The 72,089-nt window shown below is 40.2% G+C and overlaps 1 protein-coding gene across 2 annotated transcripts; it reads right to left on the minus strand.

Annotated features, from left to right (window-relative positions):
* Positions 1-5,445: 5,445 nt before the first annotated feature.
* Positions 5,446-21,677, minus strand: LOC141016860 (sodium channel regulatory subunit beta-2-like). 2 transcript variants are annotated; one of them, XM_073491429.1, is made up of 6 exons: positions 21,451-21,677; positions 11,647-11,807; positions 9,890-10,106; positions 8,616-8,808; positions 7,227-7,293; positions 5,446-6,103 (listed from the first exon to the last, which is right to left on the minus strand). In XM_073491429.1, the coding sequence occupies exons 1-5, from the start codon at positions 21,536-21,538 to the stop codon at positions 7,284-7,286; spliced, it is 669 nt and encodes a 222-aa protein (XP_073347530.1). In that variant the 5' UTR covers positions 21,539-21,677; the 3' UTR covers positions 5,446-6,103; positions 7,227-7,283. The 2 variants fall into 2 exon arrangements, with proteins under 2 accessions (XP_073347530.1, XP_073347538.1); XM_073491437.1 differs by lacking the exons at positions 5,446-6,103; positions 7,227-7,293 and having other exon boundaries at positions 8,612-8,808.
* Positions 21,678-72,089: the final 50,412 nt, after the last annotated feature.

A 72,089-nucleotide genomic window follows, 5' to 3' on the forward strand; every position in this document is an offset into this window, starting at 1 on the left:
CTTGGGTAGGCTCCAGCCCAAGGCAAACTTGAACAGAATAAGCAGCTATAGACAACAGTGTATGGATAAAAAAGGTACAAAAACAGTGAAGTTTTCCTAAATCGTCTTTATTTAAAATACATAATGTAATGACAGCTGCTCGTTCAGATGCAGCACAGTGCAAGCATTAGTTTGGTGTTCACTAACATTTAAAGTGACACAAGAGCAACTATTCAGGGCAAACTCATAGCCAGAGGTTGGTAAACAGTGATGCACAATGATAAATCTGTCTAGTAAATGATACAGCACTAATGTTTGTTCACTTGTTTTTGATTGAGAAATTAGTATTTACAATGTACAGTAATGTACATAACTTCATATTGCCAACAAAACCTTCCTGGAAATAACTGCATTAAATTTGCCCCAAATGTTAACCTGCCATCACCTTATGGGTCAAGACCCTGAAACTTAAACATGCATGACCAGACACACACACACACGCACACACACAGCCGTGTACCAGGAAAGGTGACAGGGTCAGGGGCTCTCACAACCAAACAACTCTACAGTTATGAGCATGTCACCAACTATTTTGATATATTGATAAATCACCATTTCATTGTTGTTCTTCACGGCATGATTGGTGTTAAATGGTCATATAAACTTTATTGATCATCACAGAGCAACACATAATTGTGAATATATTATTGTGATGCCAAATATGTGCTTTTGTTGTTTCAGGAATTCACACAGTACATCACCCGTAATGGTAGAAAACGTAAATTAGAACATCATCAACAATAGAAAAATAATAATAGGCCTAAACATAGACCTGTACACAGTTTTTCATTTTTTTTTTAAACCAGGACTGGCCAGACCTCCAAATTTGGAAGCACTACCACACTCCCACAACTGGATGACACAGCCAACCAGCTTGAGGCATTACAGACATCAGGCCTGTTGTGACAACATACTTAAAACATCATAGGACAATCAGAGATAAACAAAGCTCACATGCTGTAACATGTAAAATTGACATTAAATATAGATAATCTTATCAGGAGAATATTTTTATTTTTTAGGGTGCTCCAACCAAATAAATCATCAAATAAATACACAATACATTTCCCATTTAACCATACAATCACCATGCCATGTTTGAACAACGTCACATTTCAATATACCATCTTAATTAATAAAGTGAGCTTTATACATTTTCCTTATTTCCCTCATATCCACATGCTCAGCTGTGAGTATATTAGAATTTGTATAAATGTGTTAATGTGCAAAACAATATCTACAGTTTTAATCACCGCTTTGAGGTCAAGGCGTTACTTTGGAGACCAAGCTAGGCTGTCAGTTTCAAAACTCTTTTTAATATATTAAATCTGCTTTAAAATACACACTAAACTTGTTTGTATTATGGTGCAATCACTCAACGGGTTTCTATTAAAATCTCTATAAAACAGGTTTCCAGTTGGAGTTGGAGTAAAAAAACAGTGGCTTTTAAGAGTCTGTATGGAAGCTTTTCTTCCCATTATAAGAAATATTGGAAGTTGAATTGTTTCTTGATATTTCACAGGAGGCAGATGAAACTTGTGAAAATGCAACCAAATATGTCTGACAATATAAATTACATATTCAAGCAAAATATATGTATAAAAATTAAATCAAAATAAAATCCAGATATAGGGACATTTCATAAATGGCGCCACCTGAGTACTACGTAGAGTGAAAGCTTAAACATGCTTTGACTGACTCACATTTTTGTGTTTTTCTGCGAAAACTTAACAGAAGTTTCTTATTTCATTATATATTTTTTTTCTTTTTGATATGCACTCTTTGACATGCATTCATGGCAGTATAGTACACCAACATGCTACAGTCGTTACCTGTTTTGGCAGGTAATGCCAATTCGTACAATGGCGTGGTGAGACACTAACAAAACAAAGAGATTGTCAGGAGGCTCTTCTCTGTCGGTCATGTACTGTACAAGCATCTTATATTTTCATTTGGATCATTTGGTGTTATTTCGAGCCTGCCCTCCTCAGGAAAACAATCATATAGATTGACAATTCAAGCAGGTCATCACGACCAATATTTACTTTTGTGATAAGGCGTTAATTCAGGAGACTGCTGTTTGTGCCCAGTGTGAAACAAGAAGCCAATGAGAAGTCAACCCAAACCATGATGTTTATTTCTAAACCTAGCCACATATTTTTCTTGCGTAACCCTAACCAAGTAGTTATTTTGCACAACCTTTACCAAGAACTTTTCTTGGCAAAACCTAACAAATTAGTGAGTGTACGAGGCTGCAATGGCCATGTGGCCATTTTGTTTTAGGAACGGTGATATATGTCATTTTGAGAGATCTACTCAGTTGTTTAGGTATATGGATAGGTTGGTTATTTCCTGTACTATTGACTCCAAATGAAATTCAACTTTCTGTGTGTGATGGATCATGGCAAGGGTTACTATTTAACTGTGGTTCTGTATAGTCTTTTGTTTGGGCAATCATGTTAATTAGGATGATCAAGTACATTAATTTGAATTTAAATTGAGGAACCTCTTCTACAGCCTGGTTGTCTACTGGCAAAAATAGCTCCACAAACACATATCTTGAGGACATTAAAAGAGAACTGGTAACAAAAGGTAAGATGGTTTATTGTAAGATGGAGCCTCCAGGATCTGATAAACTGTCACTAATTTCTCGTCTCACGAAGTGGCCCAGGATTCATAGAAAAGGGTGTAATTATAAAACAACAGGACAGGAAACAGTAGAATCCAGGTTGATGCCGCTCAGCCTGATACAGTGACCCCCAGGGTGCAGGAGTGAGTGCATGTATGTGTCTCTCATAACTCAATCAAGATATGTAGAGTTGACTTCACAATTTAATATTGTTAAGCATAGAAATGAATCTATAGATATATATGTTTCATGTTTGTAACATGATTGGTGTTTATAACCTTTCAACCCTGTTATACCATGTTTATTACTGACTTATTGCCACGTGTGTGTGACCCCGGTAATTTTTATACAGTGTTTGGTATTCAGTAACAGAGAGTGCCACAATTTTAAATATTGACACCTCAACCAAACAACATTTATTCATTCTTCAATAAGAAATCAGAGTTGAAATATGATTAAGATAGGGCAAGAACAGTTGCACCGATTATACTGGACCTCAGCTAGGCCATATGGAACATACTGAAGTCAGCTTTTAACTTTTTTATGAAAGAAGACTCCCCACCTGCAACCTCATCAGATGCTCAAGGTATAACAGATACTTTCCAGAAAGGGATGGCAGGTTAACAAAGGGGATGCATTTTGGTCATTTTGCTCGCAAAGGGGATGGCGTCCCCCCTCAAATTGCCTACTGGTTATGGTACTTAACTATTTCGAACAATTCCCCCTAACCAACACTCTCAGCTGTTGAATGATCTGGCATTGTGAATGTTTTAGGTCTTCCTAGACTCCATTTGACCTATATTTGTTCCCTGTCACATCGGTAGTTTAGTTTTATTGTGTTGTTTTGTCTTGTGGTTTGTCAGTAGATTAGTTGACAAATGTTTGTGTACACATTGTCGTGGTTTTCTGAACGCTCACTCTCAGTCCCCGAAAGCATTCCGGTTCTATCCCGCTTCACCAGACTAGAAAATCAGACTAAAAGACTAGAAACAGACTACAAAATCATTGGACAACTAAAAGTAGTTTGTGTTATTACTTTAATTAATGCCATATTAATATTCGCCTTTCCCTACACCATGAATATTAATGTTATTATATTGTATTAACGGTTGGCATCAACATGAGTTATGTGATTGTGGTTGCAATGTGAGTTTTTCACTTTAAATCTGTCTTTAGTATGTTTTGAGTTTGACAAAAATGTTGTTTTGTAGTCAATTCTCTTCACTCTAACAACATACTCGTTATCCAGTGCTAGAACAATTTTAACCCTACGAATACAATAACAGACAGACTGAACTCTGTACCTGCTACTAGAACTACTGTGTTCAGGCACACTCATGGGGATGGACGGTATAACCAGTAATGACATACAGTAGAAATATAAACATTTGGCTATGCTGTTTGTATTCATATATAATTCATTTGAACTGTAAATTCTTATAAAGTGGTCCGAAAGGATCCGGTGCAGGTGTTTATTTAGACATTGTCACTGACGGGCCAATAAAAACATCAGCGTACTGCATCCTGTTACACACATATATGCACAGGTACACACACACATGAATATCGCTAACAGAGGAATATATATTACAGCGGACCTTAAAAATGTCCCCTGTTGGCTTTCAAGTCCACTGTTGGTGGAAGTGTTACGACGACGAAGTCCACTGGTAGATACGTTTACAAGTGCACACACACTTACACACACAAATTGTTTATGTTAATAAAAAGCAGATGAATAAGTAAAGACAGAAGGACCAAAAGGTAAAGAAATTACCATTAAATCTGCCTTATTCACAGCAGACAGTTTGACGTGTCACATTATTTAATGTTTCATTTTCAAGATCCTTGTGTTGTTCAGGCTGGGTCACTGTCACGCTGGATCTGTCTGAAATCATTTTGCCTTTCATTCATTTACTACTCCTTGTATAACAGATATGTAGTAGTTTATTCTATTGTTATTCTTCTTATCCATTATCACTGTCTGTTACCACTGACAGAGGCAGCGCTGTCTTCAAATATGTGACATAATTTACTGAGATTGTTCGTAAAAAGTAGTGTACATAATAAATAAATAAACTATTAATACAAATAAAATATTGAAATATCACTATTGTCGACACCAAATATTTGAACATGTTTCAATCTGCATTTTCCACAGTAATGATACTTATACCGGCTGTGCTTTCTCGCTCTCTCTTGTTTCTGATAGCGAGTTGACACACACCCCTGCAGTGTCTACATAGGTCCGTCTCCTCCTACTCTTTTGATTATGGTCAGAGGTAATTTATCGTAAATGCTGTTATGCTAAACATACAGTATACAAGCCTTGTTATATTTAGCTGTTATGAAAAATCAAAAACATTATGCCTCCAGTCTTGTATCAATTTTTCCCTGTGGTCTCAAACATGGTCATAAATATCAATATATTCATTATTTTATTTTTCAAGGTATCTTATCAAAGTTAAAAATTCCAATCGTGACAACATTACAATGGACGCCACGTTTTTTCGTTCCATTGTAGGAGTTTTTGCAGGCACTATAGAGAGCTTACATTTTACACTTAAAGAAAATGGCGGGGTTAAATATAATGCACTATATAGTGAATAGGGAGCTATTATCGACACATCTGCTGTCATAATTTACTGGGACACTAAAAAAAAACATGGCCATCATTGATATGATTTGCAGCACCTACTTTTCCTTCTATGATAAGTCAAAATGTCTTCTGTGAAAAAGATCTAAAAAAAAAAGAACCCTCCGTGTGTGGGGAATGTTTGAGAATGTTCTCCGGCTCCGACACAAGCAAACATCACTGACAGACATAATTTTGCTGAGTTGCTGAATATTAGTTGTCTGTCTGATGTGGAGGAACATTACACTTGAACTAAATGTGCATCTATGTTAAGACATGGTGCCCATACAGGCAGCCGAGAGACATGGCTTTAAGGCAATGTTGAAAAAAAATGCTGATCTCACAGTATGTTAAACCCATAACAAGTTGGACTGCGGATGTTGCGAGACAGTGGAGCAAACAACCATCACACACCAGATATACACACAACCTTCTCCTCTGGAGTGTAATGAGCTTTTAACTTCCATCACGTGTGAAGCTCTACTGCCAAAACCACTGTTAACTGCATTGATACTTAAACAATTTATCTGAAGGCATTACAATCATGATAATGCAAATTTGTTACTGTTCCACATTCAAACTATACTGTGGTATAAATTTTAGGTCATACCGCCCAGCCCTAGCCTGTCGTATAGTTTGCTATGAAAATGACATTCCTTATTATTCTGTGGATTATGAGATTATGACACACACAAAGAATCACACTGGCACACACACACACACATGCAGAAATGATGGAAGAATCAGTGTAGGATGATTCGAGCAGTGGTTACTATAGATCTTCAGGAAGGGGGTGCACATGTCTGGAAGAAAAGAGGGAAAGAGAGACAAACAATAATTTGACCCAAACTTTAAATACAATTGGTGGATGCCCTTATAAATAAGCCTCTCCAGAGGTAAAGTCAGCAGGTAGAGAGATCTGGGGCACAACACACACACACACACACACAAATATCTACACTGGCACACACTTATTTTTACCACTTTTGAGGACATGGCACATTCACAGTCCTGTTTTGATGGAGGTAGGATATCAAAGTACGTCTTGGTACGAATTCACAAAAGAATGTATCCCTAACTGCACTGCCAAGCACATAGCGTGCATCTCAGTGCTCAGGTGCTATTTGCATGTATTTAAATGAGGTAATATGCATACATTTGGTGCAAAATTAGCCCCTTTCTATGCAAATGAACCTCTTTGCAAAAAAGTCCAATTCACAAACACCTGCGCTAATAGCTACACGCAGTTAGAGTGAAAATTATGAGCATCTTCAGAGAGTTGGTGGTAAGCGAAGCACATTTAAGGGGGGTCACGGTGGGGTCTAATTGCTAAGACTTTTGACATTTATCATTGTTGTTTGTGCATGTGGTAGTAAAGTAATTGTTCACTCTGAGGAAGTCTCTCCTGATTGAAATTAAAGTTCTTGTAAGCTCAATCAGAAAGACCATCCTCATGTTATTCATTCACTCCAGTTCCCCTCTCTCTTCCTCTTCGCCTTCCTCATATCAGCTGATTAGGGGTGTGTACTCTTTTGCAACAATCTCTATCAGCCAATCTTATCTTCCCTGTCCTCCTCTCTTTTGCTGTAAGTCGCGATTTCAGCATGTGTTTCATACTTTGCCACATGTACAATTGCAATCAGATGCAAAACAAGGACAAATTGCACACAGCGACAAAACTTTTTGGGCATGTTTGCGCTGTATTGTCATTAGCGCAATATCTGTTGTGAATCAGACCTTGAGTCGGGGCAGATAGTGGTTGCTAAAATCCTGACAGTGTGGTTTTGCTTTAGCTGGTACTGTGATATTTATCATAGCTGTATTTCACAATTTTCTCCACACTAAGTCAAGTCAAGCTCTACAGCAGATGTGCCGTTCATGACAGACAACAACAGCCCAGATTGGTTGACGTGAGCATGTATTTACCAGAGGAGGTGTTGGGGTAAGGGCTCCACAGACCGCTGGTTCAATCAAATGCCCCAGCTATGGTTGTCTATAAATATAAGAGAAGAGATGCTCTTTCAGTAAATAGAGGCTTGAGGTTAGTAATCCAGTTATAGGAGAGAAGTGCCTTGAGCCGTAGACACAGTTATGTCTGAGCTGTGTGGTTTTTCTTGGTACATTATGTTGAACAGACACTGTGTATAGCAGGACTTAGATAGATAAAACCTAAGCTATGACAATATATGACATTAAGCCCCATAATTCGTGGTCTGGGCTGCAGAATTTAGGTTTTAATGACTTAATAATGTGTAAGTATAAGTTTAATTAAGGGTCACAAAAAGTGGACACTAGTATAAAACTCTTAATTCAATGACATATGTCATTTATTTCCTGGTGTATACCCCTTGTTGATATGTTGCTGTAATACTGGCATATGCCATTTAAAATGACATGTCACTGCATTTCTTACTGCCACAGTCTGCCACTGTTGGCTATTGGTTTGCTGCTTCTGTATAAGATGTAAACATAGTCTCTGCACATGATACATGATTATGGTAGCAATATCCAGTGTGCTGATATCAATTTTTATGTGCAATGTACTTCTGTCCATTATCTAGTATTTATTGTGTTTGGATGTGCGTGCTTTTGTAAACATTAGGCTGCTGCTGTATGCCACATGAAAATGACATGTCACTCTTGTTCCACTGATAGGCGACACTTTCCACCAGTGAGTCTAGTGAAAAACTCATAGCGTATGCCATGACATACTGGAAAATAACCATGTCTTCTGGGCTACTGTGCCACACTTGTGTGATAGCAGCTAAGGTAGCAGGGCAACTATTAGCTCTGTACAGCTAGCATAGCAACATCAAAACTGTTATTTCTTTGCATTCTACTGATAATTTCAGTTGATTTTTAAATGTTTTCAACTAAAATCCTACATACTGCACCTTTAAACTGATTTACTTGTATTACCAACTTTAGTAGCGTTGGTGGTCAGCATGTTACAGCAAGTAACTACTGTGTTAAATGTGCAAATGTTACATATATACTGTTTATTGTTCTTCCTTTTAATTATAGGTAATGCAAATTTTAAAGTATAAGTAATGACACCAGCAGCGTGGTGTTTCGAGTAGCATCTGCCAGACATGACAGTAAAAAAGCATTGGCATCAGTCTGATTATTAGAGAAACACAGTGACAATACATCACAATCAGCAGTGGAATATGCCAGTGTAAATCTGTATATGTGAAGTGGGAAGTGGTTTAACTAAAAGGACTAAAACAAGAGTGGCATTCCATTCGCTCCATGCTGATCTTGGTGCTACTCACTCTACTTGAGGATTTAGAGTGTTATGGTGAGATTTCTTACTTGGTTCCCTCCTCTGCAACACCTTCAGCATCCAGTTTTCCCTCCTCCTCCATCTTCTCCTCTGAAATCAGTTCCTGTTTCCGGTGGCGACGGAGACATTTCACTACTACCATGGACAGGATCAGCAGAGCTAATGCCCCGCCCACTGATGCCCCAATTGCAACCGCAATGGTTGAATCTCGCGGAGGGGGAACTGAGGAGAGGGAAAGGGTTAAATAAGTTGTAGACAAAGGATAGGATGGAGACCAGTGCATTGCTGGCTAAAAGCCCTACTGGGCTGATTAAACAGAGTGGAAAGCAAGAAAGTGCTGCTGAGTTAGCCTGTGTCATGCATGTGTGTGCGAAAGAGATGCTGAGGAACACAGTTCAACCTCTTGTTGGTCATTAATAAATAAAAAGCTGACTCATCACTACTTGGTCTTCATGCTCCAGGAAACACACAGAAAATGGCACACACAGTATGTTATATATGATTATTGCATGGCATTTATTCTTTCAGTACAGTGGCCGAGAGAGCTCAGATCACTGCAAGACACAAGGAAATGATGGTAACTTTTACACCAATTTGACAACACATGCAGTACATCATATTTAGAAGAAAAAATATGAATAATTTCAGATTCTCAGGTCATTCTCAGGTTGTTGCAGTGTTTTAAATCTGTATTTTGGTCAAAATATGGGAATGCATTTAGTCCATCCACTTCTAGCTTGTATCTGCCTGTGCGATTATCTGCAACAGCGTAAACTGAGCAGAGCTACAAACGGAGTGTTTTTAGCCATATTTTGACACTATTATTAAAATAATTCATGAGCCTCAACTGCTACTGCCTTGACAGAAGAAAATGCTTGCTCAATCTGTGGCAAGTCACCACAGTCACCTATATGTGTCTGATGTAGACCAACAATGGAGAACTGGACACTGCATGTCAGTACTCGAAAATTAATCGTTTGCTCAAAATGTGCATTTTGCAGACACTTTGAACACTGAAATAATGAATAAGATTAGTGAAGAAGTGAAGAATGCTATTTTCATGCTCTTGCAGCTCTAAGTAATATCTCTAACAGCAAGCTCTACCCACGAGTCGACAGACAGAATGTTTTTTTTAGTAGCACTCTCCCTTAAAAATGCATTTCCCAATTTTGATTTAGCACGGAATAGCACTTGTAAGTTTGGGTGCTAGGGTTGAATTTGAAGGTCTGAGGCATGCCATTGTGAGCTGTAACAAAATCAGTTACAATTTATAAAATTACAGAAGGCAGGGTTAGTATCTTACGTTCGGTAACAACATTGAGCTGTATGACACCGTGTCCCTGGATGCGGTCTGGGGGGTTTCTCACATAGCAGTTGTAAACCCCCTCGTCCTCCACCTGTACATCTGATAGGGTGAATGACAGGTCGTTCTTGTCAAGGTTCCCAGCAAACATGACCCTGTCTCCAAACCGATCAGAACGGAGAGGCACCATTCCCTTTTTCCTAGTGAAATGCATAAACTATGGAGAGAGAGAGAGAGAGAGAGAGAGAGAGAGAGAGAGAGAGAGAGAGAGAGAGAGAGAGAAAGAGAGAGAGAGAGAGAGGGAGAGAAAGAGAGAGTTTAGGCTAAAACAGGCTAGTGTAAAGATGTAGTATGTGTACATTATATAAAGACCAGCAAGTAGCCACGGGTGTGCCTGGATGTGCCTGTGCTATCTAAACCTAAAGCTGGAACACCCGACAAAATCATAAGAAATATGAGTTTGAAGCAAATAGAAATAAATCTTATTATTTGTCATTATTCCATACACTATTGAAATAATTGGAAAAATAACAGACAAATAAAGAGACTTATGCCCAATCCCAATACACTTCTTCCCCCTATCGCTTAGCCAACCCCTCAGTTTTGAGCGTTCATCTCTAGAGGTAGGGTGTAACGATTATTGTTCGGGCGAAGTGTCTCCAAATGGAGGCACACTTCAAACTGATGGTCTGCCGTTTCAAAGTATTACAATCCTTCTTATTACAAAAAGCAGAGAACAATCAACCACTTTGCTGGTGTCTCAGTAGCTAATTAGCTTGCTGTTACTTTGATATTGCTGATTTGTGCATGACAGTCCCACCTTTTGACGTATTTGCAATGTTGCATCTCCCCTTTGATAGCATATGATGCCGAAAATTTAGTTTAATAAAGTCCAGCAGTGAAGTCGGTGCACTTGGTACCGCTCCTCTAATATCAGTGCAGACTGGCTGGGTAGGAGCGCGGGTTGCTAATGTTAGCCTTTAAAGCACAGCTAATTTTAGTGGCTGGCAGCGAAGCATTGCTCTTTTGTATTTGATGGCTTGGTTGATTGCATGAAATTGTAAACAAATTGCAAGCGCCATGTTGGAAATGTCCGTTCGTAACATAACTGATGAGGTATGAGGGTCAAAGGGTTGTCCCATTTCATAGGGGGGAGATTTCAACCACTACCCCTAATAACTCTGTTCTGAAGGGCAAGGGGCACTTGAAAACGCAGGGTAGGGGTAAAACTTGGAAATGGGATTGGGCTTTGATCACTTGATTGCGGGGGCACCTTGGCGCATGTGCCACTACCTTCAGCCACAGCCCCCGCAGGGTACCGCTGATTCAGGATAGGACAGGATACCACTGTTATGATGGACGAACAGACAACAGACGAACATGCAGATGTTTAGTGAGTAGATCATTGCAGTCGCCACAACTCAATGTTTGACATTGCTGCAACATGTTATCAGGGAATTTATTGCAGCATTGAATAAAGACCTAAAGTTGCAGTTTGCCTCCGCCACAGTATTTCTTGAACCTATCACATGTTGCCAAGCAACAGTAAACAAAACCTGTATCCTGCTATCGAAGCAATGTATAAACCTTGGGCAAAACAGTAGGCAAACACTCTAGATAATGTTTTCATGAGATCTTGAAATAAAGAGAATAAAAAATGTTAGATTTGATCTTTATCACTTTTTGCTTTGGTTGTTGCACAACTTTTATGCCACAGGCCCACCTAAATTAATATTTATAAAGATGAGCCATATTACCATCTCTTCTGTATCGTTAAGTGTTAATTGGTAGGTCCAGTTCATGGCAAACTTGGTAGTATCCATCTTATAGCAGGAAGTAAATATGCAGCCGATTTTGACTGTTGTCCCGTTCAGTGCATTAATGGAACTGGCCACGGTCACATCCATGCTTGAACAACCTGTAATTAAAAACAACACTGGTGTTAATAATGCTTGTACCAACAACATCTTAATACATATAGATACATACTTAAGGAAGGTAAATCTACAGAATTCAATGTGCAAACTTTGGTAAAGGTAGATAATAAATGTTTCTGTTGACAATTGTCTTTTCCTGGAAATATCTACATGCTCACAGTAAATCTGGTGTAAATTGTAGCTTTTTGCCTCTATCAAAGTCATCAAGCTATTGGTGTCCATTTATTGTCAATTTACAACACAGGGTTGCACAATGTAATATAATGTGTAGCCCCCTCACGCTACGCACACATAGAACATAAACACAAATATTTCATTTAAGACAGGATAAGATAAAAATCTAAATAAAACAATATATAACAATATATACAGTTACTATAAGCACCCAGAACATATGTTCAATGTAAGGGTAAAGTTTGATGTAATTTATTTATAGTAGAGTGTGGAGGATGAGATGAGGAGGCCCAGACCCTGAGGAAAGAGGCTCTGTTGTCTGGTGGTACGTCAGTGAATACTATACAATACTATCGCGTGCTGAACAAATCGCTCAGTCGATCGAAAGAAGTTTATTGCCAATTAATCAATTAATTATTTATTATTTCATATATTTTTTCCAAGCAAAAATGTAAAAACAGCTGCTGGTTCCAGTTTCTTAGATGTAAGGATTGGCTTTCTTTTTTGGGTTTTTTTGGACTGTTGGTTGGACAAAAGAAGTGATTTGAAGATGCAACATTGGGCTCTGGGATACTGTGCTGAGCATTTTTCACAATTAGACATTTTATATCACTATTTTTATATCACTGATAAGCGATTGTTTAAAAGGGCTCCATGTTCAACCAAACACACTGCTGATTAAATATAAAATTGTAATAGAACAGTGGGACAACTAAAAAAAGCAAATAGTCAGCAGTTTCAACTTCCTTGTATGTATACTGAGGATGTGGGTTTCCATGTAACTGCTGACTCTTGTTCTGCACTCCATCTGGAGAGTGCTGCCTCACAGGCTGACAGTCATTTGATGTGAATTCCTCAAGTCACAGAACAGATTTTAATGTGGGCAAGTCCCACAAAGTGATTGTAGATCAAGCAATATGCCTGCTACATACTTATCAACTCCGGTGAAGTCTGTTCAAAACATAGACAGCGCTCAGAAAGTGCCGTTTCCAAAGTGTCTTTGTCAAATCAGTATAAGCTTGTGTATCATAAATGGCTTTGCAGTGGCTTTGTCTAGAGAAGAAAAAAAACAGGCTTCCAAACAAGTTTTTACAAGAAGTCCACTATTTATGTTGAGAGATTAATCATTATTTCAGTTTTCCATTGCTGCTGGAAATGGTGATGTGGAAAGACAAGAAATTTAGCTTAAAAATCGTTATTTGTGATACTGACATTAGGGCTGCCGATCAATTTTCCCGTTAATGGGAAATTGGAATTATTATTTATTATTCCAATAATGAAATTGTAGCTGAACTATAGCGGTTCAAAGATTTTGTCGCCCACTGTTGTCATTTATGTGTCACTTGTACAAATTATGTATGGTGGATCTCTTCATACTGTGTCTTGATGTAATATAGCAGACTGGTGGTGGACAAATTATGGGATGATGACTTCTGGCATTATGATCTGCCATTAACAAATTTGACCACATAGAAACAGTAGAATTAAATTTAATTAGTCAATGTCGCTTATGTATTGTGGACATTGAGTTTTTAATGTATGTTTTTCTTCATTGGAGGAATGGGTTTAAGCTATTTTGTGAGGTGCATTCTGAGTAATCACAATCACTGCAGTTTATACGTTGTCAGGAGCGATGGCCAGTTGGCAGGATAGCATGCTCTTCAACTAAACACTGAAAGAGAACCAAACATCCTTTTTATGTATATTATGATCATGATCTCACTCGGACAGTGGTAGCTAAAACTATGTTGGACGGATGCTCAGAGTGCCACTTTAGCATGCGTGTAACACTCTAAAGCGAAAGATGAAAGCATTTAACTGCATATGATGTGTCTTGAAATGAAATTAAAGAATCATTTAGTTTCCTCAAGTTTCCTCCTCCCCTATAACATTATGTCTCAGCATGGGCTTCCACTCCCCAGACAGAATCTGTGCCTCTCTCTCTCAGTGTGTGTGTGTGTGTGTGTGTGTGTGTGTGTGTGTGATGGGACTCTGCACCATTCTCTCCTCTGCAGTCGGGTGTTTCTGGCTCCCTTCCCACTGCTGCTGCACCACTCCACAGGCCTGCCTCTCTGCAGCACACACACACACACCCACACACACCCATGCACTTTCTACATCTCCTCCCATCGTCCATATGTATAATTTACTCGCACTCGCGCACACACACAGACTCACACAATTTTCCATGCACGCAGCTCACCACAGTCAGGTGTCTTGTGATGCTGCGTAGCACCTGCTTCTTGCTCTCTCTCTCCCAAACACATACACACACACACACAAACACACACGCATACACGCTCTCCCACAAGGCGTGCATTGTCAGCAGTGATCTTAGCATGCTAGCTGTGCTACGTCAATGTCATCACCTCGTTCTGACCTGTACACACAGCTAGCACTGGCACTCTCAAGTAGAAGCCGCCATTACACACATAAGCCCTGTCTACACGTATGTGCCTTTGCTACTACAAACCCCACACAGATCTATACAGTGCGAGGAACAGTTTGATCCAGGCGCCTGCTGACTCAGCAGTCCTGTGGATAGTCAGATAGAGAGGCAGATGCAGAGACTGAGAGAGAGACAGACTTGCTAACAGATGAAATACTGCAGTGAAGCAGCCTCGTGCGACTCCTCCCTCGCTCTGCCCCTCCCTCGTTCCTCTCCCATCCTTGTCCACCTCTCTCGCCTCCTCTCACGCCTCCTCCTGCTACAGACCCCCTATACTACCCTTCAGTTTTTGTGTTTCTCCCCGTCTTTACTTTCCGGTGCTCAGTGCGTTTCTCTCTCTTAACTCCCCTCTATTTCCTGCCATTGTTCCCGACTCTCACAAGGTCAATGCAGAAAAAAAAGGTAAAACGTAGGTAGGTCTGTTACTCTGTTACATCATCATTTCCCGAGCCCTCCCCACACCTCTTATCCAACAGTATGCAACCACCTTTTCAAGTAGGCTTTTGAATCCCTCGTGAAAATGTATAATGTATCTATTAAATGTTTTAATTTAATAGAGGGGCTTTTTCTTTCTGCCTGCTTCGTTATGAGCTAAAACATAGCATAAGATGTATAGATGTTGTTTTTCATTTAACAGGTAAGATTGTTCCTGAAACTACAATCATCCAGGGATGGTTTAAAAATATTAAACATAACAGTGAATTATTTTTGTTTTACAGTAGCCTAGCCCAAAATCTCTTCCTCTCAGATCTCAATCCAATTAGGCATCAGTGGGATGGCATGGACAACGCTTTTCAGAGCAGGAATCCACTGAAGACCAACTTGACAAATCCACAGACAACATCCTCTGAAGGTCTCTTCTGAAAGTGATTTAAAGCTGCTTTAAGGGCACAAAAGCACTGCGGCTGAGTATTTAGAGGATGTTCCGAAAATAAAATCACACTTAAGCCTCTATTTTCATGACAGTCATTTACAAAGACTGAGTGTATCACTGCTCACTTGTTTTAGTGTTGAGGATGGGTATAGGAGGTGCTGGTCCTGAGTCGTTTGATGCAGTAAATCCTGGTCTCGAGTGTGCAGACCACTACAGGGTTATCAAATGAGCACCCTCCTTCTTGTTTTTTCAAGGAGCCAACTATGCTTAGAGAGCTTAGCAGCACTATCAGGTGTCTCTGTGATTGTTGCCCAGGTTGAGACTTTTTGTCTTTAGCTAAAGCAAGTGGCCCCTGGTTTTCGACAGCTTTTTTTTTTTGGGGGGGGGGGGGGGGGGGGGGTTGGCCTCTGATCCTTTTCTGCCTTTGAGCCAGAGTTCACCACAAAGCTTCTTCAATGCTCTTAAACTGGGAGCACTTGTAAATTATTTATTCATCCCCGGGGCAACATTGGATTAATGATGATGGAATCACGAGGAGTTAACCCATAACATCAGATCTGATCCTAGGTATTTGTTATTCATTTAGCTTCCATGTCTGCTGTTGCTCAGCATCTGAACAGTTGATTAGGTGAGACAAGTGAAACAACTGACAAGTTACAATCGACCATTTTGTATTTTTGATGACTTGCTGCAAAAAGACGACGGCAGCAGGTGATAGGTTAGTATTGCTCAGGTCACAAATATGCAAAATCAACATTCACCTCATGTTCCCTCCCAGTCTATACCGCACAAAAGGGCAAAAAAACATGGAGCTCAACTTTGGTTAACCTTGACTGGCAAAGTTGCAGCCACGACCAGTAGCAAAGATGTGTGTGTGCTTGACCCCACAAACGAAATATAAACAAGCAAACTGAGTTCTGTCTGCCTCACACCCTGCACTGCCCACGTTCAGCATCGGCAGGCGATTTTCATACGTCATTCGCCTACATTCGCGTAATGGGCGACCACGACCAAGGTATCGACCAAACCAACCCAGTGCCAAGTAGTGTTGAAAACTTCTACAATTTAATTATACATATATAATATAATTTAAAATAAATAATTTATATGAAAAATGCTTTTGCTCGAAGCCAATCAATGCGAGCATTCCTCGATTTCATTTGACTTGTGACTGGCCCACTACAACAGCAGCCGCTACAGCCAATACAATCTGTGGTGTGGGTGAAGTTGATTGCGCTGTATTTGAGGGAACTGATATTTCACTGTTGGAATTTTACACATATAAATGATAAGTAATCAATTGGTATCAGTATCATTTTTAAAGGGGCTCTGCTGAACTTCTGTGTTGTGTTTCAAGCCGATCGTTAGTTTATGTTCGCAGACTCCATTTCTAAGCTATTGTTATATAGCTTCTGTTGCTCTTTGTTAGCTGAGTGGAGAGAGGCACTGTTCATAAGGTCATATCCTTTGGACTGTTGCGACAAATCCAACCCGAATCCTTCACAAAGAAATCCACAGTCCGGCAACTATTTTCATTCAACAACTAAAACAAAGAATCCACAGGCTTGTACAGACAACTGAGAGATGGGGGATGGTGTCATTGTTCACGTCAATATACAATCTTCTTACATATGGCCAATAAAAAAGTAATTAATACGTGTGCGTCATTGGTGTAAAGGTGAATACATAGTTTCACTAAGCAATTATACTTAACAAAAAGACTGTTAAATATGCTGTCTTAAAGTCTGATATTGTTTAGTTTTGATTTGGTTGTGTTCTCTACGGCTGGGTTTTTAACTCTGCTGCCTCCTGCTTTGGAGAAAGTCACACTGCATTCTGCACACTGCAGCAGTCTAGGTGCCAAAACGGGGGGGCTAGTCATCAGTCAGCACAGCTCACAACAAAAATATGACATCTGTCAGTAATTTCTGGAGGAAGTCGGAGGAATCCTGTGGGCTGGAGAAGCTCTCTCCGATTATGTCATGACTGGACCGACACAGCCATCAGTCTCAGGGACCACAGAGAGCAATAAGCAAAACGGTATATCTGTGTGAGCCTGCAGCATCTTTGTGTGATATGTTACTGTAATTTCAGTGTTATCTAAACACTACTACATGTGGAAGACAAAAGGAAAAAAACAGCACAGACCCCCGTCTGGATTATCCACCTTATTTCCCTGCAGTGTTGTAGACACAATAACTGCACAAGCCCACACTCTTTTATGATGACTGGTTAACACAACATGGAAAATATTGACCGGATTGAGTAATAGTTGAAAGGTACTCTTCATTCCGTGTCCTCCTCTCCCCTCCACTCTCTCACTGTTATGCATTATTGACAGTCGTGTCTACTTATAGTAGAGTCAGAGAGTCTGGCTGCTTTAAGATACATCACATTTTGACTTTGAAAGAGCACTCAGCAGATATACACACATGCACCCACATAAACACGTGGACGGACATGAAACTCACTTTAAACGCACTTTGGTCATATGGCATTCTTTGTTATTATGTGAACATTTTATCTTTTTCATACAAGTGTTTGCTTTCACTATATGTTTTTTATTGTAAAGCAAGTTTTTATTGTAAATATATATAATTATGTACACAAAACATTTAGTTTTGGGTGGTGTTAGTGTTACAAAATAGCAGAGTAAACAAACTGGATAGTAGTACTTAATTACAGTTTAGCATAACAATGTTTTACCTCAGTTAAATATCAGTTCAAACTAATTTAATTGAGATTACAGCTTCTAGTATCCATATTATTTAATCTTAAAATAAGGAAATGTCAGCAGCTGTCCTAATCTTCAGATTATTCACTATAGCAGGCTAATTGATCTTGTCTTACAAAGATGCCAAAACTGCAGGACTTCACAGAAAGTAAAATAAAATAAAATGAAATATAAAATAATCACAGTTCAATACAGAAATTCTGAAGAAAAGTATGAAGTTAAGGTCAATTAAAGGTTTATTGCCAAATAATATATAATATTTATTTATTTATTTACAGTTGAAGAGGATGTGAAATTGTCTGTAACTTCCTACTGTTATCAACTAAAAAGGTTTGCTACCTTGTCTATATTTGGCAATGCTTGGTGGACATTTTCTTATAAGAGTGGATCTTATGCATGTTACTTACTGTAGTATTTAACTGTAGGCTAGGAATAATTCACTTTGATATCAAACATTTTTTCAAGGATAAAATACACTGACGGACTGACATACGGAAAACTCATAAAATGATTCTGAGCTGTATATGCTAATAAGTTATTCATAACCAAAACAAATGTAGGTCTCCTAATTGTAAACAACATTCTGAGACAGCATGAGAAGTCTTTCTATTTCCTGTGGTTTTTAAAAAGGATGTCCTGTTTACTAAGTAGGGACTTCCATCAACTAAACCACAGCAGAAGAAGGTCTCCAACCCCTTTTTGGGAAGTATCTCCCTGCTGACTGAATCACAGGCCTGTTGTTTGGAGCAGTTTGCTTTCGGGAGGTTTGAATTTTGTTTCGTTTTTTACAGAGAAGACAAAATACGTTGCTATCGCTATCACAATTTTAACTGTGGTGCCATGTAAGGGCTGCACTTTGGCCTGTTGGAAGTGCATGCATTTTATTTTTTAGTGTTGTGCCGCCCTCTAGTGCCTCTCTGCAGGAAATGCAAATGTAGGGCTGCTGAGGACAGTTCAAACACTGACGGGCAGAAAGAATATTGATGGGAATCTTTCAGAAGTCTGCAGACGTCTATAAGAATTGTATTGACTTGCTGTTAAACTGCAGATGGTGCATCCACACACTGTCAGTGTCATTGTGGCTGCATCATTATAGAGCTGCATTACTGAATGCTTTCCCAGCTGCATTAATGCCCAGCAAGGAGGCAGGAAGGTGGCAATGCGGGCTGTGTGGTAGACATGCTTGATGCACTGTCTTTACTGACCTTACTTATTTTTCGGTGCGGCACCAGATATGATGCTCAGCACATGAAGCATACAGACATCTTACATTCTTAAAAACCTAATTCATTGTGGATGTATATTAATACATTTATATTTCAAAATAATGTAGCTCACTGTTGGCTGATGGGTTCAAATATTTGAGAATGTAACAAGATTGTGTTTTTGCTTCATGGAGTAGCTCAAAGTGCAATTGATACTTTTTTTTAAAATGTATTAATGTGTGTAATAATCTTGTTTTTCTTTAGCACAGGCCACATCCTTTTGAAAAGAGAACAAAACAAAGCCTCTCCATGCAACAAGCTCCCCCAGCAACAGTAAACTTTTGGGTATCTATTTTCACTTGGCATAGGTGAATAAGCAAAGCCTGCTGACACCATCTAAAAATACGCCTGTGCGAGTTCCCCTATGTAATTTCCAAACCACTGTACTGCAACTTATGATAGTTCAGGCAGACAGAAGAACAGTTTGAAGACTCAACTCCATTGTCCTCTTGGCTCTCAGTATTTCTTAGTTCTCTCGCTCAAATTAAAATTACGTTTCACAGTGCCAACTGAAAAAAGCAGCCACTTTTTCAACCCATTTATTTTACTTTGAGAAAACACTCTCCAGTGATTCACTCATCAAACTGATATACCAGTGGTTTAAGCACTGATCACTCCCTGCGGGATGACCCAGCCTCAAGTCCCGCATCCTGCTTGGGTCGATAAACCTTGGCTTGGATGCAAAGGCTCGGTGGAGAGGGACGGGAACCAAAAGAATATACATGGCCCCCAATTTATACAATGATAGCCTACTAATACTCTCAATGGTTTATTATTGTAAATGGCTCCAGGATGCAACTATTTTGGATGCACGTGCAACTAAACATTTTAATTTGTGGCACCAGTGTGCCTGAAATTTAGCAGTTATTTTATTTATTTTTTTGTATATTGAGGTTATCACCATTTCTTGTTGCATGTGTGATTTAAATCAAGAAAAACCTGTGATTTCACTTTCATTTCTGTTTTCCTTCATCTACATAATGTGCTGAGATATTAAGCTTAATTATTAATTAATTATGTTCATTTAGGCACACTAGTGCAACCAGTGTATAAGTGTACAGGCCCTGATATTTGAAAAGAATGACTGACTATCTTTAAATTTTATTTCCCCATCAAGTAGGCAAACAGCGATAGAGTCATGGCCACTTATCGATCCCCCCTACTTGGAAGTAAACAAAGAAGATTTCATTTTTGCTGAGTTTGCACTTTGCACTTGTCATTGACCAGAAATGGCTTTTACTGTATTGCAACTACAGTGAGTGGCAGGCAGTGAGTGTGTATCATATACAAGACGATACAACTCACCACAACATTGTTTCATAATGCAGGATGCTTTTGTTTATAGCTCCCCTGTGGGAGAGCACTGCTCTTAAGCCTATTTGATCACTTGTTGTAGTGTAATGATGCTGTGGGTTTGGCCGGATGTGGGTCATCTGGTGGATATCTTGTTTGATTAATCATCATGAACCAATCACTGTGGGATTACGTTCGCATCTGCACCCCTCTTTCATGCAATCATGCCCATAAAGACTCACCTGTGACACCATATGTAGGTTTATGTGTCTGCTACTGAATACAAGGCCTGTAAATATTAACAGCACATTGTTAGCACCTTATTATAGGCCTATTTCTGCCCATCACTCAGTCACTGTACACGATCATTTAGTCTGCACACTAAGCCAGTGTTTATTTTTATATAGTGCATCATAATCCCGTTTAAAGGCTGTGATACACCCCGCCACTAATTTAGCTGTCAACAGAGGCTAAATAGAGACGTATGGAGGGAATATGAGTCCTCGCAGAACTACCACAACTGATCAGAAATCAGTTGAACCGAAAGCCACAATAATCTGCTTTGGTGGATTGATGTGTCAACCTGGGGAAAATGCTGGAAGAACAGTTAATCGACATTATCTCACATTACACCTATTACCCCCTACACACACACACACACACACACACCCTCTCTCTCTCTGTGACACACACAGCCACGTATGATGGGGAGAAAGGCCTGGAAATGAGCAGTGTGTGGGAGTTATCATCCCATCGAGCTGTTGATCATTGTATCAATGTATAAAAGCATGGATCGGTTTGGCCGTTTTGTTATGTTGTTTTGTTGTTTTCTTACCGGAGAGCGCGAGCAGCAGCAGCGGCAGCGCCGCGCTCAGCAGCTGAACGCCAGCAGACCTCCTGTTCTCCTGCGCGCCGGAAGACATCTTCTCTCCTCCTTATGTGAGTATTATTTTAAAAAAAAAACGACAACACGTTTTTGTCGCTGGGAAATTTACGTGGCATAAACGAGAATGAGCAGCAAGTGTGCGCGTGGCGTGTGCGTTAAAATGCTAAACAAAACAAAAAAACAGTAGGTTTTTGTTTCAGAGGCAGGACATGGCTGGCAGTGGCTGTAGCCTATTGGAGGTTGATCTCATGGTTGACGGCTCGTTGGCGGTGGAGGAGGGCGGGCACCGTAGGAGGTACACAAAAATAAAATGGAGGATGTTTTCCTCACACGTTATCATTTACAGTATATTTATAAACAGGTGCTTGTGGTAGGCTACTGGATGACTCGAGGTCAGTGATGCTGAACAGCAAATAAAAAATAGATCATTGAGGAGCGGAGGAACATAAATGCTGTGGTTTGTTTTTTGTTTGGTGTTTTTTGTTGTTTTTTCAAACAGGGTACAAAGCGGACAACCTATCTACTTGTGACTATATTTATATATCATCTCAAATCTAGTTTGGCGTTCTATACTGATATTTCTTCATCATCAATCAAAGATCAATCATCTTCAGCAATTCCATGAACCTGGAGAGCAGAGGTTTGTTCCATCATCAACCATTACATTGACCTTTTTTGACCCCTGAGATGACCTACTTGTTTTACAGTTTATAACTCGTCCATTCTTTCATTAAAGCCTAAAATGACGGCCATATGTCAACTTTGAAAAATTGACCTTTCGGAGATTAAAGCGTGCAGGCATCTTCAATTTTAAGGTCAAAAATAGGTCAAATTATCCAAATAACATCAATTATGAGTTCCTGGACCCCAAAAGTCCCCAAACCATATTCTGTGCACAGTGTGCAGGCAAAACTACTGAAAAGCCTTTTTCCTACTTGACTGATGTTAGCAATTTTGAATTTGGGGCTCTTGCAAAGTTAGCCCACATTTTCGAGAGGGGCATGGGGGCTAAATTTGTTGTTTGACTCCATTAATGACCAATCCAATGAGAATCAAACCTCCACTTTCCACAGTCACGGAATTGCTGAGGATTGACCCAACGAGATACCGATGCAATACACATTGACAAATATATTGCCTTAGCTGGCTGATTTATCGGTCTAGCTCAATGTGCCATAGCCAGCACAGTCAGCAAATCTCGACCAATCTGAACACTGTGAGATTTTGGAGCGATGTGTTAGGCACCATCATCAAAGCACCAAATGAGGGAATACATTTTGGATAAATGGCCTCCCATCATCTACTATTGCGCCAGACACTTGTAGAATAAATGAAAAAGAGCATTGAAGCTGTTTTGGATACTTATGGCGGCCCAGCTAAGACACTTCATGATGATTTTTCCTTTAATTTGTCTAATAATGTGTCTATAGGCCTACACAAAAAAAGTTTGGACACTGTGGTTGTTCTCAGTCATCAAATTCAGGATGAATGTGTACTTAAAAAAACAAAAAAAAACAGTAAGGTTTATCGTTTGATGATCAAGTTTTACACAGCATCCCAACTTTTGTTCTGAATCGAGGTTGTACATGTAAAGGTGGCAGCAACAGCTATTTGTGGGGGTTTTTTATCAATAGACAAAACCAAATTTCATCTCTATGTTACTGAACGCGCACACCATCAGAAAGTAATTTCTCTGTAGGGTCACAAGGACGAAGAGACTCCACTGCAAAAAAAAACAGGCTGCCGTGCAGACAAACAAAAAATTAAGCAGAGACCATCCCTCCTTTAATCCATTCCTCCATCCATCCTTCCTGGGTGGGAGGCAGGGGGAGAGGATACTGGGAAATTAAAGAGGCCACCACTAACAGGTATCAGCATGGTGTCCATCTTTTCATTTGTTGCTGAGGCATATGAGCAACAAGATGAATATAGGATTTATGAAAAAGGATGGAGGCAGAGGAGAAGATGCTATAAATCCTCTGAGCTGACTGATAATCTCATTTTTTTAACAAAAGATGTATGATGTCAAGAAACAGGAGAGGAGCATTAGAGAAAAACAGGACTGAGGGAGGGAGGGGGTGTAATGCTTAGACAGGAAGAGGGGGAAAGTAAGACAAGAGAGAGTTAGAGGAGTGGTTTGAAAGCATTAAGCCATTAGGAGTAGAATGGAGGAAGCGGGTGAGCTGGTTGCCAGTCTATGGTTAACAGCAACAGCTGGCTGAGAAAGAGCTTCCAAATAGCAGGAGACACTTTCCATATAAAGTAGACATGCACATAGGCCTACTGTATGTAGCTAGCATTGAGTGCATTCATAGGCATAAAGGGTGGACACAACAATAGAGATACACCTTCATGAATTTAATACAGTAACATATATATATGTTTTGAATTCGATAATGTAGGAGATACACTAATAATAAATGCAATTTATTAATCACTGGCGATTAATAAAACACTCGTTAATGGGGCACCACCTCCGATGTTTTATCTATTTGAATAATCCGGAGGTAATTAATCAAATTCGACTAAACAAGGTTAACTTGTATCAATTCTAATCAATTTCAGATCAATTTATTCAATCTCACAAATGAAGCAGTGATTTCTACACAGTTTCCATCGGTTCTCCACATTAAAACAAACCTGCACAGACAACGACGTACGGTTAAATATGTTTATTTACTAAATAAATCAGGGTGAATAAATGAAAGGATGATTCAAGCAAACAACAATGATAACATAAAATGTGGAGACTAAATGATCATGGTAATGAATGGATGGAGATGAGCGGATGGTAAAGTCGCGAGTCTGGGAAGCATTCAAAGATTACGGGAGTAATTTTGACACTAACGAGACCCTAACCGGATTTCTTATTAATTAAAGATTACTATGAATTAAAAGTAAAGAGACACCAACTCAGGAAACATGCGTGTGACTCCAGCAGTGTGCATGGGTGTTTAGCCTACTTTGCCTGAAGAGTCGGGGACGTTCATCACCTTGGACCTTTCGCTGGAGTTGATGGCTTGACCGCGGCTTGCGGTGCCGGTCCAAGAGCAGGAGTTGAGTCGCGGCTCCTCTGCGGCTTGCAGTGCCGGTCCAAGAGCTGGAGGGAAGTCGCAGCTCGTCCGGTCTCCCAGTGGGTGGTTCTCTCGTCCAGGTGTCGGAGGGAGAGCGCAGTCCGTCCGGTACTCAGCAGGAAGGTCCCGGTCCGCTGCCCAGCGGGATGGCACCGCTTGTGAGCGTTGGAGGCAGGCCGGTCTCGGCTTGGCAAAAAGTCTCTCGTTGCAAACCGTTCACACGGTTTGTTGATGCAGGCAATTACTGCACAACTTTATTAACGGTGCTGGTCGTAATAAAAGTCTTCTTCTTGCATGGAGTGGTGACTCTGAACTTTTGATCGAACTAATTCAACTTTCTTGACGAAAATAACTAGAGAATAACGCTGGCCGGGCGAGTCCTCAGTTATTACTCAAAATAAGACGAATTAAGTTAAATTAACTTCTACTGAGTAAAATAATGATACTTAACAAAAACGAAAGCACTTAAAATCAGTGCGTCCTCAAATTAGGAGATTGAGGTAAAAATCGCACGTGGTCAATTGTGCGGAGATTTCTGCCTAAGAGCATGTCGCAAAAATACAAAAGGTAAAGGTTGAAAAGTTAAAAGAAGCAAAGAAATTTTCAAGAAGAGAGTTACAAGAAGAGTTACAAGAAGAGCGAGCGAGAGCTGTCTCTTGGTTTTTGTAGTCCAAATCAGCAGGCGGTCCCAAGGGGAGGGCTGATGATGTTCACACTGTAGACCATATTGCTACACTCACGAAACCTAATTAAATTTAAACTATCGATTTAATGTCTCGAGATCGTGCTTCGCCTTTCTCAGGACCTTACCATGGCAAAATAAATGGACTTTATCTAACAATGAAATAATATGACCTGATTAAATTCGCTGAACATTTAAAAGAAATTAACACTGGATCAACATGAAAACACTTAAAGATACAGTAGAACTGATAGAATTGATCACCTGTACGCATTTCTTCTAGTTATAGCTTAATACTTGTAAATGAAGAAACATATTACAAACTTTTACTAGTAATCAGGAAAAACGTATTAAACAAAAGATCTCCCGACAGTCTAATTCCTTTGTACCCGGACTCACCACTGGAGGGTACTGTGGTTCCACCAAACACAAGACACATTTGAACATTAAACTTGATTTCAGTCAAATTTCATCACAGAGAAACGGGAGAAAGATCAGTTTTATGAACTTCTCTTACTGACCCTTAATCCGTTGGAATTAAGAGAATGAGATCCTGACTTAATGGTTAATTAGAAATGGTCTGAAATCTGGAGGAACACAGAGACCATTTGGGTGGAATGCCCCACAGATATTGAGACCAGATGTGTCGTAAATAACAGACGGGAGTATCACAATAACAAATGGTAAAAAGGTTTCCAGTGTCCTCTCAAGCTCATGTGTGAATTAGAAGTTAGAGAGGAGGAGAGAGACACAGGTAGAAAGAAATACAGTAAAACAAAGGGGAAGAGAGCCATTCGATGTGTTACTTAATTTACACATGTAAAGACTCTGTATTGACACCTTCTGATGACCAGTTCGTTCGTCCCTCCTGGTGAACTGGCAGAGGACTCAACATGACCTGTGGGAAGAATTTATCTGTTTGGAAGGGAGAGAAAGTTCATTCAAAGGCTTTGGGTTGTAAATTAATTAAGAGTGTCCTCATCTGAAGTATTTATGAACAAAGAAAATCACTGTCCTCTCTGCCAGGAGATAAGATGGCGCCCCTCTTCCTGTAGAGGTGCTTCATCCAGATTAACAGAGTTGACAAGAAAAACAGGGCCTCAGTGTAATGCAGAGGCGATGGACATGTGTTCCTACAATAACCTCATTGTCCATAGTGATGGCTTCCATAACATTGTTTGCAGTAGTTGATATGCCGTAAGCAATTTTATATTGAAATTGTATGAACATACAAGGCAGCTTATATACAGCTGCCTTGTCAAACATCATTTTGTCACCGTCAGCCAAGTTTTTTGTTAACTTCTAGTGCTGGGCACCTGGAATGCTTGGAGGTCACAGGTTGGAAATTTCCACTAAGCGATTCACTCCATTGACTGGAAAGCAGGTTTAGTCCTGAATATTTATGCTGCATTCACATGCTCCTCTGATGGTCCCAATTCCAGAGATGGGAAGTTGCTCTTCTGTCTTCAGTGTGCTCATGTGTGATGTCAGAATGTGGGAGCAACATGGATGCCATGAAGAAGTTGTTTTGCATTTTCTCACTCTCCCTTGACAGCTGTTTCCAGTATTTAAGTCACAAGGAAGAGCAAAGGAAATGACACAGTCACTATACAAAACATGAATTTGGTAAAAGTTTCTTACCATCAACCCAATGCTTACTTTCATCAGCGTTTCAGCATCATATGATGTCAACTCTGCAACTCATTTATCAAAATTTGGAAGTCATATTGAGGGGCTTTAAAGGGCTTTGTTGTCATTGACTTCATGCTGTTACAGTTATTAAGCATATCTGATTTAGTGTGTTACATTAATCTATCACAAAGCTCACTTTTATATGTTGATGTTATTGAGTTTTGCGTAATGTGAACCATTACAAAAATAGCAGCATAGTTTACCATGAAAAGTTCATCCTCAACTGTCTGTGAATCCTTTCATTTTGGACAGCTTCCATGTAGTACCGGCCTCAGGCCAACATGTCCATTTTGCACACAGTCTTTCTTCCAATACTTTTGTGTTGTAGCAACAAGTAGCATGTTATGTGTTATGTTTAGTTTGTCTTTTTTTAGCACCATTGAAAGCTGCATGCAACAATTACCTCATCTGCATTATAAACACAAACCTCATGCAGATCTTGTTTGATTAAATCTACCTTCGTACGAATTTGGTGCTGAACTTCACCTGTACTTGTGGAGGGCTTTTCCAGCTCTTGCAATCTCCAACAGTAATGTTCAATGTGAAAACACTTGGTGCGAATACAAGCAGTCAGTCGTCAATATCAATTGATTACACAGATTTGTTTACCGAGCTACACAATGTAATCAGTAAAGAACTTTTTAAATTAAACAAAGTACAGCTAACAACTATTAGAGTGAAGCAAATCAATGGAGTAACACAGCAACTGTTCTTTTCCTCCTCCCCTCTCCCTCTCTTCCCTGTCTTTCTGCAGAGAGAAGAGATGTCGCCCTTTGTTGCTAGGCAGCAGGGATATTGTACAGCGATGCATCACTGCTGTACTGACTGTCGCTGCATTTATACAGACAATCTGAGGTAAGAGGTCCATTCAGGTAATGGACTCTTAAGCCCAGCTGGCCACCACCGTCGTCAGACATTGATGTTTGGTTGAATGAAGGTTGTGACATCTGTTGATGACACCTGAGACTGAGGTTTGGTTGGTTTTATGTCATGGTGTTAAGTAACCAATTTTCAAACCAACATTGGGTTTCGGATTTGACCTTAACCTGATTTTCACGTCCTTCCAAAATTTAACGTCTGTCCAGTGTCCAAGAGTGTCAGAGTCCAACGTCTTCCTGATGTTGAACTGACATGTGGTGCCAGCTGGGAAGGTCCTAAATATATTGTGAGATAAAAAAAAAATTGATGCTGACACTTTGGTATTTGACGAGTTTGGAATGAGACTCAAGTTCTTCATCTTACCAACAGGAGCTTTAACAGATAAAATCTACTGTATTCTAAAAGGATGTTGTTTTATTTCACTAATTAGCATTAATAGTATTTCTCCTTTTTAGGATCCACAGATGGTTCTCCAGCACCAGACTTACCAGCAGATTGTAGCTGAAGTTTTTTTTCTTTTCTTCTAAGGGTGTGTGGGTGAAAATACATTTGCCTTAGTTTAGGTGGACTGACTCTTTAAGGCAATTATGTCTGACAGCAACAATGAGCCAGGATAATCAGCTGACACAGAGTTGTCCTATGACAACCTCCATGGCATTTTGAAACTCTGACACTGACACATCACGAAACAAAATCAAGGCGAGCCAAAAATGTTGTGATCAAGCCAATCAACCACTGGCAATCAGGTAAGTACGCTGATAAGTTTACTTTAGCCAGAGAAGATTCTTATGCTCTTTGACAGACGACACACAAAAGTGCAACCTTCTTTGGCCCCATTTTGAAGGACACATCCAGTGTTTTCTGTGCAGCCATGTTATCCAAAAATCACATGGCAGTAAACCTTTAAAATGTGGCTTTCAGTTGATCCTTTTCAATTTGTAAAATCACCAGATTTTTATGTTTGGTTGTTTAACTGTCAATAATAAATGTTTTACTTGAAATACGCCAGCATAAGAAATGGAAAATCATTTTTTGTCTGTGTTAACAACCTGACTGGACATGCATTATTGGTAGCCTCTTATACTAATACTGTAGTAATACACCAGCACCCCACTGTGTCCTTTCTAAATGTACTGCACTAAAATCTGCCCCTGTTTATCACGGGGATTAGTTGCAGATTGTTGGCTGTTTGAATGAAACTTAAACTCTGAAATGTCAGACTTTTAAAAGTTCACAGGGAAGTACTGATGCCTAAATTAGTTTTGGTGTCTGTGAGGTTGGACTGCCTAGTTTGGGAAAGATGAGTGCGCACAGCTTGGCCTTCATCTCCATTGAAGGACCGGCCTGGGATGGCATTCTTCAATCAATCAGTATATGAGGTGAGCCATGATACTGTGCATAGTCTTTGAACTCAAAGCCCATCTCTCTGCAACGGCCCTGCAAAGTCACTAGCTTATAAGAGAAAAGGGAGAGTGTAACAACTCTTTTATACCAATTTCTATGGTGTTACGTTAGCTATTCGGCCACAACCTTCACACTATATATTTATACATATAAACTATATTTACTTGTATGTATGTATATACTGTATACTTTGGGTTGACCAATTATTGTCCTGGCTGAGTATCAGATCCATTAGTCAGTATTATTCTGATTATTGTAATCAGTTTTTATAGAGCTAAGTAACTAGTAACTAAATGTATCGTAAAAGTACAATATTTAACTCCAAATGTTGTGTAGTGAAAGTATGTATCAGAAAAATGAAAATACCCAAGTAAAGCAAAAGTACCTCAAATTTGTAGTTAACTACAGTACTGGTAAATGTACTGAGTTACATTACATCACTGGTGATAACAGCCTTTTGGGTAAGCATAATAACACATATGAATTCTTGAGTAGCTGTGTTTAATGTGTGCCTTGGATGCTGCACAAGTAAAAAAGAATTCTTCAGGAAGAGTAAATAAGTTTTGGTATATGTGTAGGTGAGTATCTACACCTGCAGAAAACACACAGACAACAGCTTCAGAAGCACAAATGTAATTGTAATGTATGTAATGTAAGTGTACTTCTCTCTGGATCCAGAAGAGGGTGCTGTGACTCCATGATAAACACAGCAATGCTTTGGCGAAAAAACTGCCATCATTTAAACATTATTTAATTTGACTTCTTTATGAACAAACTTACTTTACAAGTTTTCTCATATCCACATTCAAGCTGGAAATAAAATGCTCTTTAAAAGGGGCGAAGAAGACTTTACAGAATAATTTAGTTAACGGTGGTATTAAATGTGGTCCGGGGGAAGTTTTCCAAATGAATCTTCTTGTCACAATTTGTCACATTAGAGTCAGCTTAAAGATGTTTTATTGCAATTGCAATGCAGACCTAAAGCAGGACTATGTCATATTATTCATATTACAGTAATGCATCTGTATTTTCCGGAGAGGGAGTAGAAAATGAGGACATTCCTCTCAACCTACTGCTGATGTTCCATACATTTAACAGTTATTACCATGATTATCATCATTTTCAATATTTCTTTTCATTTTTTTATCTGTAAAGTGGAGTTTTATGGAATGAAGCATGGACCGGCTGATGTCTCCAGCTACCCAGAATGATCTTTTTTTACAATCTTCACCTGAAATCTCCCTCAGTATAGACATAATGAAGCCCAGCGGTGACAACAAAGCAGCAGGTGTGATAGTACACTGATGGCCCTCCAGGTAAAGCACAAAAGTCCACCGGCATGCCACTGGGGTACAAGCTCCACTGAGTTTGATAGAATATTTGATTGACAGCTCTGTTTTCCTGCCGTTCTTTCTCATCTCGTCTTCCACACACGTCCGTCTTGTCCCCTGCTTCTGACACCCCACACTCTTTGATCACTCTGCATGTTTTTACTGCACTGCAGAGAGCGACTGAAGACTACGGCGAGAGGAGGAGAAAAAGAGAAGGAACCAGGAGAATAGGAAGAAAACATTCCATCTCTTTGTTTTTTTATTTTCTCTCTGTGGCATCTCGTCTTGTGGGAGTGAAGCTCTTTGTGGGGAATTTGAGAGCTTAACACTGGTGTGTGTGAATGAATTTGTGTGTGTGTGTGTGTGTGTGTGTGTGTGTGTGTGTGTGTGTGTGTGTGTGTGTGTGTGTGTGTGTGTGCAGGAACCCGGGAGACCATGTCATTCTCTCTCTTGTTGACTTCTAAAAGTCCTCCAGTGGCCTGAGACATGACGCTACACCACGTCCTCGAATAACCAAAACGGATAAGAGGACGAAATCCGGGAAAGAAAAGCGAGAGCGAGAGAGAAATGGAGGGGGGAGGACGTGGCAGAAAAGTTGCACAAAGTACAAGAAGAAAGAATCCATTAGAGGAAGATAAAGAGAACGGAGACAGAAATAAAGACAAATGAGAACAGAGGTAAGGGGGATAAGACAGAGGTAGACAAATGATAAAAGTATAGATGTTCAATGGGATAGCGAGGAGACGCGCCATTCATCTGTCAAGGTGACGAGAAGTACAGCTGCCAGTCTCCTTCACAGACGATGCCACTGCTTATTTATTGACTTTGTGTCTTACTGAGTTCAATCTGCGGTTAACTGCTGAGCGTGGAGCGCCACCTTCCTACCTGTGTGAGATGGTTTTATGGGTGAAGGAACAAAACCGCCACACCACCACAAGTTTCATATTGATTTAAAAAAATGAATAAATAATAATAATAAAAAAACTTCACTGGACTCACCTCATGATGCGTCTAATTCTTGAGCAAGGCAACAATGTAACACTCCCGCAGCTGAATCGAAGGCATTCATAATACATTCAGCCAGTATGACTGCATCAATACAGCATACTGACGAACACAGGCAGCCATGGTGGGTTATTTAGCCATTGGTGAAGCCCACATAGCAAGGATAGAAAGGGAGGAGTTCTTCATGAAGGTGAAGTGGTTTATTACCAGGTCACGATTTCACTGTTTTGTTTTTCCACCAAAACCCTGATATATCCACCTTATGTCGATGGCTAAATAGTTTTGCAAATCTTTGCACTTGAGTGTCAAGGCTAATTTGCTACAATTTAGTGACGGTGTAGCATTTTTTTTTCACATTTGGATAAAATGTGGGATTTAATACACTTTTGTTTACATTATGCACATACTACATATATCTCTATCTCCACCAGAATCCAGAGGATTTCCCTGCCCTAGATGAGAATCTGGGTAAACAAAATGTCCTATTCGTACTTATCCTATTCTAATACAAGACAGTATCACGCCAAACCGTGAAAACGACCCACTGATCCACCGTGTCACTATTGCGTTTGGCATCGCCAACCCGCGAAAAACAACACGGTCTCTTCCATGGTCATGTTTCCAATAACAAACATGCTATGTCTGATTACATTTTCAAAATAAAGGCACCAAAACTACTACTCTTTGGAATAGATCATTTTGCTTAAAATCACTACTTCCTTAAAAAAATTGACACTAATTGGTTAGTTTTAGTTACAGATCATAATTTTGTAACTACTTCCTCCAAACAATCACTATTGGTAGTTTGCCTCAAACGTGACTTAACCTCGCTCACCGGGTAAAAGTCTAAAAATGATAAACCATACTGGTTCTGCACCTTCATATATACGTTTACTTTTCGTGCCAAACCCTCACACACTCTCACACGCTGACATGTTGTGGACCTGCGGGGCTATTACACGCTTTGGCATGAGACTGGGCTGTCTTATACACCTGACACTGTTTTGGAACCGCCATTCAAAATGGATGAATTTAAGAATGGGTCAACTGTCACAAAGTGGTTAAAGATAAACTTTCTCATCAATATAATACAGAATGTAGCACCTCTTGTGCAAGAGCTTGTGGAGCACGAGAAGGATGACAACGTAAGAGATGATGAGACACTACTGTAACAATATGCCCGTGAAAACAAGTTTGAGAAATGAAGGCTAGCAGTCAGTTAACATTATACACTCTTCTCTGCTCAGGTGTGTTCAATTATTTCGGTTGATTCATCCGTTAGTCCGCAGTTGCTACATTTAGCTACGACTGCCAGTTCGACACTTCTTGAAACACTGACTGCTCTCGGCAGTAGTTCAGGTATTATTTTCTGGAGTTTGGTCGTATAATTTACATGGTTTTCCTTCATGATGATCTTCTTTGTGTGTGTTGGTTTTTGGGTTGCCCTGTCAGCAATGACTGCCTTTTCCCTCCAGCTAGGCTCAGGTGGTCCAAGTTAAAATTTAGATATTGTTTTAGCAACACATTTGTAAAAACAATTAAGCTAGAATAGCTAAAATATGCAAGGAAAGCACGACTGAGTACACTGAGGCTGTATGTCAGCTCCCGCTAGTGTGGAAGCAAAAGTGAGGGATGGTAATGGCTGTGCACACCGTGCTCGATATGAAAACATGCAAATATTCCATCCTTACTTCAGGCAGAACAAGTACTCAATTCTCATGTTAAACCCTCGTTGCTAATTTCATTCTTCCAGCCTCACCGTCTCCACATTGCCATTCTTTTCACCATATGCATATTTCCTAATTCCATAACTCCTCTTGTGGCTGTATCGCTTTCTCTAATTATCTTCTCTTCTCTTCTCTTCTCTTCTCTTCTCTTCTCTTCTCTTCTCTTCTCTTCTCTTCTCTTCTCTTCTCTTCTCCATAGCAGGGGATGGAGGCTGCAATCAACTATGCAGCTCACCCTGTTTGTGCTCCATTCTTTTAAAATCTGGCCCCAAAGTAGAGGGATCTAATTACTCCTCTCCGATTCAGAGAGGGTAAAACCAGGACTCCCCAGCTTTTTGTCAGTTTAGCAGAGGAGCTAGTACAACCTCACATTTTTCTGCACTTTTTTAATGGTGGAAAGGACAGCCTAATCTTATTAGTGGTGGGATTCCAGTAAGCCTAATTTTCGCCTATTGTGAAACATCAAGGTAATCTAATGGCTCGTTAAAGGATACGAGGCAGATTACTCAATGAGGACTCCAGCATTCAGATAATGAGGACTGCCCAAAATAAGCAAATGAAAGAAAGAACAAAACTATAAGAGTTGCACGCAGGATAAGAAGAAAGCCTCTGATGTGTGTGAATACTGTATGTGTACTGTATACACACAATGACTGAAAAAATAGACTAACACTCATGCAGTCACATACAAATGGAAGTACAAAATGCCCACAGCCAGTGCGGGGAGATTTGCAAATGAACCAAACTCCCTCTTCGAATAACTCTGCATCTATCAAAGAGGTCTCAGCAGGAGTTGGCCAGCACTCGTCTCTTCATCTCTTTCTTTGCTTGCATTGTCCTTCTTTATTCTTCTCCGGGGATTTTTTTTTTTTTTTTCCGACAAAATTCAAAGTGAAAGGATTTTAGAGGCTAACATCCGCAGCTTTGTTTGGAGATTAGTCAAGGAGAAGAAAGACGATGAGCGCGTGCATGTGTGTGTGTGTGTGTGTGTGTGTGTGAATAAGCATGCGTGTGCTGTGTTCTTTTGTTGACAGCTGATGCAGAGTTAATGTGATAATGACAAGCAGAGATGCAATTTGTTTCCTAGGGAGCCGCGTCATTCAGCCGTTGTGCCGTTGTGGGGGGGTTAAAAGGTCCACGGTAAAGCAGCATCAGCAAACTGTTAAGGCGTTGTATATTTACAGCCAATCCCGTTGACATCACCATAGATTTTAGACTCAAGCAATATCACTTATCTCTGCTATAGACGCCAGTCTCCCCGCTTTCTCATCCATTCTGACCTGTCCATCATTTAATCTGATATTGACTGTTAAAATCTGGCTTCCCTAGACTACTCCACCAAAAATCTATCTTTTCTGTATCAAAAACTCTCAGCCTGCGGGCTTGAAAATAGATTGCTACTTTGCAGTGGACGGCAGCTATGGTATAGTCAGCTTGGATTCATGGCAGCACCCATGGATTTAAATGGTGAACCAGAGTCATCAAAAGACCTGTCGAAAAACATATCCAAGTGTCCATAGAGGCTTTAAAAACCTCTGCATCACTCCTCTGTTATGTTGTAAACAAGCGTCACTTCTTAAATAAATGGTTGAACTTCTGGTGGAGCTTTAAAGCCACAAGGAGGCGACAGTAACTAAGTTCACATGCACAAAATGTTCCAGTTTTTGCCCTTATTCTGAAAATGACAAGATACCTACAACACTGTTTACATGACTAATAAAAATGTATATTCCACTCACAGTCCATTTAGATGCAGCCGTGCATAGTCCGATGCCCCAACATGTCGTTTATCACATCGAAATCTGGGAAAGTGGAATGGCTGGAGCTGCGTGTACCATTTTGCTTCGATTTTTAAAAGTTTTCCTTTCTCTCCAAGTCCTTCAACCACCTTCTTTCTTCCAAAAAACTGTCTTTTGTAATCTTTAAAAGTAGGTGTGTTTCTCCTTCTGACAATAAATGTGAGCTTTTCTTTTGAGAATGCATCTCTAGCCCCCATGTTTCTAACAATTGGCTAGTTGGTTTGTGTACAACGCACCCATGACAACACACAGAGCTGACCCTAAGAGCTGACTTTATAAATAATAAATGTCTTTATCTGGAAATGCTGCATTTGGGAATGAGGCTCTAACAGAAGATGCTATTCACACAACTTCTTGTGGAAAGCACTCAGCTGAGTGAAGATATTTTACAAACCAAGGTAGAAGCTAGCCAATGGGAGATTATTGAGCAGGTAGAAGCAGTGCTAGTCCCAAGCTGTAACTCATCTTTAAGGAGAGGCGGAGCTCTGTGAAGTTTGCACAGAAGGATGTGGATACAGCTACTGATATCTTTATCACGAGTACAGATATTGACACATTTGACACGTATGATACTCGTTCTTGTAAAAAGTACATTATCTGTACCGGACACTTGTTTCAGTCGAGTACTCAGCTCATCCAAAATTACACCACAGCACAATTTACTAGGAAGATAGGGAGACTTATATCATCTGCATGTGTACTTAAAGTTACGAATGAACATACAATGCATCCCAACTTTCTGTAAATAAGGGTGGTAATGCAGCGCTGGGAGAGGCCACATTTTTTACACCACAGTTTTTGTAATAAGCTTTTACTTGTCAAGGTTCTCTTATAGTTTCCTCCCCTAACATGAAAGTTAAGGTAGAAGGGTTAATCGTCTGGATAATAATGACTTTTGGTTTACTTTGGCTGAGTAACTTTGTTAATTACAACATGAAGTCAAGTCTGATGAATATTTAAGATGTGTCCACTTGCCACATATAAACATGTTTTAGGGGCACAGGCAGATGAGCACACATTTATGAAAACACATTTACATATCAGAACCAGAATCAGCTTTATTAACCAGACCACGAACTATTAGCACTCAATTTACTTGAAGACAGAAAACAAATGTACAAGAGAATGCTGAGGTGCAGTTATAACCACACAAAGGCTCAGAAAAAAATGTATACAAAACACGCACACACGCACACACACACACACACACACACACACACACACACACACACACAAACAGCATGAGTCAGGCAGTAATTAAAAAAGTGCTCTGTTCTTGGAGTCACAAGGTTGCACTTGTCTGCAACCCTGAGAAATGCATAATGAGAAGCAAAGATAGTCAAAGACCAGCTTTCTAACCTTCACTTGTCTTCCGAATTTTAACATCCTGTAAAACACCTCAGCACCCTTCATCATACTTACAAATTTCTCCGAAAAATGCATCTCACCGATGCTCACTGATCCACGTTCATCTTTTCATTTTCTGTCTTGCCCTCACCAAGTGAACCAGCTGAACGCTAGCTCTTATCATTCTTACATATTATTTCATTTTTCTCCAGTGTTAAAATGTGACATTTGGACTCAGATAACAATAAACATAATGTCAGCTGCGGTATGACAATGATAATGACATCAAGAAACCACAGGGATAGGCAGCAAAGCTCTTCCGAAAGACAATTAAAAGTTTGCATTAAAAAAAACCTTTTTGGAAAGTCTTTGAACCCATCTGGAGCCGTAGTAACCAGATCAAAAATCCATTTAGCTTTCACTTTAAAGAGAACAGGTTGCGTTCTCCACCCCTAATGGTGGGGGATTGATCATCTCCATAGACCAGAATTTTAATTCTGTGACCAAATGTCCGCACCGCAGGAAATGCTTAACTAGAGGGGATGCAGGATCTCTCCCATTGATGTGACTGCTGTGCTTTATCCACATAGATATGTTAATTTCTGAATTTATCTCATCACTAGTGTGCATGGTGTTTAATGTACCTTTATTTGTCTCCTTTTTTGTCTATAATGAGTGGCTTTGATATAATGTGGCCTAAATAAGCTCATGTTAAGACAGAACAGGACAGGAACAGAGACTTTGTTTTACATAAGTGTCCAAGTAAGCCCAGAGACCCAGCATGCACAAAACCAGGAACTGAAGTATGGAATTCAGCCATCATTCAGCCATAATTTGACTTCGACTAATGTGATAAAGACCACTGCGCTTATCTTTCCTGACATTATTGTTTCTCTGTTGTATGAGTGTTGTTACCAGCACAATTGCCAGAATAAATGCTGGCAGTGTAAGTTTCTGCAAACCATGGATATGTAAAAACTTAACAATTCTTAATGTGGCAACTTTAGGTTCAATTTTGTATGTAAGCTGAGCTGGTTGGGTTGGGCACAAAACCCACTTGTTTAGGGTCAAAATAGCTATTTTGGTTGCCACAAACATGGTTGGACATGTACCGAGGTCTTGTCAGTAACAACTGGTTTTGTCGCCACAAACACAACAAGAGATATCCCGATTCTCTTCAAAAATATCTGTCTTTTGTTACCACAAACACGGCTGTAAATTGTCCTGAAGTCTCCTGAAAAATATCCTGTTGTATGACGCTTACAAATGTTGAAACACAGTCTTGAACTGCGGTCACTGGCTTGCCAGCCTTCTCGCCTGTAACTCCACCACCATCTAGTCCACCTCCTAATATGACCGTCTGGTTTTACCATTTAATGTTACCATGATATGGAACGTACCGTATAAATTTAGTCTTATGACACATACATATGTGAACATATCAGAAGGTTAACTGCCAACATTTTGTCCTGGTGAATGGGCTGATTGTTTCCCACAGAAAGTATGCTATTAGATGTTCTTAATTTGATACCTGAAGCCTGAAAATATATTGACTTCTTTTTTTGTGGTTATCCTGATGATTTATTGTAAAGCACCATGTACTTAAATATATATTTATTGTATATATATATATACTCTCGATTAACTTCAAATATCCATGTGAACATGTCTATATTGTTACTACAGCTCCTGTAACTCTTACAGCCACTTCTCTGGTAACTTACAGTTGTTTCTCTTGTTTTTCTCCAGCTTTTTTTTTTCTTTTTCTCACAAAGTTAACAAGACCAGTGCTGTGACTGGATCTTTGGCTGCAGATCTGATAAACACAGATCCTCCAGCGTGTTTGTATTCTCGCCTTTCTATAACAGCGCTGATAACATGGTCCAGGATGGATGGCAAGTGGGAGGGGACACATTGCAACACTCTTGGGAACAGTGCTGGGCAAGTGTGCTCCACTTAGTGTTCTGCCAGAACAACTCTGACAGCATGTTAATGCTAGTGAGGCGACGGGTGCCAATACTCTACCCCGTATTAAGGTTTTCCACTAGAGCAGATGCCATATGTTCTTTTCTGCCACAGCCACATGTCCCCTTCCCTTTCAGCTCCGCCTTAAAGGGACCCAGTGTAAATGAGGGAAAAATCAACAGATTTCTCCTCAGCTTTCTGTTGCTAATGTGTTTCTGTTCAAAAGCCAGCACAGTTGGGAAAAGAACAGTCTTGACAGAAATAAATAATTAATAAGAAACATCACTGTTCTTTTTCTTCCTTCACAGTAAAAGCACCCAGTTTTTATACTTGCATCCCAGCTTCATATTCTTCTCAAGGAACAGATTTCCATATGGCAAAAGATCTTTGGCATATATATCTCCAATCTTTACTTATACTGAACATACAGAAGGGATGAAACTTTTTCTGCTGCAATGTTTGCATACCGAATCAAGGGCAAGTATACAAGTGTGTCAAAGTTGATGTGTGTGCGTGTTAAGTAGAAAGAGACAATATAAGACGGAGAGAGGCAAATCAAACACAAAATGAGTCGAAAATAGTTTGCTCTGAAACAAAAATAAAAATGCAAAGATCAAATCAATGTCTGTCTTCCTCACTCACTTGTCTTCCTGTGCTGTTGTCTGTCATTCTTTTGATGGAAGTGAGTTTGTGTGAACAAGTGCAATGGAGAAAGTGAATTTACCTTTTTCCAGAGGAGAAGCTACAGACTCCTGCAGTTGTTGTTTTCTTTTCTTTTTTACCCGTTTTTTTTAAAAAAGAACAAACTTCATCAGACATCATCAACTCACATCAACCTATCAGTGACAGATAGTGTGTGCATATCTATTTCCATGCTCCACCACACACACACACACACACACACACACACACACACACACACACACACACACACACACACACACACTCATGTATAATATTCATACACAAACCAAACGTTCATCAAATTATCACAGAGGACATTTATTATACTGCAAGTCCTCACGTTGCATTTACTATGCAGACCTGTTGGGAAATAAAAAAATATATATATATCATCAAAGGTATTTTCGTGATCCCACAGGTGTTATCTCTGTACGGGGAATGATAAAATGTATTGCCTAAAGTGAAAACAAAGACCCTGCATTTCCACACTGTGCCAGTCGGCTCTGCTCTCCTTCTCTGCTGCACCAGCTATGGCAGTTCACCGGGGCAGTGAACAGTGAAGTCTGTGGAAATGTTGTTTTTGCCCTGTGGATACGCCATAATTTTCCTCTCTTCTGGAGGTTTCTCCCATTTTTTCCCCCCATTAAAGGATTTTTTGGGGAGTTCTTATGCAAATTGCTTGTTTGAGGATAGAGGGTGATATATGCTGTTCTCCCTTGTAGCAAATTGGTGATTTGTTGGTATTGGGCTTTATAAATAACACTGGCGTGACTCACCTGTGGCTTTAGGACTGGAATGATGCAACACCATGTCCTCCTACAAGGCTGGTGGTGATAACAGCCCTTGCGGCTGGCCCTGGGCAAATATATTATAAATTTAAAAAGAAAAGAAAAGCTCCAATTTTAAAACTTTTTTTTTTCTTAATCATTTTTAAAACAACACAATGCAAGCTATACTTTTCTTAGAAGGGAAAATATGGAAATATAAATAGATAAGCTAAAATAATGGGTATAGTAAAAATCATGGGATATTTAAGTAATTTTGTTTGTTTACCAAATATCTAAATGTGCATATAGGGGCCCTGGGTAGGCCTCTTCTGGCTCTCCTCGTTAAGTCATTTGTCCAGGTTTCCTTTTATGTAAAACAACAAGTCAGACGATTCACCCTTGCAGGGTTATCTCAGCATGGCCCCTCTCAGCATTCACTTAGACATATTTTTCGTGAAGCTTTGACATGTTGGATTTATGCCCATTTCTCTGCTTCAGGTTCAGGGTCCCGTGCACGCTGCTTCACTGTCATGACTTACCGGGACACTGGCCAGAGAATAGCCATCGTTAATGTCATTAGTAACACCTGTGCTTTTGCTACTATGACACATCTTCTGCTGTGAGAACGGCGTCTTGCTCTCCCGACCTTTCCCAAGTGTCTTACATCATTAACGTGTCAGACACTCATGGGCATGACACCGGTGTTGACTCACCAATCTCTTCTTCTACCAAAGGTAAGTACGTGTCATAACACATCCCTCTCAGAATAATGGCCATCTCATGACTGGCATCCCGCTCTCTATTACCCTCTGCCTCCTCTTTTCTTAGCCTCATTTTATTTTCACTCTTCATTTTCCTTCATTCTTTTTTTTTTCTTCACATCTCTCTCTCCCTCTAGTAGGCTACGTTATCTGGTGTGAACAAAACACTTTAGGTTTGTTTTTGCTTCCACCGTGTCTCCGAGTCTGTCAAATTGAGTTGGGATCATCATTTATTGGGTAGATTTCTTGTTGTTGTACTTTTTTTTCTTGCTTTCCTTGCTCTGTCTCTCTGTAGCTCACATTTAGCCAACATTTATCCCCATCTGACCCAAACTGACTTGTTTTGAATTTCATTTGTATGACAAGATATTTCCCGGCACCTCGTAATGAAGAGAGGGATGAGTTTGTTTACTCAATTTACCAACTTATCCATCAGACTCAGTTGGAATTAGTCTTTATTTCTGGGATGGATTTACTTTTCCTATCAATCTCGGCCTGCTCCCTCTATCTCATACTCACGCTCATTTCTCCCTCTCAGTCTCTCTGTTACTTCTGTGTCTATCTCTCTCAGTAGCTCAGTTTCCATCCACCTGTTTTAGGCACATTTTCAATTAGCAAAATGAAAAATGTGCAGACAAAAAACCTGAGTGGAAACACAGAAAATAAAAAAGAAATCTAAATCAAAATGTCTCTCAAACTTCTGGTCAAGGTTAAAAAGAAAATGATAAATAATATCAATAATCCACAAAGGCAAAATGCAACATAGTGCAACAGATTCAGTGAATGATTCAGAACATAGATGAACCATGTTACTTAAATAGCCACTGAAGCATCAATTTCAATCGAGAGATGAAACATAAGGGCAGATGAAAGCATCAGATCTGTGTTGAGCGCTGACAACTTTAACACTGCTAAAATAATACATACAAACATAAATGCTGTATTTACATTGTTTTGCAACTTAATTCTGTTATGTTTTTGCACCCTCCTCTTCCGTAGTGATAGCACTCAGCTAGAGAACTGTCACCACCGACTGTTTATCTCAACGAACCAATTCCTGATGTACCGGCCCGTTCTCACTCCCAATAAGTCAAATACAGCAGTCTGGTCAGTGGCCCTGCACTTCTAGGTTTGATGCTGTTACCCCTCTAGCGTCACCCCTCACAGTGAAAAAAGTCTGAATCAGGGGGGTGTAGAATCATATTTTGAAGCTTAATACCCCTGATCAAGTTGCTGAGTTTGGAGTGAGAACGTGTTTACTATTCACATAGTAATAGTGGATAGTGGCGGATGGAAAGATGCATTTAATTGTATTTTCATTCGCCAATTTTCTCAATTCATTTAGAATTTGCAGTAGATTTGGATGAAGTCCTACTGTAGCTGAAGTTCAATGTTAATGTTTTCATTCGGAAGAATGTTCACAAACAATTCTGCCAAAACGTGGAGGTAAATGCAACTTAAATGCAACTTATTAAATGCCTTAACCCCTATCCTGTGTATTGTATAGATTACAATAATTTCATACACCATACTTTTTTGGCACAATTTAGTTTGGATGACAATGAGCATGAGTTTAAGCAGCATAATTATTTATAGAAGTAGTAGTACAGTCGTTTGTCACACTGTATATTTATCAAGACACTATTTGAATCATTTATTACGCTAATCCTAGATCTACAGCAACTCTTTTTTTTTATTTCTTTAAAAATGCATTAAAGTTTTTGAAATCCATTTCACTCTGAAAAGGCCTTCAAAAGCACACTCCATGATGCAGTTTCCTCTCTCACTGGCAATCTGGTGTCTCACTCTTCAACTGTACCATTACATTAACTTTGCCTTCTACATGATCCAGTGGGTAATACCATGTATATATTTATGACTGTTTATTTTTGTTGTCTCCCTCTCTGCCTGGGCAAGCCCAGACTGTAAACCTTATCAAACATTCTGTCTGATCAAAACCTATGAATTATAAATAGAGGAACAAACAAATGTGTAACTATGTGTGTGTGTGTGTGTGTGTGTGTGAGAGAGAGAGAGAGAGAGAGAGAGAATGAAAGATAGAGAGAGAGAGGAGAGGGGGAAAGTAGACAGTGAAAAAGATAGTGGGATTGAGTCTGATCAGGATTAATGAGTTATGATAATGAGAACAAACAATTGTTTGATAGTGGAGGAGGAAGCCCTGCAGATATTTTCAGTTGAGCGAGAGAGAAACGGAGGGAAAGTGTTTTGTATTTTGTGTACTTTCTTTGCTCTGAGTAAACTGTATCATCCTTAGCTGGTGTGTGTGCACATCTGTTTTTAAAAGGGTTAGGGTTAGAATAATATACAAGTACCGTAATTCTGTTTGTCAGTATATACATTTGTCCTTGTTTGTGAGTGCTAAATTCAACAATTTTAAATTTTACATATTACGTCTGAATACCAGATCATCAGCAGAGGAAATGTGACTTCATTCTCTAATCAGAATGTCATTACTCCACTGACTCTATAGCAAATAGTTGTTTATTGCTGTCTTAAAGGGGCAATATGCAGGACTTTGAGTCAAAAAAAAAATTGTGTGAGTGTGAAGAAATAACACTTTTGTGCTGTTAGCATGCTAACCTGCAATTCCCGACCTGTACTGGTTCAAAGCTCCTGTGCTTGCAGTGTAAACACCAACATTTCCAGTCTGGACAGCTACTGTAGCTGCACAGCTAACTGAGATAACTAGGTAATGGCAGCTGGAGTTAATGGTTACTCGGAGGATATGCTGCCCTCTATTTGTTTCGGGTATGAATTTGGCTTTCGTACCTATTACATCTTTAATGTTCAAAATCTAATTTAACCTTTAAGGTTTTCCCTTTTTGGGTGGTGCAGGACAACAAGTCAAAGAAAAAAAAAGGCTATCCAAAAATAGGACATCTTAAAGGTAGAACATGTAAGAACTTTCAAAAGTTAGTTAACCAAAAAATAATAAATAGCAGGTTTGACATTATGATGTCTATGTATCATTTTGAAGAGACATCTGCTTAAATTAGCATGCTAACCAGCTTGCCCCAGCTTGTCCTGGTCCAAAGCTCCTGTGCTTGCAATGCAAACACTAGCTCTCTGCTGGTCCCACAGCTCCCAGTCCAAATAGCTAGCTGCGAGGCTAACTGAGCTAAGGGCATCTACTGTTAGCAGCAGTTAGCGGTTACTGATATGTTGCATCCTGAGTATGAAATTGACAGATTCTTACATAGATCATAGATCATAAAGCATCAGATTGTCCATCATAACACCTTACTTACAAATTAAACAGCATGTAAACAAAATGCAAACATGGACAGTTTGCTTGTGACAGTTTCTCTCTGCAAACAGCTGGGAGGCCCCCTGAGATTTGGCTCTTCGTGGCTATACTCCCTCTCTTTTCATCTTCTAAAGTGGTCATTTTTTTTGTCATAAAAGTAAGATTATGACTTTTCTGTAGTTAATGATGACCCTTTTAAGTCTGATGAACTGACAGGGGTTAGAGATTTTGTTCTGCTCATCACCAAAAGGCTGTAATATCATGTGCATGTAAGTGTGTTTGTGTATCGGTGTGTCCTCTTTGAAAACTGTGCCCGTCGTATCCGTCTGCCAAGGCTCACTTCCTCCCACACACCTGGATAGCCACCTGGTCCTTCCACCAGGAGCACCACACACACACACATAAATACGGATACATGCATACACACTTGCCCAAAACTCTCTTTGACGGTTTGATGTGTGTGTAACATCATGAGCTGTGCTGTTCACTTAGAAGAGAAACAGGCTAGCCTTCTGTTCAGCCTCCAGGTGAAGTATTGATCCCCCTTTCCCTCTCTTTCTTTCTCTCTCTCTCTCTCTCTCTGGCTCTTTTTGTGCATCTCTCTCTTTCATGCACAGAAATGTTTTATTTCTCGACAAAAACAAAAGTGGTATAAGGCAAAATCAATGACACATGAGAGCTTGTGGTTTTTGTACCAGGTATGAAGTAGAGTTAACGGCTGTAACAACATAATGCTCAGTATGAGGAGCCTGCGGTCGTCAGAAATGAAGCCCTGAGATTGGCAACCAGCAATGACTTCAATGGGGAATATGAATGAAAGAAACTGAAGAGTGAAAATAAAAGTCTTCAATAGGCTGAAGAAAATGTCAAAAACTTGGAAAAGCCTTTGGAGAACAAAAAAGTCAAACAAGAGTAATTTTACATCAAACACAGTTAGAAGAGGGAGATCAATCAAGACAAATAAAAGGAAATCTCCTCCCTATGGGAAACTCTTCATGCTCAGAGGGGAATAAAATAATCTGTTTAAAGCTGTCTGGATAGAGGACAGTGACAAGATCAGAACTGGAACTGAAAACAACCTGATAGTAATCTAGGAAGAATGCAAGAGCCGCTGGATTGTGGTAGACAGCTAGCTAATATGAGCCAGGTGGAGAGGTGAAAGCAAAGAACAACCTCTTAAGTAGGGTCGAGAATAAAGGAAAGCTTACAAGGAAGCTCTTCTCCAGAGTAAGAGCCCAGAGAGGAACAAGAGCGAGGTGAGTGTTAACTCAAACAAGATGCTCTGGAGGAAAAAAAAGACAAACAGGCTGGTAGGAAGGAAGTGATGTAAGATGTATAAGTGATAAGGAAAATCCTGACTGGGGTCTGGTTATATGTCTGGCAGGGTCGGGTAACAATAGATCGAATGTAATCAGGATTTTGTAATTTGATTATGAAAACAAGTAACTATAGTCCTTATTACATTTGGAAGAAAATGTAATTGGATTATATTTACGTTGTCACAGATTACTTGATTACATTTTTAATTATGTCTCTAAAATGTGCACATTACAAAATTAAGAAAGTTTTTTTTCATTAATGCGAATGTGGCAAATATGTCCTACTGTATAACAAAGTGAGTTACTTCATCCAGGTGACTGCCAGTGGTGACTCTTTGTTCTTTGATGATGGCAGTGACGTCTTTTGTTCATGTTATTCACATTGAAAATGGAAGATGGAAGAACAAATACTTACACAAAAGAAACAGCATGACACATGAACACATGTGCTAAATGCTGAAAATGTTTGAGTTTTGAGTTTTGAGATGTTTAAAGAGCGAAAAAGGAATACCCAATGAGCTCGATTTTAGAAGTAGAACATTTTTAATGCTTAATTTTGTAATCAGATTTGATTACATTTCTTTTGTATTTAATGGATCGTGTTAAAATAAAAATAAAAAATGCTATGTAATTTGCATTCAGCTACTGATCACTTTCCAAAGTAATCTGACCCAACCCATGATATGTACTTAATACGCCTCCTCCCACAACCTAAAAGCATGGGCATACCTGTTCAACAGGGTGTATTTAGCCAATTTTGGGGGAGAATATTGCATTTGAAACACACTGAGCAAATATGAGCTTCAAATTTTGAAGTCTGCTCCCAGGCTGACTCTTTTAAACTCAAGTAATGGAATTGGCAAAGTGTTTGGGAGAATATTAAATTCAGCTTAAGTCCCCACGTTGGCTCGAGCCAAAAAAAACACCACAAACAGTTCCTAATCAGTGGGACATAGCTGACTGTTCAATTAACCTAGGAGCTAACTGGACATGTTGACAATTCTGTCTGCGGATCAAGACGTATGAAGCATTATTGACTAAAGAGAACAGTTTGATTAAACATTGTGACACCTTGGAAACCTGTTGGTTACAGTCTCAGCAGGCAGCCACTGACAGCCACGACAGCACAGTACTTCCTAACTGGGTTGTGTGCTATGCTGTATTGCATGTTGATCTATAATGCATGCTGCGGGCAGGGAGAGAGCAGAATTGGATTCCCCAGAAAGAGGGATGACGATAGAATTGGCAACCCCCCAGCTTCCTGATCCTCCTGTTTTGCATACACGACTTCAATCGCTGATTGAGGACATACCTGATCACGCTAAATGGAGTTCAGTCTGTCACTTTGACAGGGCTGCATAATGGAGTAGACGTAGCTTGAATTGATTCCTTGAAATATTGATAGTTTATAAAAGCACTGCTGCTGTGGTGGGACCACTGGAGAAGGGGAACTGAGGTCATAGTTGTGCATGTAAATCACATTATGATTTGCCTAGGCGTACTCACACACATGTGCAACCCCAAACCATAGAAAATGGACAACATAGTGTAGTGTCAGCACAAAAAGTTGTTTTCTTTCACTGAGATTTCACCCTTTATTGTGCTGTTTCATGGTGATGCATTGTATAGTTGTTTTTTCCTTTTTTGGAAGCATGAATGACTCAAACTTTTGTATACTCATGGATAGCATGAATGCCAACTCTGTCGATCCTGGTCGCAAGAGAAAGATGAATTGCTGAGCGCCAAATAAGACTTTGGTGACTGATCCGTGACTTGTTTTAAACCAGCACACCCAGTTCAGAGCTTAATCAGCCTGGTTTTTAGGCCTCATTTACTAAGTGATGATGGAGTCTCTTTTTACAGCCCCATCTAATCAATCTGAGTACAAAGAACAAGATCTTACACTTTCAAATTGCATGCTGTGCAGACTCCAAAGTCCAATTTTGAATGCAGGTTACATGCCAATCCTTCCCCTTAATTTATATGGAGCACAGATCCATAATCTGGTGACCTTCATCATCATCCATAGTTAGGTGTCATTTGTCGTCATGGTAACAAAAATAAACACATAACAGTCACAGATTAGTTAGTTTTAGGTTCAGGAAACAGTTCAACGTTGACTTTTGGTTTCACACGAGACACGAACGTGGTCTCCTGGATGATGTTTGTTTCACCCGTCTATCAACCCCAACCAGAACTTTTCACATTTTACGTCAACTGAGATGTTTTATGTGCAGTATTTGGATGTTTTGGCATATCACCTGCACACAAAATGTGACTTATGTACGGTATATGTAAGGAATGCAACTTATCTTGCGAGGCAGCTGAATTACAGAGATCATGTGTTCATGCGACCTTTCAAATCAATCTTGCCAGCTTCAAGCTATGCACAGGGGATTAACCAATCAATATCCTTTGAGGAACTACTGGCAGCTACGGCCAGTAGTGACGACAATTGACAGAAGCTACTGCTCATTGGAAAATAACTGTGGCGGCTCCTCAAGAGGTTAACATAGCTGCTAAAGCATCAGGTATATCAGAGCTGTACAGTATATTCCATTAAAAGAAGAGCAAAGAGAAGCGCTGAAGGCTTTTCTTTTCTTTTATTGACTGGCTTCTGTAAGAGTTTTTATGTACCAACTGACTCCACTGGCAGTAACGCTCTCCTGATATAAATCTAAAAGGGTCAAATGCATCCCATTAGAGACAGTGATAAAAGGATGGTTGGTCCAATCACCTGCCATGTGTTTTTTTTAAAGTGCCCGCCATTTTCCAAACGGTCATTAGCACCGCCTTTCCAGATTGTTCTGTGCAACAAACTGTCATGTTAGCTCACAGTTTGAAAATCTTATAGCTTCTTATTTGTATGCAGATTAAAGTGACTTGAATGTTTTTTGTGTGTAACAGAGATGGTGCATTGGTACCATGCCCTGATATCCTCAATCATAAAGCCCAGAGACCACTGAGAGAAGGCCATGTTCATCGTTCCCTCTGTAAGAGTGAACAAGATTTTCTGTCTTGTATCACAGTTGGTGATGCAGTTAACAACGGTTTTAGCCTTGAGTGACGCGTAAGACCTCTGTTTAAGCTGAGATTTTGTCTTGTGTGTAGGGAGACATGCTTGACCTCACATCAATTCTTGCCTCCGCCATTGACTGGTTCATGATTCGAGTGACATGACTAGACATATTCGGAGTCTAGCCAAGCCTGACAACAAGATAAAGGGGTAATGGGCCGTCCTTGGAGGGGCTGTTTGGATCTTTGATCACAATCCTGATGCAATATTTCCATTGCCTATGAACAAACCCAGCTGTGGTGGCATCCTCTTGCACTCAGGCTCTTCCATCTTTAAGTGCAGAGAAGGTGTTCCCCTTTAGCTCAGAAAGACTGTTTCTATTTTGTTATGGGTCCACTACAATTGTGTGCACTCTGGCCTGACCTGTTAACATCTGTTGTATCTGTATCTTGCAAATGTGCAATAAAAATTATATGGTTAAGTCTATCGCTGTTTTGTTTTTGCCTAATTAGCGAAGCTAGACCAGCTAGACAACATTAAATCTGTTTTTATTGTTCCAAAATAACAGTGCTGTGTGTGTGTACTCTTGTTATCACATTATCCTGATAATTACACAGAGCCACTATCACTTTAAACATAATCAAAATATGGCAAACGTGCTATCATCTGGAAGCACTGAAGCAGGACAGTGATATCTTACACACAGGAGTTGTGGGTTTGAAACTGAAGCAGAATCTGATCTCAGAGTAAGCCACATTTGTGGCGACCATGGATGTCATCTTTAACATTTGTGCCAGTTTAAACAGAATCACATAGCTGAGTTCAGGCATTATGATGTTTTGAGTCGGTTTTATCAAACTAGTAATGCGAGAACAGTGGAGCAAGCAAGTTTTGAAAAGATTGAAGCAGAGACGTGTTGGGACTAGGGGAGATGAGAAAAAAGGGAAGGAGAGAAAGTGCTTGAGACCGTGAGTAGTAGGGGCTACACAAGCTAAAAGAAAGATATTTTTTAAGGCAGGGAAAATATAGGAGGGAGAGTCAAATTGAAGTGGTCTGTTTTGTAGTGCTGCAAAGACATAAAACTGATGCAAGCCCCTGTAACGTGGGCACACACGCATACATGCCCATGCACGCAAATCTACACACAAACACACTTAAATTATTTATTAACGTCCATATCTTCAGAAAAACATCAAGCTTAAAGATCACAGAAGGGAATGTCTACAAAACTCAGCAGCTTTGCATGGGGCCAGTGACACATGTGTCAATATCAGTTCAGTGCGTCTAACTACAACACACCACACCGGCACCGCCTCAGGAGTTCAACAATCAGTCTTTTCCACATTTTACTCAAATGCCGATAATAATTGATGAGCAGCAATGTGTTGCCAGGTGGTCCGGCCTGTGTGTCAGCAGACTCGCTGTCTGGAGGCTTCACATCACCTTATGTGTGGTTTCATGACCCAACACTCAGACCTTCTTCTGGATGTATTAAAAAACTACAAGAAATGTATTTTTGGTAACACTGGGTGGATATTTGGAGTGGACACTTAATGTATCCCACGCATTCAGCTGGGCTCCAAACAGCTTTTAAACCACGTGTATTCACTTAGTCTGTCCCATAACAATCCCTGCATTTTCAGATATTGAGCAATCAAAAGACTGCACTGAGAAAGAGTGAAAACACATCTTTTTTTGAATCTTGAAACACATGAATAAGTTCCCCGTGTGTGCACAAAAGAAGAGGTTGCGCAAGGCGTACGCTGTGTTTAAAATAACTGATCTAAAGTTCTAACGCACAACCCCAAACTAAGGAGAAGAAGTCAGACTGTGGGTGTTTTCTGTTTACTAAAAGCTCCAATTAAGATGCCTCTTTATGAGTTGAATTGATCAAAACGGAGGAGAAGGAACCATGAAGGCAAATGTCACACACAGTGAGGGGAAAAAAACTACTCAGGCTAGAGATGAGGTGCAATAAACTCCACAAAGATATCTAAATACCATGCTCTAATTATGTTATCAACATATGCCTCTGACATCAAAGTGAGCTTTTTCATTAAAAAAAAAAAAAAAGCACAATCGTGCCCTTTTCCCTGTCTCTTATTTGAGCACAGCCTAATCAAAGTCCTGTGATGAATAAATTGCTCCTCTGAAAAGTTGGGGCGAGCTTGCAAACTTTACTTGTGTTGTTCGTGAACATTTGTACATTAAACAAGGGTAAAAGCTCTGCTTGTGTATTAAAGGCTAATACATTAATTGCACCTCACAATAACAGACTGTTGGATACTGCAAACCACTATAAACTAACATGTTAAGTGCCTTAAGAGAATATGTTCTTTGCTATTTCTGCACCCAAGTAATTTCTAAATTATATTATATTATATAATATTATCATAAAGTTTAATCATTGAGGCTTTTTCCCTGATGCAGAGTTATAAATGTCAGCCCAGTCACCAAAATAAAGTGTTGTTTTTTTGGTTTCTGTAAACCACGGTGACATTTAAAGTTGTGCGTGCCATTGGTATCATATCAACATTTCTATAATATTTCATATTGCATTAGTATAAACTGACTGTGGAGAGGATGCTGGTGCCAAAGGTCAAGATGGCGTTTCAACATTTGTAAGCATGGAATCACTGAAGTTGAGACATTTTCCAGCTTTATTTGTGGCAACGAAACTAAGAATTTTTGACGAGACATCAGGACTCTTTCAGCCATGTTTGTCGCAACAGAACCAGGTTAACCAAAACATGATCTTTTCTGAACCCTAACCAATTGTTTTTTTGTGAATAAACCTAACCATACTATAAGCACAGCATTGTCACAACATGAAACTTCACACAAAGAAAGGTAAAATTGCGGCGTAAAAAACCCCCCTGGGGATTGGGTTGTAATTTAATCTCTTTATCTTCACTATCATTTGTCAAAGCCAGCTGACTTTTGAATACTGACTTGACAATGAATTTTCTAAACTTTCATGCTTGTGAAACCTCAGAAAAAGCCACTTTTCAGAGACTGCTCATGAGCAGCTCAGCAAAAGTAATTTTCCGTCTAAGATTCTTTCATTTGAATAATATTTAAAGGCCTGAAGAGACGAATTACCTCCCAAAAAAAGCCTGAAAAATAAACCATGGTTTTGTGAATGAGAAATGTGTTTTTCTACTTCCTACTCCATTAATCATTTCAACACCCCTCAACTTTATCTTGCAACCACTCGGAGTGTCCTAACCCCCAGGGTTGGGAACAACTGCTTTATACGACTGAAAGCATATGCAGGTGTCAAGTACTGACAGATGAAAAAAGGCTTGTTTTTTTGCACTTATTCCATTGCTTTAATAAAAAAAACAAGTTCCCCAATATCGACATAAGTGATATTGATCATCATATGGCCCGGCGGGGTTTTTTCGAGCACTTTGACTTTGGCGTGGAAGTATTTCTGTTCTGTTTCAAATTAATAGGTCATTGATTGATCTTGGATGCAACAAACAAAACTCACAAAAATGTCCAAACACAACGATTCCTTGATTGATTTTCCTTCTCTGCAAGGTTAGACCTTTGATATTTAATGTGGCAGGCCCACACCCCCTCATGCATCCATATGTGGAGACTTACTTGTATTTGTATTGTGTGCAAATGTTTGCTGCATGTTTGTGTTTACCAATGAGAGGTGTGCGTCAGTGTTGGGGGTTGCATGTTTGCAGGACGCCGTCAGACAGTATGAAGCTGCCTGACAGACACACAGAGGCTCTGACAGTGACTGAGTGGAGTGCCTTAAAGCATTCAGGCTTCAATCTAATGTCAGTGTTGGCTGAGAGGACCTGTTCCACATGCGGCCTGTAGAGGTCCCTGTTGTACTATGACAGTGGACAGATGTGTGAGGCGGTGAGTGGGTGCGGCATTCAGGGCTGTCACTGTGTGTGTCTGACTTCTAGCTTCTCTGGCTAAAGGTCATATTTACGGATTTGGCGTGGAAGTTGATTGTGTGTGTCAGAGAGAGAGAGAGAGAATGAGCACAATATATTGATATTGGACATTTTTGCAAAACTCTGGACTTCATTCAATACCAGAAATGTTTTTATTTTCAATATTTATTCCTACAATACAGCAACTTATGAGGTTAAGGACAAGGTTTTTGTTAACGTGGTTAAACATTTATTCAGACAGCCAGCTCACGTAGAACAGATTATTATGCTAATGCACGATATGAACAGCTTTGAGGTTGACCTCAGAGCTCCCCACCAGGAAGCACCAGGCTCAGCCAGGGCTGGCCGCTGGCACACACACTTTGGGGTGGTTTAGGGCCACACAAGGTTGTGTGCTCGCTCCTCACACTTTGTATGGCGTTAAGTTGAGATGTTCACTTCAATAACTCGGTGTGTGTCCATGGTAACGCAGCGGCATTGTTGGTAGCGTTTGGTCAACGTTTTGTCGTTATGTAGCAGCTCCGTCCTGTTGAGTCTGATGGTTACTGTGGCAATAAATCTCTATTCGCAACTTATTGTGATGAACCAAGTACACAATGGCTCAAGACAGAAACTTCACGACAGACAGTCAAGGCTAACCCTAACCCTGACTGTAAAGCTAGCTTTGCTTGACTCGCAAGTTGGCTAGACAGTAATGTTATAAACAATAGCTAAAATGTTTTTTTCATTAGAATTGATTTCTTGCTATCTGTTTTAATTTATTACATTAATAAATAACTACTTCAAGTTAACCAATTGCTCAATAACTATTTTAAAATGTATTTTCAAAGATCATATTGGACATATTTGGATAATTGGTTAATGCTCAAATGTGTTTGTGTTTGTCTTTCAGTTATGAGCAGTGTGTGTGATTTGGTCATTTGGGAGTGTTTCAAAGCCTGACAGCTTAACAACCATTCACACCTGGGCTCACCTAGACTTAGCAACCCATATGGAGGCCGGTTGGGTCAACGACCCACAAGTGGCCCTCACGACTTTGAAACTCAGAGCTCACACGTGACCTTAACGACTCTGTAAGGACACTCCCACACAGATTTTAAAAGCCTGTAACTCCCCTCCAGTTAGTTAGAACTGAAGAAGCCTCTTGGATGAGAGGTGAAACGTCTTCAAGAAACTGAAACAAGTCCAGTTGCCTACGATACAGCACTTAGAAAAACTAAAATCTTGCAAAATCTGCATGAACAGCAGTGGTGGCGGCTGCAAGTGTCAAGATAAGTAGCTCTCAGGTGTGGCGTGCATTGTGGATCCACCACTGTTCTCTTTCACACCCCCCACATTACTTTCTGCATTGACATCAGACATTGGCATTGAACATGAATCGCGCACTGCAGAACTATCCAATATGAACGATTGTCCCTGTGCTACCAGGCTATACTTTGTAGCTTGTTGATTAAAGGGATTTAATCACAAAAAACTGAAAAAAGGCATCACATTGAATGAGGTTGAAGGCGAATGACTGAAAGTACTGAGGGAGAGTCAGAATATGAAGTGTGTTCTTGTGTCTGAGCCAATGTGTGTGAAAGCGCTCTATGAACAGTGACAGTGTGTGACCCTGTGAATGCTCTCTCTTCGACTGAGTGCTTAAGGTTTTAAAGAGATAAATAAAAGATAGTATAACTCTGAGGTGCTCTCCCTCTGATGACTGCTGTTAGTTTAACTCAATCAGCTTGTGACTACGAACTGTGTTTGTGTGTGAGTGCCTATAATGGAGAATGTACTGACCTGAGTCACAGTTCAACCTCAGCAGCTGGAAGGACAGAGAAGAAGAGAGACTTTAGACGGACAGTGAGTGACAGAGAGATGGAGATAGATTAGAGGAAGAGATAAGTGTACCGGAAGCAGCCAAAGAAGGGAAGAGAGAGATTGGTGATGTGGTGACAGTGAGATGGAAATGGCAGAGAGAGGAGCGCTGAGAGTGGATTCTCTGCGATGGTCGAGGTGGAAATGTCTATCTGGTGACATGTTCATTAGCATCTCGTCAGAGGGAGAAGGCCGTGACATTGAGTGGAGGTGACACAGAGATGCTTAGTAGCCAAGTAAACCACTCTTTCCTCCTCTGTCGCTCTCATATAATCTGTCAGTCGTCCTCTCCGTGTGACCTCCCACTCCATCCCCATCTCTCTTCTTTCTCTCTGTATCTGTCATCCTTATATTTAATTTATCTCTCTGTTTCTCTCAGAGGAATACGTCCCAGTCCATTAGGGCGGAGTTTCATCCTCCAGTAAAGATTTTTCTCCATCTTCTGCTCAATCTCAAATTATGCAATCTTTCAGAGAATTTATCTGCCTATGTGTGTTTAATACAATCTCATCACATTATTTTTATTATTAGTAGTAATGTATGTATGCTATGCACTATGCACTGAGCAATACAGAAGTATCCGCTTCTATAACACCAGATTACAGGAACTCCTCGATTTATCCCACCATAAAATAAGTGTTTATTGAGGTTAATAAAGGGACTACAACTTGCTGTTTAGCTCACACACAGCCGTTGCTTCGGTATCTTCACACTTGTGCTACTTTATTGCTGGTTATGGAAGCATCAACGAGGCATGTAATATTCTTATTTGGCTTTGCGAATGTTACATGAATGCAATATTTATGCACAATTAACAAAGATATGTAAGAAAGCAGTAACTGTATTGACGCCATTACACAGCAGTTAAGTATTGGAAACTATTATGTGAATTGTGATTTCTCCTTGGATATGCTGCTTAGATATACTCTGGTTAATGTTATAGGATATACTGTATAAAATGTGCAATGTACAATGCATGTCACTAATCCACTAATCACCAATGAAATGCCTAATTTTTGCACAAACGTTTCTGCAAACCCTGGATATGTTTAAACTTCACATTTCATACACCAGCTGTATGTGGTGGGGCACAAGCGCACAAAAAGGGCACCTTAACCAGGCACTTTGTCACATTTTGTTCACTGAAAGGCGACCCAAGAGGGCACTTTATCATGTTTTATCGACTATACTCGCATCCAAGAGGGCACAGTCCAACAGCGTAGGAAGACATCATGTTTTGGCTTAAAATAACTGTTTTGGTTGCTACAAACAGGGCTGGAAATTGTCCTGAGATTGCCTTAAAAATACCGAATGGTGTCACGCCTACAAATGTTGGAACTCCACCACCATCCCCTCCACTCCCGGCTGGTAGGTCAGGTCATAAACATGTAATTTTGGAGAAATGTCAATGTGGTACGTTGCTTATGACCAGCACAAATGTGAACTTGTCAGTGGTTTACAGAAACTGCCAGCATTTAATCCTGATGACAGGACTGTTGTGTAATTGTGCATCTCAAACAAAGCAGTGACTCTGTTGGTTAATGGTGACTGAATCTATCCATTCACATATTCAGGTTAAATGAAACAATCCTACACTTATTTTTTGACTTACACAGAAATGATCCGCATTGATTTCTCCTCCTATAACAGGAAAGAAGTAAACACATTCAAACTGTGGCTGAGGCAAAATACAGCCAGTGGACACCAGAGCTCAAGCAGGTGGTTGAGAGCTGTCGCACCGCTGAGCCGCCTTCAGTGGACTTCATGAGTAAATATGTGTTTGTGTATGGTTGGATGTGTGTCTCAAGTGTTATTTATTGTACAGGATGGAGAAGGCTCCCGCACAGACAGAGCAGCAGATGCCTGGGCAGCCCGGCTTGGCCTCTCTGCTCGCCCACAAACAGGCACCATATTGACTGTCTAAACTCAGCGCGACAATAGTCATAAAAACTGATTTATAAGCTGCACTTCACAGAACGACACACATCTTTATTTACACAAAATGGTCTAAGAGAGAGGGAGACAGAGAGAGCGAATGCTGTTATTTCCCGCCTTGAAAAACTGAACTTTAAATGACTCCTGCTAAGCACTGTATTTTTGTAACACAGGCGAAACATGAAAGGTCATTTACAGCTCGGAGAGAAATTAACACGCACACACACACACACTCAGAAAGGGAGATAAATACACAGAAGGAGTGAGTTCGGTGTGGGCATCATGGACGGATTGCGCTCATTTCTTTTCCTCCCATTTCCCTTATTACCCCCACCACAGCTGGAGAAGCAAATGTCAGTGAGGTGTTAATTGCTGCCGCCTCATCTCTCAAGCCCTGGTGCACTAAAAGCACCGGAGCATGTCAATATGTGGTGTGTGTGTGTGTGCATGTGTGTATACTATATGTGTTTGTCTGAGATGAGCAACTGAGGCTCCTTCGAAATAAATAAAGCCAATAAGATTTGATGTCATAATAACCCTTAATAAGAAGTGATGCACATGGTTGAAGCTTGTGACAAACACATATCTAATTTTTGTGTTATTCCATTTTCTTTTCCTCTCCTTTACTTGGTGCTCCCTCTCTCTCTCTCCCTCTCTGTCTCCTTTGCATCGACAAACAGCTCTCTTTCCATCTGACCCTGTGCGACATCAGCATAACACTGTTAGGTGATTACTCGCCGAGGGAGCAAGATGTAACCGGCTACGGAATATCATGCAGCACCGCCTGATTAACAATCTGTCTGAGACGTGTTGCGTGGCGGCTGCTCTCCTCCAGTGGTTTTTGGCTGCCGCCTCAGAGGACAGCAGAGGGACAATGACTGAGGTCCAAGAGCACTAATGGAATCAGGCGCAGTCACTAGCACGTGTGTGCGAGTGTGTTTTGTGGGAACGGCGCATCGCTCAGCGTTGAGCCGCAGGGCTGACGGCGGATGAGGACGAGGCTGGAAAATTCAAGTCAATAAACAAGACGCTGAAACAGATAAATACATGTTGTTGTTTTTTTAGCTCTTTCCTTCTGTTCATCCGATTGACTCAAACACACTCCCTCTGTTGCTCTCTTCGTGGCTCGCTCTCACTCTCCTCCTCTCTTCACCTCCAAGCGCAGACGTGATATGAGTGATGGCGAGTTGGGCCTGATGTGCTTCATTCGCACCTCCGCTAAAAGGCAGACAGTGACAAGACCCAGCCCGGTTTGCAAAGGTTCACGACTCTGAGAAAGCAAAGCGTAAAAAAAGAAGAAAGATGTGTTTCGGGGAAATATTGGTCGTGATAGCTTAGAGTTCAGGACTAGGAGAGAGAAAGAAACAGCAACAAAGGCTGAAAGAGAGACAGAGACAAAAAGCAGACGAATAGACTCAAACACAGAGAGACAAGGTAGAGGCAGGGAATGAGCATGACAGAGCATCAGTGTCTGTACACACACCCCCACAAGAGAGAGCGATAACGAAAGACAGAGGGAGATAAAGAAAGAGGCCGATCGAGGACGCATTCTTCTTCCTCTCAATTAAAGTGGCGTACTTTATCTGTGGTTACTTCTCACTGCCTACATCCTCAAGCTCTCAGTCTGCTGGGGGTGTTTTTTGCCAGCTTGTCCCGATGACTGATGAAACCCGATCCTATTTGTTGTTGAAGTGTTATTTTCATGTTAACGCGCCTTGTTCTGTTTTCTCAGGGTCTGTGTTGTTTTTGTTTTCTCGGCACTTAGAGATGAGGAACTTTGCCCCCTCCGGAACTGTTCCAATTCCACGTTCCCAGTTTGCTCATCAGTGCTTGCTCGTGTGTGTATGTTGTGTGTGTGTGTATATATATTTTGTTTGTGAGCTATACATTTCAAAACAGATGGATGAAAACAGAGAGGGTTGAGGGAAGGATACAGAGAAAAAAAAACGATAATTCTTCAAAGCACGTTCAACAATGCTTAGCAACTGCCAGCAAATGACCAGGAATTCAGATTAAATGCATGGAATCTGTGCATTTAGATCAGTATACAATGGACCTTGTATACAGTATCTGATCTTTTATTTGATCAGTGGGTGGAAAAAAAACCCCACAGCAGCATTAAAACTGTGTTTTTTTAGATGAACTCTTGCACACTAAATCAGGACTTGGCTCCTTAAAAAGCATCTGCAGATATGGGTCAACCAGGGGCCTTTTTTGCATGAAAGAACATAAACTGCGGGAAACAGAAATCCTTGCAGGATTTTTTTTCTCACTGAAATAGTTTGAAAGGAGCTCTTTATTGTATAACATAAAAAAGAAAAGATTTAAAAAACAACAACAAATTCATTTTGCCAGATTCAGTCTGGTTTGTGTCTTGTGTCACGAGCAGGTTTATATCATAACCTTGCTCTACTGGCAGAAGGAGGCAGAAGTTTTGAAAAGAGACAAGTTTGAAGATATAGACACGCACACACCCACAAACGTAGTCATCACGGTTATGTAAAAAAACATAACAAACGTGATGTAATGACAACAACAAAAGTGGTGAAGTAAACAATGTGAATTGGCAGGGAGAATGTTATTACGAGTATGACTGATGCAGCTGACAATGGAATATTCATCACATTGATGATAACTGTGTCCTCGCTGCAGCTGTGAGAACTGACACTGATGACAACGTGATTTTACATTGCCAATCAACCTTCATGCACTGGAAACAGTTATCAATACTCAAGATTAGAGTCCACACCACAGCTATAATGACAATGACAGTGGGGCGTGATGTCATTCGGATCACTTTCAGAACGATCTTGATGAACAAAAGAAACATTGACAGCCAATCAGAATACACCTGCATTTACAGGGCCCTCACTCAGCTTGATTTCAGGGACATTTTCCTACAAAAATATGTAGTGTTTTAACGTTTATAATATCGGTTTCTAACTGCAGCCGACCTCTTTTGTGTAAGCTAATTGATAGAATTTAGAAGACACCTACACTTCTACCGATCTTTTGCGCTGATGAGCTCTCCGAAGTTTCTTTTGTTGTCCTTTATAACAAGCGGCAGGATGATTGATGTCGACTGAGTACTGGACTAACTCCTCATCTTTGAAGAATTTCGTGAAAAACCATATCCTTCTGGGGGGGTTTTCCTTTTTTGTTTCTCTGCATGGTGTACAGCACTAACAGATCACCAGTAGCCATTTTCGTAAGCTGCAGACACAGCTGGAGTATGGGTGCAGCTGTTTACAGAACATTGTTGTTCATCAGTGTGGATGCTAACATCTTTATGCTTACAGTTATTGTTATAATTATAGTTCTTGGTGTGGACGGCCCTTCACTCTGATGCTTATAGAGTTAAACATACTTCATTCCGTGTGATGGTCCACTAGAGCACCAGTATCTCAGACTAAAACTCTAAAATGCTCTGAAGTAAGAAAAATTATGATGAGTTAGCATCAATTTTATGTCCTCCCAATGTTGGTCCTGCTTTGAAGTGGATGCTCGTGTCAAAAATGTAAAATTAGGCAGTGCTGTTCCATCACAAATCAGTATTCTGTTACTACACAGCTACTACATGTCTCGCTTAAAACGTTTTCATAAACAAACAGTAGTGTGCTGTTTAGAAATCACCAGATGGCCACCAGCATTCAAAACAGAGCTTACCAAAATCACATCAAACTGTCAAACTAGTGCTGATCAAATATAGAGCAATATTCTGTAACTGCCTCCCCTGTTACTCACCTGGTATATTTTCAAAAACATATTTTAGTGAACTGTTTAGCGCTAATATGAAAGTTTCTCACCAGGCCGCTGTGATTAAATCGAATGTGAAGATGCACTAACATGGACGAGCTCAGATCACAACACGCACAGAGGGATTGTGGCTTTAATCTCTGTTCAGGATGCCGTTACTCCACCATATCTTAACATGGAAAATAGTTGTTTGCTGCTATATTGATGTTAAATCTCATTTATTTGACCTTTAATAGCATCAGTTTATGGACATTAGCTGAGCTTCTAGGCAGGCACTGGCCTAACAGCTTTGGACAGCAGCCTTCAGGGTCGTGCTAACAGCCATTTTGAGGGACATGAAATAACCTTCACAAATTTTGCTGCCAACCGATATGAAGAAGAATTTAAGCTCATGCTGTCACCAGCTGGGGACTGAATGAGCAGTGACCAACACAAATGAGAAGCTTGAGTTAGCTTTTGAGAGCTATTGTGGTTTCAAATGTTTCCAGTGTCGTTTGCTCCATTTTTTTTTTACTTTTGAGAGGCCACTGCCACTTTCAGGCTACAATTTGTAGCCTCAGCTAATGGCCACGAATGCATGAACCCTTCATGAAAAGCCAAGAAACTGACAAACTAAAAAAAGCATATCATGTAAAGAAGAACTAATCATCAATGATTTAAATCAACAAAACCGACATCAGTGTAATCAGTGAGCCCAACTCTGATATTTCAGGAAGCTGTAATTGATTTGTACTCCCACGCTCTTCCCAGCAATCCATTTGTCACCAGGAAACCTGCAATGGCCCCGTCATGTATGTCAGACTAAGTGTTTGAGTGGGCGTGTGTATTTGCCTGTTTGTGTTTATGTGGGTGTGTTTACTGTTCACATCATTATGGTGCACATGTTTACCTGCGTGTGACAGCATGTGTTTGCACACACTCATGTTTATAGTTTCCGTTGACCCTGAGCTGTGCTGCTGATTTGACGGATCGATTGCTCAATACTTGACACACGGGGTTAACATCCGATTTTGTTTGTTTGTGGTGTGGAGTGTGTGTGTGTGTGTGTGTGTGTGTGTGTGTGTGTATTTTCAGGGTCAGACTGCCCATTAAGAAAGCCAAGTCAATCACTTGGGATGGCACCTGGTGTTGCAAATCTTTCCTTTTGCAGGAATACATGACTGTTCCTATAACAAATACACACTGTGATTATCATTTCATTCTCATTTCACTGTTTTTTTAAATAACTAACGAAGACACCTGTCAAATACTCAGGCTATTGACTGCATATTTGTGTGCATGTGTGAATTTCAAAAGAAAAAAAAAGCTATCCAGAGGTTGACAGTGGTGCCTCGTGAGCTACTATCAGAACGAAACATTTGACAAATGATGGCGCACGTTCACAACAGGAATGAAATCGCCCTCAGCCAACAAAAGCAGGTATGGTGTCCCCTATAAAAAAATAGTTTGGAAAGATGAAAGGTGGAGCATAAAAGGGACATTGACTTTTGAAAGTGGTGCCTCTGCCACCCACATCGTTGAACATCCCAGATGAACCATCACTGGTTATTAGATAAGATGTCATAGATTGGTTATTGAGGTACGAATGAAACAGTGGCAAGTATTTGTGCAGTCCAACTACCCCGGCCCCTCGTGGCTGCAGCGAGCATTGAGTCTGACAGTGACAATTAAAAAGCAGTAACAGTCCTTTGGAAACGAAGAAGGCTTTATACGGGAACATACCTGGCCCTTTGTCACAAGTCTGTTGTTAATGTTGTACATTTTAGGGTTGAGATGTTTATCAACTTTGAATTTGGACCACTTTAAATGTGTGATTCCTTTTCATGAACACAAGAACATGTTTGCCTTTATGCAAATTGACACACACACGCACAAACTAACAAACAAACAGGTAAACAAAAAGCAATGATGGGCCAAAATCACAAATTATGTCCAAAGATGTATTCAGGAAAATACGTAATAGTTTAGGAAACCCAAAGAATGATGATTTTTTAAGTAAGTAAATATGAAGTAAATGGAGCACATTATTCTTGTCATTGCACACCTGACAAACATTTCTTGCTGTTGTGAGGTTTGGAAACAGTTTTCACTCAGAGAAGAAAAAACAAAAAAAACACTGCACGTCTGTTTACCTCAGGACAGCACAACAGCAGCACTGGCCACAGCAATCCATACCTGGCTGAGTGAAACTGAATCGAAGCCAACAGTGGTGACGCTTTTTGTTTTTTGGCTGAGACTTCCAAGGCCTTTTATTGAGTGGATCATGCTAAATTAATGAAGCATATCATGAAAAGTGAACTTTGCCCTGAGTTGACTGACTGGCTGCACAGCTAGCTTCATCACACCGACGAGACAAAGGGCGATGGAGATGGCAGATGCAGCTCTTGGATTGATGCAGCATCAGGTTTACCTCAAGGAGATGTGGTTTGCAACCATTTGTTTCTCCTGTGCATGACCACCTGAAGCACACAGTGTTCAAGGATGCACTGGACAGGAAATGTGAGTATGACACAGGGCTGCTATGGACAATCCCTTTCCTAAATGTCTTAGAGGACACATTTATGACTCAAGAGTCAGGGAGACTGGATGCATGAGCAACAATCAGTGCTGCGGACGGCTGACTCTCTGCTGGGAGGCGTGGATCTTTCCTCTTTTTTTTTTTTTTTTCTTTCTCCGTAAAGTCAGTTTTCTGCTTTGGTATCCTCAGCTCATGAACACCAGGGAAACAACGCTGGCGGATTTATTTATATTTTAGATTTATGTTCATTGACTTTTGCAATACTTTATTTTCTGTATATTTATTCATATGCAAGAATATAGCAAAGACAACTCCCTGAATGTTAAAACTTACTCGGCAATAAACTTGATTCTGATTCTGACATGGAGCAAAATCTGATTAAGAATGTCTTTTGCACAGACCTTACCATGACCACTGAAATCAGGGGCCCGAGTTCTGAAATTTTGCAAATCATCATGAGACGCTCCCTCCAATGTGTTCTGATCAAGTCACTGAGAGGCTTCGACAAGCTGCTGGAAAAACTTTGTTCAAGCAAACTCTGAATATATTTTTTATATCTAGTCAAATGTTTATTTAAGGTTCTTGGTGTAATATCTTTTTTCTTAATTTAGAGCAAAATAATAGCTTGAAATAAAAAAGTCAAAGTTTCAGCCATACCTTCAGCCTTATTGCCTTAGTAACTGTAGCTGAGGTCATCAATGACATTTTAACATACTTTCTATACTTGGGAAAAGGTGGAGGTCGTGATAATGGACCACAATATTATCAAAACCTTTCAGTGAAAAAGGAACTTAGCTATGGTGTAAACAAAGTGCGACGCAAACAGATACAGCTAAGTAGACTAACCTTTATGCACGCACGTACACTGTATACTTTTGTTTACTACTGCTCCTTTTCATTAACTTTTAAAATACTCCACAACATGAAAAGTACATCAAGAAGCTTCCGTGAATGAATGTGTGCTGTTAGTGCATGCATGTGTCTGCCTGCATGTCTTATTTTGAAACTAAGACACCAGTTCTATGCGAGCTGAGATGGTTTTTATTTGCTCTGGAGAGGTAAAACATCTGCGCTCATCAACAACCATATGTGCTTGGTGGCTGTGGGATAAAAACCTGTCTTACTTGATCATACCTGATTGATAGTCTAGTAAAAATACAAAGGTAGTCCACAGTCAGGATTCTAAATACATTATAAATTAATAATACATGCACTCCAATTTTGAACTAACCATGCATTCTTTCAGATAAGATAAGAAGACATTGAATTAGACAATTAAAAAACAACAAAAAGCACCTTTTATTTTTGTTTAAACTGTCAAAGTGTGACAGTAGATGATGGTGCTGATTGGCCACAAAAGCAACATGGCAGTTCTGATCAGTCAATCAATCAACCCACTACTTTGATACAGACTAAAATCTCAACAACTATTGGATGGATTGCCATACATTCATGGTCTCCAGAGGATGACTCCTCATAATCACTGACTTTTCATTTGGTGCCACCAGCAGGTCAAGGGTTTTCACCTATTCAGAGAAATATCTCAACAACAATTTGATATCCATGGTTGTCTGACAATGTATCCTGATGATTTCAGTCAGCCCTTGTCTGCTTCTCCAGCAACACCATGAAGTTAATGTTCATGGTTTTGAGTGAAATGGCTCAAAAACTGGACTCAAATTCACAGAGACACTTTAGCTCCCCAGTGGACATTTCTCCCTTGAAAAAAACCTTAAAAAAACGTTAAAAAAAAAAAATAACTGTGACGGTCACCAGTGACAAGATGTTCAAATATTGTTAAAAAGTCAAAAAGTTGAGGACTTTGATTAAACATTCATAGTTATACCATATTTCAGCAGGATTTGCATCACTGACATTCAACTGAGAACTCTTGATATGTTTTTTTTAGTGATGACAGGCTCTTATTTGCACATTGTTGTGGATAAATGGTGTCTTATAGCAAATCCTGCACTCATATATGACTGCAGGGGTCAGAGATCAAACTACCTGTTGAGCCACCACAGGAGGCCATTTTTTTTTTTGCATGAAGCTTTTACATATTTTTTCAGCCTGTGCAAGCTCTATAAATCTCAGTTCAAACTAGTCAAAGCTGTTACACTCTACTTATGCATGCACATTACAGCAGCGAGCGCAATGTCTTTTTTTTTCTTTTACATTAGTGCATAAATCTGCTCCCATTACCATGTCCTGCAAGCTTCTCACTGGCACCTCAAAGCCCATACAGTTCCATATTTATGACATTTTATATGAATCACTAAATGTGTTGAAATTATGTCTTCATCTGGACCACATTTTGCCTACTACTGCAATATGACTTTGGAGAAATACCCTCACATAAATCAGTATGGTTTCTTTTCCAACCTACAATTGAATAAATTATTGACTTTTTACATGTTTTAATGATTACACAAATTGGACGACACAATCGTGTCATTATTAGCTGGTCACAAAGTGAGAAAAGACCCAAAAAACTGTAAAGTATATGTGCGTGTGTGTCCAGTGTGTTAGAAAATAAGTGGAATACGACTCACTCATTTATCACCCTTGAAACTATCCTTGAATTCCAGTGTTCTAGCGATTGCAATACGCTGGCGTCATCTGTTTCAGGTGTCTTCCAAACACACAAATACACTGCGAAGGACATAGGAAAATACTAAAAAGTTAAACAATACTGTACCAGCCATCTCGTCCAGCTTTATTCCATCACATTGGCTAAATAACAACAATAAGTGGTTACAAATGCTGCTTAAAGACACGGACAGTCTTTGCATGATAGTTTAGTTTTCACTCCAAAGTTCGGGAGTGACTATAAATGGATGGAAAACCCTTGCAAGCAAAGGAAAATAAATGTGTGTTTGTTTAAGTGTTGTGTGTGTGCTTGTGTGTGTGAGCTGCGAGCATGCATTTGTTAGAGCAAATGAGTGTCCTATCTCAGCATTTTATCTGAATATAGATCACCGGGCTAAACAAGGACAACATTCCACCTCATACGTCGCAACACAATCTCAATTACCCGCACTAATGGGCATAATATGAATGGAGAATTTATTCAAACATTTTTAATGCACTATTACCATTACTATCACTGCTGCTCCTCTATTTATACAATAGGTGTGTATGTGTGCGCATGTGTTTGTGTTTGGATGCTTATAGTTAAAAGTTTGTGGAAAATTCTTCTTTTCTTGCATCAAGGTTGAATTACAATGAGATTTGCTGCGAGGGGAAATTGTTTTGTAATGTAACTTGTCTCCCTTGATGTGCAGCTGAGCAGACCACTGAATCTTCTGAGGAGAAATTCAATGTCACCACCAAACAAAAGACAACAAGATTTTATACGTCAGAGCAAACAAGAACCCAGAAGGAATGAGAGAGAGAGAGAGAGAAACAGAAGTAAAACAAAGAGAGAAGAAGAGCAAAGACAAAGATAGACAATAAACACTGAAGGGGAGGATGGACACCCATCCTCCTGAGTCATTTAATCCTTCTCTGTAGAACAAAAGGGAAACCAGGGTGAAAAGTTTGCTTAAAGTATCTCTCTGAAGATTAGTCAATCTACAAATGTGGGAAAAATGACACAGCTGCCGGCAGTCTCTTGAATGATGACCCTCTTATGTCTTCTCCGGAGATGTGGAGGAAGCTCTTGCCTCACTCCGGCTCTATCACAACCTCTGTTTAGTCAAAAGATGGCACTAGCACCACACCTCTGCACCTTGGCCTCTCATTTTACAGCCAGACAGACAGTGGGGGAAACAGAAGAGCAGGAAGGGGAAAAGCAGAGTGATGGAGAAACTGACACATGGAACACACTGCGCGAAGGTTTAAGGGGGTGGAATAAAGCGAGAAACATTGCGAGAGACACAAAGAAACCTGTGTGTTGTTGCATAAGAGCCTGATTTAGCAGGTAGTATAATTGATTTAGAATAGCAGAGTGAGCTAAACCTGGGCCCATTGCTCAGGCGGGGGGTTGGAACTAATCTCCCACTGCCGGTGGGGAGACAGGGATCATTTTGCACTGCTGCTCCCCCTGGATTCCTTCCTAAAAATCTGAAGTGACTCAAACTCATCATCTACAATATAGCCAAAGCAGTGGAGCGAGGAGGCATATTCCTACCGGGCATAAGTGCTGTCATGATCACTTAGTATGTTTGCTACAGTTGGAGGACAGTAAGTGGGGGTGTAGAGGAGGAGGTGGAGGAGAGGCTCGTTCTGACAGATGGAGTCCCTGATTTTTTTCAGCTATCCAATGTCTTCCAGTTCACTTAACGTGTTGGATAGACAGGCAACCTCCAGAAAACCAAGAACATTCTAGCATAAAACCTTTATTCGCACAGGACTCGTTTTACCTGGGGACCTTAAGTCATTTGAAAATAATTGCTGAGGTCGTCTGTATTCTAATCCTGTGCAAATCTGCCATGTCCGTAATTTGTACAGTTAAAATTCCACTGCATATTAGCCATGGCAACAGGCGACCAGATGAAACACACTGTTACCTCGGATAAACTTTTGGAATATTGTAAGCACACAACACAACAAAATAACAAAAGTCTAGTTGTTTTTAGACATTTTAATGAAGTAGTATTACATATTTCATCTATAATGTATAAACATGCCCACGGTTACGGACGTTCATTTTTGTTCAGGCTTATGGAGCAACCCTACTTTCGGTAGGTTTAGGCAACATACATACACAAACACCACATGTGTTTGAAAGCTAACTTCTGCCAGTTTTCCCCCCCAAGTTGCAAAGCTATGACATTACAGAAATGGGATTGGTCGATTGCAGTGATGGTCCTGGTACCTCCACCTGCCTGCTGAGTACCCTATTTACCTTTGACCGCGTGCAAGACTGACAAGCAACTGTTGAACTTCGGCCACATCCCAAAGTTTGGCCAATCAGCGTCACAGTACAATCTAGTAATTCTGGATGTAGCAGACATGTCCCTGTTCTGTTCAGCCCAGACCAATTGTTGGGGGACTGGAGGACACCCGGAGCCAGAGGAGCCTGGATTTTTACAGAAGGTGCACAAGGTGTCCATTGTTTTACACTAGCTTTACATTAATTTCGAAGTGGTGTCTTAAAGGACCAGTGAGAGGTGGATCTTTCAATTGGGCTGCAGCTAATTACTCTGAAATCCAGACTGTGAACTGGCTAATGGTATTGTTTTGCCACACCCTCCACTTCCACAGCTTGCTGTACAGGGAGAACGAGCTGCAAAGCTCTTTAGAATCAATCAGTACTGTCTGTAGCCAGGGCACAGGTATGGCCTCAGGATTAGACCTCCAGTGCCATTTCGTCACAACATTGCAGCATCATGGATCCCATGAGTCTGCTTTTCTGGGTTGTCAGCTTAACATTTTGGGGGTATCCAGCAGACTAGATCCAAACAAACCATTTATCTTGCACGAGATCAGCCCCCTTACTCAAAGTCCAGGGGATCCCATTATCCAGTTGCCAAATCAGATGATAATCTTGTCTCCCAATCAGCTCACTTTTTGTCAGTCAGCTAGTTCTACATTCCAGACATTTGTAGTTTGGCTCTTCTTGGTCCCTGTACATCATTTCCTTGTGTTTTCTATTTTGTGCCTGTATCATGTGACTCTGTGGAGGGTGTTTCTCCTGACCCTGTCCCCCTTGTCTCTCTCCTGAGCCTATACCGAAGACTGAGTCTCGGAGTTCTTCACCCTAGTGTATTTTTCTCAGTTGTCTGCTTGAGCCTGTTAGTCTCAGCTCTTCACCCAGGCCTGTTACTTTCAGTTCAATGCTCAGGCAGACATCCCTTTCTAGCTAAGAGCTGCTTCTGCTCACTTGTTTTCTACTTATCTGCCTGGAGTTCTGTAAATCTTACACTGAACTGTTATTCTACGGGACACGCTCCACTATTTCTGGTACATTGCTGGTTTCCAGGTTGTTGAACCAGCTTTTTCCTGTTTGTTGCCTTCACATTGATCAGATCTCTTACGTTGCCGGTTAGTTCAAATAACTCCTGAACAACTCCTACCTAACTCTTCCTTGCTTCACAGACTTTTTGCCCAGTTTGCCCTGTTTTATCAGTGCATTTGGATCCATCGTCTGCAAGTCGCTGCCACATTGTCACTCTTCATCGGTGTATCTGTTGTTGACAAGTCTACAAATAGGCAGTTTGCCATTAATAGTTTCAAAGCTTCAAGGAATTTGGCTCTAGGAGGTCATCTAATTGGGTTCCTTACAGAAAATAACATGATCAGGAGACAATGTGGTAGAAAGGGAACATGAGTGAGACAAATAAAGTGGCATCTGTGTTTGTGAGGCCAGTAATGACAGTTTAATGGGTGTGATAATCATAATCTAATTTGACGACGCATTCATTTGTGACTGCAGGGACATGTTCTCTTTTTCAACAAGCCTCTTCAACTGCTCTTCCTCCTATTTAAATGTATTCCTTGTTTTGTTTCCTCTCATAATGTATTCTCTTTTTAAGCACCCAACTTGACTTTTCTTCATCTAGTTTACTTCTCTCCATTTACGACCAATCTGTTCCCTTCCACCACTTGATTCATTCTCCTCTTCAATATGCACCCTTGTACTTTTCTCCAACTATCGGCTATTGAACCCTGTAAACCCACTTGATTTCTTTCCCTCACTCCACTCTCTCTTCCCCTATTTTCACTCTACTTCTTTAACCCTCCTTTCTTCACAAAGTCTTACTGCTCTCTCCCATTTTCTCAATACCCGCTGACCACTTCAAAGTCCAATTTCTGTGTCACAAAACTTTAACAAATAGGTCTTTTATAGCACACTTTGTGTCTGGAAACAAGCAACCGTCTGGAGGCTAGGAAGTGTTTTAACACCATTTACTCAGGTGGCAGCTCAGTTGTCCCCAAATTTTAAGTTTGGAAACACCTACTCTTTGAAGGGCCATGTGTTCTCCCCTACACGCTGTGTTCATTTTCCTTTTTGCCCTGAGCTTAAATACTCCAGTTCCAGACATAAATCCAGCGAAACCAACTGATTTTTTTTTTCTCGGCTCTATTTTCTCTCAAGTTTTTCCTTTTTCTTCTTCTGCTCTTGCTGTTTGCCTCTCTCACCAGTCCTCTCTCATGCTAACATTGTTATGTTGTTTTCTTCTATTCATCCTTCTTCCTTTTGTCACTTAATGTGGTCTCCCCACCCACATTCTCTCATTCAGCCCCACTGTTTATTTTTGATCAAACACTCAATCATGCCGTGATGACCTAAAGGCAGAGAATAATTGTGAAATGTAGGTCAGTGCTACAGTACGCCGTACAAAATTACAAAAGTAATCAGTCTTACAGTACTTTATTTGACAGATATAAATGGGATGTTCAAAACAATCATTTTGAAGCTGCTGGGGCTAATGTTTACATTATTTATTTTTCCATTTACACTCAGGCATCTGGTGAAATTACAATGAGAGCCAGAGGTTATATTAAAAATGTGCAAAATTACCTCCTCATCATGCAGGAGGTCAAACATATAGTACATTTCTATAGTACTTTGTAAATCTCTCCTGTCCTAACTTTCTTATTCTGCTCTCCACTTCACTCCCCTTCACATCCTCATTGTCTTTATGGGGACAGTGATCGATGTGCAGCTCTAGCAGACTGTGACAGGGTTAGGAACTCTGGCCTCTGGTGGTCTGTGTGTGTGATGAACTCAACTGTTGATTGCGTGGGTGCGCGTGTGTGCAGGATATAGGAAGGAATTCATCTGATGTCAACTTGTCTGTGAGGAATACATGAGGCATGCAATCTGAAGTGTGCTTTGTTGTATTTTGTGTATGTTCTTGGTGGTGTGTGCCTGTGTGTATGTGCAGGCGTGTGTGTTGAGAGTGTTTGTAACTGTCAAAATAATGATACCACTACTCAGTTTCTTGCTGCTCTTGCAGTGAACTGAGTCAATAACTATGATAAATCCAGAGTGCAGCTGTGTCTCGCCATGTGCGTGCACGCACACACAAACATATGACTGCCATACTTCTGCTCGCTCTGCTTGAACCAGCCGTATTGATTGCTCTGCTATCGAAACTCCTGTTAAGAGTTTGTCACGGTTTGTCGCTCATTGCTTCCACCTCTGACAGCTGAAAAGGCTGTTTGGCTTTTGTCTCTCTGGGCAAAGGTGCACAAACACACATGTGAGCACACATACATGGACATATACATTGATCTTTTGTGCGGGCCTGTACAAATATGAGGTGATGCATGGACACAGGTGTTATGGGTTACTAATTGACAATTCTGACCTCAACCACGCCCAACATTGACTCAACATCAACAATACCCAAACGTAATAGTTATTCAATCCGTTTAACTCTTCCATTGTTTCTAATCCATGCCCAATCAAAACCATGGTGATGATGTATAGAAGCACTGGCTGCCAAGTTTATGCCCTTGTCACTTTTGTGTCAGTCATTTCTATGCCATCTAAGTCACCTCAAAAATTGATGATGAACCTGTCAAATCCTTTCTTTCTCTACGTCGCTCCAGCCACATTTGCTCCTCCCCAGGCCTCTTCTTTGCCATTCTCTACCTGTCCATTACATGCCCCTCAGACTTTCCTACCTCACTCTGTCACCGGATGTCCACAACCACTTTCCAGTTTGTGTACATCCCAAGTTTTTTCCTCACTTGCGTCTCTTCCATGCGTCTTAGTCCGTCTCACAGAGGATACATGAAGAGACGTAAGCACACCATGCGAAGGCAGAAAATTAGGAAATGTGTTCTAAGAGTTATGAGACATCAATTCCTCTGAAAGGTGATGTGAAGCGATGTCTGGCATCTTGTTGGAGCTTGCCTGATGTAGGGGTTGAGTATTTTTACATCATGATATTTGGGTAAAAGTCTGCCGGGGAGGCTGCTCTCGTCTAACCTCGCTCATGGCTCCGTAGGGACCTCTACTCTCTCCTCGAAGTAGGAATAAGAGCTTCGGGATGGCCTGTGAGATGGCGGACCAAAACAACTTCCAGTTCAATCAAGGACTGAGAAAAAAACAAACAAAAGACTCAAGATGTACCATTACTCATCTGCTCTGCAGTGTTCAACTTGCCATTGTCCATTTCTACTTATTCGCTGCCAGATTGTCAATCTTGCGTATCCCTTTACATTCCAGCCCTGATCTGAACCTGTAATGGATATGTCCCTGCTTTTTTTGTTGCCTGTCTCTGACCTTCTCACCCGTTGTGCCCCTCTTGGATTAGTATTTTTGTCTTGCCTGGAGTGTATCTTATGCATTTGAAACCTCCTGCCTTTGTTGCTGAAATTCACCAGTCTTGTCAGAACCTGCTTTGGTTTCTGGCTGCCTGAACACTCATTTGCCACTCTGCTTGATTTGGCTCCTCCATTTTATGTACTACTACAACAGTTACTATGCCAGAGTAAAAGTGTAGATTATCATTGACATAGCTAATTCTGTTTATTTTGTATTTTTTAATGAGTTACAAACATGTAGTTTCAGTTGTGGTAGCACCTGGCAGACATATAGGCTATCCAGGCTTTAAGAAACTGGGATAAGGGCTTATTCAAACAAGGACAAACACATAATACCAATGTGCAATAAGTAAGACATAATCCATGAGCCTTTATAGATGTTTCCAAAAGCCTGAGTCTAAGTTGGTACATTGTGTAACTATAATTGTTGCAGATAATCACATTACATTTGCTCCAAATGGTGAATGTTGTTGTCACATTATAACATCGTCTGTGAGCTGTAAAGAAGTGAGGTTAGAGAGCCACTCAAGATGTGTGATAGAGATATCATGAGGTGATTGAAAAAACACCTCATGATGTCTGACACTGCATCTTGGCAACTAGTAGTTACCATGGTGACCGATTTGGCACCGTTAATAACAATGACTTCAG

The sequence above is a fragment of the Pagrus major genome, chromosome 2 (assembly GCF_040436345.1).
Source record: "Pagrus major chromosome 2, Pma_NU_1.0".
In the NCBI taxonomy this organism is placed as follows: Eukaryota; Metazoa; Chordata; class Actinopteri; order Spariformes; family Sparidae; genus Pagrus; species Pagrus major.

Excerpts from the sequence above, each read along its gene's own strand:
- LOC141016860 (XM_073491429.1), bottom strand. The coding sequence starts at position 21,538 with ATGTCTTCCGGCGCGCAGGAGAACAGGAGGTCTGCTGGCGTTCAGCTG. Across the intron at positions 11,808-21,450 it reads GCTGCTGCTCGCGCTCTCCG|GTTGTTCAAGCATGGATGTG; the intron begins GTAAGAAAACAA and ends TTTTAATTACAG. Across the intron at positions 8,809-9,889 it reads GCTCAATGTTGTTACCGAAC|TTCCCCCTCCGCGAGATTCA; the intron begins GTAAGATACTAA and ends CCCTCTCCTCAG.